This window comes from Triturus cristatus, chromosome 3_1, assembly GCF_964204655.1.
Source record: "Triturus cristatus chromosome 3_1, aTriCri1.1, whole genome shotgun sequence".
NCBI lineage: Eukaryota > Metazoa > Chordata > Amphibia > Caudata > Salamandridae > Triturus > Triturus cristatus.
In genome coordinates, this window is record NC_140583.1 from 669354762 (window position 1) to 669426850 (window position 72089).

A 72089-nucleotide genomic window follows, 5' to 3' on the forward strand; every position below is an offset into this window, starting at 1 on the left:
AGGTCTCAGATCTCCCCTGGACCAAGGTATGTACTGTCACTTTCCCAGGGAGAGAATATCAGTTCCAAACTTATGGAATATAACATATACACAGCACTTCCTAAGGTGGGCAATCTTTCAACACTCCCCCAAAGGCAAGGCAAGAAAACAATATCAAATGAGTCTCCTCTAGACCAAGGTAACACACACAACACTTCTCTAGAACGATATATACTTTGCACATCACTTGCCAGGAGTAGAACAACTTCCTATAACACAATTACCTGCTAGAAGGGAATTCACCCATCCTTCTACAACAGAATACTTGGCCAAGAAGAGTCCACACCTCCTGCTACAAGGAAAAGACGAATTGGTATATCTGGGATATATTTATTAGTAAATAGCACCACACGGTAAGCCAAATGTACCTATCATAGCAGACTCTAACATATCAATAGTATGATTGAAACACAATCAAGGCAAACATATATGTAGAAATCTATATATGTATATAAATGTATGGAACCTGAAAATAAAGTTATAGTAAGCAAGAACAGTAGGAAAACTAGAAATTAGAATAAGACCAGGCCAAAGTCAATAGCAAGCACTGCCGTTAAGCAAGATAAAGTCTCAATGATAGCACCAAATAATGCCTATTAAAGGATATTTAATCGGATATTTGTTGCCGGACTGCGGGAGCCTTACACGAAGGCTTCCATACGCTAGTGCGCCACCTAGCGCCCCCCTCGCAAGAACAGTAGTTAAACTAGAAATTAGTGGAACACCTCATCAACTGTCTGTCCATCCCGTTTCCACTTCGCCAAAGGGGAGTCCGGTTCTTCGGCCGAAACAGGAAACTGTAGTGACCCTATACGCCCCACTGCCACAGCTGCACGTCTGCCCTGTGATGAACTTCCACCGAACAGAACCCAGACACCTCCTTTAGTACAAGTGGGGACGTAAGACGAAGCTCCTGGTGAGCCTCGCCCCCTTTTCCCATCAGAGTCCATACCACTCAGCACCAAGGCCACAGCTTCAGTTGGCCAGGCGTCTGTTATGGCTTCAGAGCAGAGCGAGCACATTCCTTTCACAAGATCCAGTTCTTTCTGGTCAGTAAAGTGCAAAAAACAAGTGAAAAGGAAAACATGCCCTTCTCACCTAGTGAAGCTTAGAAAATTGTGACAGCTCAGAAAATGGAGTCACTCAAGCATAAGCCTTTATTCACGCAAAAGAGCAAAATTAGTATGCAAGATGACATAAGATCAGGCCAAAGACAATAGCAAGCACTGCCATTAAGCAAGATAAAGTCAGAATCTGAAAGAGAAATAATCAAGCCCTACTTCGTAGCTTATTCTTACTAGGCATGCCTACACATCACTATTTTATGTTATAATATGCTAAATAAGACTGAGATGGTGATGGGCGACGGTCATTATCAGGCTATTTATCCACATAAATGGCACATTCATTACATTCCACCCTTGACCATCATCCAACACCATCAAACATACAAAAACTTTAAACAATATGCAAACCATCTCTGGAATAAAATTAAACATAACGTATAGTCTACACACATTGAATGCAACAACATAATGCAACTAGAAAACAAATAACTAAGAGTGCACCACCCAAGATAGAACGCAGCATACCAAAATCTGGTAGCCACCCAAAAAACCAGTCCCACCACCCTTTATTCTTGGCAAGACTATTCTACTGAAAGACAACAAGATTATAGAACAGAAGAGAAGCAGGCATATGCAAGACCATCGTACATTAAGGCTGGGCTAACATAACACTAAAATCAGTTAAAATGGTGGTGGTCGAGGGTCATCATAGGGTGTCAGACCACAAAAGTGGCTCATTCACTACATTGCACCCCATGACCCTCGATCATCACCATTCACATATGTCAAAAACAAAATCTCCTAACTAAAGGCACAACTATGAATGAAGCACTGCATCTCTTAACTGCAAAATTGAATTATTGCAAAGCACATAGAAACTGCACATCATAACTGAAAAACAAAACTATCATTGAAGCACTGCATGTCTCAATTGAAAGCAAAACCATTTAAAACTACATTTCTAAATTGAAAGACACAACTACTAAAAAGCACATGTTGAAACAGCAACTCATGTGTTGAAGTGGCTACACAAAAATATATAATTCAAAACAAATCATGACTAAAAAGCAACTATGATCGAAATACTACATTGCAAAACTGTCTGAATTCTCTAAATACATGTAAAAGCAATAACTCATGTGCATCTAGAAATAGCTCATAGATATCTGGATACATGTTAAATGAATACACAAAATAAATAAATCAAGCTCTTGAATGCTCCTAATGTCTCTAATGGTTAAACTTGAACCTCTACTGTTAAAGTAGCCAAACTCATATATTGTAGCATCAGCAACAGGGTTTTTTTCTCTTCAATCTCTAGCTCAGAAAATATCTACTCTAATTTTATTGTCTCTATTATTTCATCCCTTCGCTGTGAAAAAGAAAACATACACAGCCTTCTCTTGTCAGGTCTGAACTCCATGTTGATAAAACAGTTCACACTTCCAGCAAAGCACATCCTGTAGTTCCCTCTTCTTCACTTTTACACTAGCAGTTCCCTGTGTGAAAGACACACAGCCCTCATGCATGTAAAGTCAACCTCATGTAAAGGAAACAGTTCCAATCGCAGCACACTCTGCTGATCCCTCCTTGCTTGGAAAGAAGCAGTCCATCTGTGTAGGACACAACTCTCCTGCATCTATCTTCATCTGTATCTCCTCGACAAAGGAGGTCCCCATCCGGACCGGTCAGCCACAGGACATCAGCTTCCATCGTCCGGTCTGGTGATCACTCCAGGCTTGGGGGGAGGGGAGGGCCCCACTCACACGGGGGAATAGAGTCCCACTCACACAGGGGAAGGGGGTCCCACTCACATGGGGGGACTGGGAGAATCTGAAAAAGAAACAAGCATCACTCTTCTTGCAAAAAACATTTTTCAAAAGCACACGTTTTCTGTCTTGCATTTCTGAAAGTACAATATTTTCATTTCTGTCTGCATAGCTCTCCTCTAGCTCTGGGGAATTGTCTAAGAATTCTACCCACGCATTAGCCTCTGAATTCTTGGTAAAATCTCTCTTTTTCTCTACACAGCAAGAAGGGCTGGGGCAGTCTCCTTCACTCACTGCACCCCTCACAGGCGCTGGCCCACCTTCACAAAATCTCTGCGGACACTAACTGGTCCCTTGCCAGAAATAACAAGCAGAGACTTCTCTGCACTAGCCCCTCCTTTACAAAACTTCTGTAGATGCTGTGGAATGCCATCTTATCACACCAAGGTCAGGGCAAGCCAACTACAGCTCAAAGTATTTTTCCCTAACTTTACAAATGCCCTTTTTGCTAAATGCTCACAGCCCAGAGCTGTGAAACTATTTTTTCTCAAATGGAATACACAAAATTCAACTAAAACAACCCACTCAGCAGCTCACGTCTAAATTCAACCACACTTTCTCTGTCCAAAACCCCTGCCTTTTTTATTCTTCTTTCTCCCCTCTTCTCTTAGAAGGGAAAAGCACATTTCTACATGCACCTTTTTAAAGGAATACATGTCACACACTCCCAGAACTCCTTTCATGTCTCAGACGAAAAACTGTTTTAACCTCTCCTGACCTCCAGCAAAACTTCACATTCTTTAATCTGAAAATGCTCCACCATTCTGTCTAACTAATTCAAGCAAATTCTTAACTGTCATTAGTCTACCACCTCATGAAAAAAAAAAAACTGCTCTTGACATTCAGGGGCTATTGGTATCAAAAAGAAAAAAGCATTGGCAATATCAAAAGTCACATACCAAGTCCCATGCTACTTCTCTAACAATATCTGGGACAGCATCAGTCAAAGAAGGTATATGTTTGTTCAGTTCACAATAATCAACTGTCATGTGCCAAGAATTATCGCATTTGCACACAGGCTACACAAAATCATTTCAAGTATTTGTGATAAGGGTCACCACCTCTGTATCTGTCAAGCCCTGAATGATCTCATTGATCCCTTCACGCCCATCTGGCATTCTGTAGTGTTTCAAATGAATTTCCTTTGTAACATGGACACCTTCACTGGGGAATCTTGTGTTTCAAACTCCACCTCTGGACCTTCTATTAAATCCTGTGCAAACTGTTTTTCTGTCTGTACATGCCACTTAATAACCATTGCTTCCTCCCATAGGCCAATCACAGTTTCTCTAACTCTGTTCTGTCCAGTATCTTTTTGTGCGCAAAAGCACAGAATCATCTGCATTTGTCCAGCATCTGAATTTAAAAGTGACTCCTCCTTTCCCTGCACTTCCCTGTAACTAAAAAGGGCACATTGCTCTTGAATTAACTCACAAAATACATTTTCATATTTCTGGATTGACCACATATCAGAATTATTGTATTCAATCTGCTGTTGTTCACATTCAAAATCATATTGTTGCATTTCTCTTTTGGAGCAAAATGTATCATTCACTGTCATGTCTAATTTATATCCGCAACCAGTGATCGTTAAGTCTAAAACACTGGTCTGTTTATCCCCCTGTACATTTCTTTCTGGCTGCTCAAAAGAATTAATTAGGACCGTCTGTGCAGCTTGTAGCCTGACTGGGTTCTCTGTCACATTTTTCATATCTGAATTATCCTGGCTATTGGAATAGCTGGGCAAAACAAACGGTTTTAGAGCCTGGTACACGTTTAATTCTGTCTTCAAAGATATATTTTCAAACTGGGCATCAACTAACTGTTTCTTCAGCTCACTGCGTTCTTTTTACAAATTCTCAAATGGTTGATGCATATCAAACAACAACACATTTAAAATAACACCGCTGTCTCTGTCTAAAATGTCATTAATCTGCTGCTGAACACCTTTTATATGTATTTCTTAATAAACACTTGAAAGGGATCCAGCCCTTTCTGCCTAACGTAGCAAGCTATTTATAAGCACTTTTTACAAAACACACCTAAACACACACACACCAATTCTAACTCAGCACAATTAGCTCACTTCACGAGCCAGCACATCATATGGGCTACCCCCATGCAAATAAATCAATCGATATCTAAGAGTCTGCTTTCAATTTCTAGAAAACACCACATTCCTTTCCCTTAATTCTACATCTTCGATCCTGTGAGTCATGACGCCAAAATGTAATGAAAGGTCTCAGATCTCCCCTGGACCAAGGTATGTACCGTCACTTTCCCAGGGAGAGAATATCAGTTCCAAACTTATGGAATATAACATATACACAGCACTTCCTAAGGTGGGCAAACTTTCAACACTCCCCCAAAGGCAAGGCAAGAAAACAATATCAAATGAGTCTCCTCTAGACCAAGGTAACACACACAACACTTCTCTAGAACGATATATACTTTGCACATCACTTGCCAGGAGTAGAACAACTTCCTATAACACAATTACATGCTAGAAGAGAATTCACCCATCCTTCTACAACAGAATACTTGGCCAAGAAGAGTCCACACCTCCTGCTACAAGGAAAAGACGAATTGGTATATCTGGGATATATTTATTAGTAAATTGCACCACACGGTAAGCCAAATGCACCTATCACAGCAGACTCTAACATATCAATAGTATGATTGAAACACAATCAAGGCAAACATATATGTAGAAATCTATATGTGTATATAAATGTATGGAACCTGAAAATATAGTTATAGTAAGCAAGAACAGTAGTTTTTTTTTTTTCTAACGCTTTGTCTTTTGAAGGGATCCAGTAACTTTTTTTATTTTTATTTCAAAGACCTTTATTGTATCATTACAAATTATCACAGCACCATGCCTACAACCTCACGGGCCGGCTGCATTCAATAAAACCTGCCAGTTACTCTCGCATATATACACAGCCATTTTACCGACAACCCAGAGGCCCGACGGCAAGGTTCAGTAACATAACCTGTTTTCCATCGTTACATGATACACAGTAGTCCAAGGTCCATGAAGTTTTTTTGTTTTTTTCCCATTTTTTCCTTCATTTTATAGTAACAATGAATGTGAACTTGGGATCTGGATGTCCATAATCACAGTACTAAACAGAAAGCCGTGATTGCTGTAGTCTAGCCAGGCACACAAATGTAGTTACATACATAACAGGTCCATAAAAATGACAGGCCCCTCGAACATGACAGACCTCCGTTCGAGAGGTCATGAAAATGGTTCATCAATAAAGGGCCATAAATCAAGGGGATATTCAAGCATAACATCAGTGCAGAACGTGCCTCCCATCCTTGTGGTCTATCTTCTATGTCGCAGATTGATATATTTATAACAGCTCTACATACCCCTATAAATCTTATGTCATAACCCTTGCTCTGCAAACAGGCTATCCAACTCCCCCTCATTGTCAGCGCTTCAATAGTCATAGTACATCAACATGATGGAGCATCTTATCCAATATACAATAATCCCATCCATCCGAACTCATCAGCACAGCAAACCCTTATAGATCTGCAACTACGCGTTTGTTATATCTGTAGGGTAATTTTCCTATAATCCCATATCCCTGTCTGTATCCGCTTCTACCTGACTTCCATCTCCAGATGAATTTGTATTGGCCACCAAGTATTCCCTGAACGGATCCCATATTGCCCTGGCCCTACTGCTCAATGGTTGTGTATCGGCATATACTGTGTTCTGTTCTTGACAATATAGTAAATCATTTATCCAATCCTTAAATTTCGGTGCACGGCCCCTCCCCCACCTACAGGCAACCCTTCGCTTCGCTAGTAAAAGTGCAATGTTTCCAAACTTCCTGCTCTACTTGGGTATCTGCATAGTACATCCCAGCAGCATAGTGAGCGGGTCCCTTTCAATCGTATCACCCACCATAGCTTGTAGTGCTGTGTGTACCTGCGTCCAGTAGTCAGACACCCCTGGACATGTCCAAGCCAAGTGTAAGAAGCCTGCTCCTTCCGAGTTGCATCGCTCACATCTGTCATTATCCGATAGGTAGAACCGCATCTTTTTTTTAGGCGTTAGTACAGTCGCTGCAAAAACTTATAATGGATAATTCGCAGCCTGCAGCTGGCCGAGATCTTGGAAGTGAGCTCACAGCAATATGCCCACTGAGCCTCCGTTATGTCCCTGCCGATATCAACACACCAGTGCTTGAGCGCTCTACACTCTCCACTCTCACATTGCTCTCGGATGCTACGGTATAGGTGAGAAACTAGATGCCTTCCATCCGCAGATGTAAGCAGAACTTGCAATGGCAGCACTGTTTCAGGTTCCTCCGGAAACTGCGGTATAAGAGCCCTCAATCCCTGCCGCAGCCGGACATAATAAAAGATTTCTAGCGGTGTAGGTCGATATCCGTGAAACAATTGTTCCCGTGTTTTGAACTGACCATTCACAAATAGGTCGCCCCAGGAGCAGATTTTCAACTTAACGCACATCACCTGGAACCCCCCTTCCTGCAATAGGGATAGACCCGGATGATAAACTAGTGGCAAAGTCGGTGCATACAGGAAATCAATTGGTATTCTGCGTAGTATCCGCCGCCACGCATCTATCGTGCACGTTACCGATGTAGCCGGCGTCTCTATTGCACTTAATGGGCCATGAATAATGCCCTTCAGTGGAAGAGGTCGAGCTATCCATTCCTCCACAGCCAGGTGCGGCATGAATGGCGTAGGCGCAAACCAATGGTATGCGAAATGGGCTTGAGCACTCAGATAATAAACTAGAAAATCCGGGACATCAAATCCCCCGCTGATATATGGCCGGGTAATAATCGACCACGCCAATCTCGGTTGCTTGCCAGCCCAGAACAGCTGTAACAGCTCAGAACGTAATATTTGGAAAAAAAAACGCACCTGGATAGTACGGAATATTCTGGAACAAGTATAAAAATCCAGGTAAAACCACCATTTTAATTAGTGAAGCCCTACCAGCCATGGTGAAAGGTAAAGAAATCCACCGTGTAACATCCTCTGCCAGTTTAGTGTTTGCAGTGCCATAATTCAGTCTTAACGTCTCCCCCTTCACAGTTGATATCTGGATCCCTAAATAACGGAGGTCAGAGTCACACCATTCAAGTGGATAGTCCAATGAGAATCGGGCTAGCGCAGGGGTCAGGGGAAAAAACTGTGATTTTTTCCAATTGATTTGTATACCAGACAATCGACCGAACACCAAGAATTCCCTGAGCAGCGGATTGAGGTTAGTCTGCGGATCTACCACATACAACGTTAAATCGTCCGCATAGAGTGATACATCTATCTGACGTTGGAAACATTTAAAAGCACTGTGTTTGTGCAGTTGTCGGATACGGCATGCTAAAGGTTCAATCGCGAATAGTAATAGGGACAATGGACACCCCTGTCTGGTACCTCTGGTTAAGGAAATCGGGTCCGACAGCTCACCATTAATTAGTACTCTCGCCGTTGGATCAGTGTAAAGTAACTTTATCCATGCCACGAATATTTTAGGAAACCCCATCCTGTACAAAACGGCAAACAGGTAGCTCCATTCGACCGAATCGAATGCTTTTGTGGCATCAAGGAATATGGCAGCTACAGGTAGGTCTGGCGCTATCGTGTGGATCAGAGAGAATAGGGTACGCAAATTACTGGCCGTGGATCTCCCGGGGACAAACCCTGCCTGATCCGGAAGGGCTATCTTAGTCATAAGCAGGGAGAGCCTAGTGGCAAGCACCTTCGCCAATATCTTAGCGTCACAGTTTATCAAAGAGAGCGGCCTATACGAATCGCATTCAGCGGGGTCTTTACCTGGTTTCAGCAAAGAGGTAATCACCACCTCCCTCATCGACTCTGGCAAGATGCCTATCTCCAAAGACTTCTCAAAGACCTCTTTTAGCACTGGGGCCATTATATCAATATAACATTTATAAAATTCCGCCGGCAGACCATCCAGGCCAGTCGCCTTACCATTATTAAGCGACATGATTGCATCTCTTATTTCATCAAGTTCGAACGGGCCCCAAGGAACTTCCTATGTGCGTCGCTCAGCCAGAAGAGTGCCACATCATCCAGGAAGTGCCCAAATAGGACCTCCTCAGCGCGTTGTGTAGCATATAACTCCTTATAATGTGCTGTGAAGAGGCCAAGTATACCCTTCGTATCCTGGTGTGTTCCACCCTCCGATGTACGTAATTCCAGTACGTGTGTGTTGCACCGCGGATGTCTAGTGATCTCCGCTAAGGCTCGACCCGGTCTCTCTCCCTCACAGTATCTTCGAGCCTGCCAATGTTTACCTCTGAATTTGGCCTCTCTATCGGCTTCCTCTTCATTTTGCGTGAGCCTTTCTCTAAATTCCTTATGAATGGGGCCCATCGGCTCCCGGGCCATCCTGGATTCCATCTCCTTAAGGCCTTTCTCTAGTTTCTTAAGCGTCCCTCGAATGTCTCTCAATACCCCAAAGCTCTTTGAGATGTAGTACACTCTGACCGTCACCTTAAACGCCTCCCAGATGGTATCCACACTATCCACCGATCCTTTGTTGCGAGGAAAAAACTCTGCAATTTCCTCTCCTAATTCTGTTTTAAACTGTGTATCCAGAAGTGCCGTGGAGTGCATACGCCAATTTGGTACGGCCCTATCATAACCCGGGACCGATATCTGAACCAGAACTGGGCAATGGTCCGAATAAGACCTCGGTAAGTGCATAACTCTGCCTAAATTAACCACCAACCCTCGAGACAGAAAACAGTAATCAAGTCTAGCCCACATGTTGGCGTATGTGGTAAAGTGTGTTCCCTCCCGAAGCCCAGCATGCACAAACCTCCAACCATCTATCAGTCCCCCTTCCGCCATTATACCCTCTAAAGCATCCCTTGCATGTCTGTTATATTGAGGGCTGCCATCTGACCTGTCCAAGCCTGGAACCATTGCAACATTAAAGTCGTATCGTATGGCATGTTACATGTCCCATGAACTCGTAGTCGTGTCAAGATTAGCCACAGCAACCACAGCAGCGGACTTGCATGAATAAGCAAAACAGCATTCCAATAAACTTCTCCCATCACCCTCTTCTGTAGGAAAAAAGCCCTCAACTGTCCCAAGGCTCCCACCCCCTTTAACGAACTCCAAACACCTTTTCCCTTCCTCTAGCACGTTATACCCTCCCCGCTCCCACTGAAGCAAACCCCAACCTGCCAGCCATGTACCCTCCCCTTCCCTCCCACAATTGCCCCTCGAACTAGGGCTAGTAGATTCCCCACACAACAAAGATACTCGAGGGTATTTCCCTTCGGGGATCATTTCTAGGCGGCAACACTAATTCCCCTCATTATCGCCAAAACCACAATGTTACTTGTAGTCCGGCTTGGTGACCCAGAGGGGAGTCCAGCGTTATAACCATAGGCAACATAGGTACCGCATCACCAAGCAGGACTATCAGTAGTCAACATAGAAGACAAAACACATAGTACGGGCTGAGGAGCATCCAATAATGTGGAGTTCTCAAAATTACACATACACCCCTGTGCTCACAGAATTAAGGAACAATTAAGGAACAATCAGAATGCGTACTCCAGTGCAATGTCTTTCTCAGCCAAGATCCCCATTCTCATATCTCTTGCCCCATACTCGTATACTGAAAAAAAAAAGAAAAAGAAACCAGTATGCGATCAATGTTCACCCCGCTCACTGTTCACCTTCCTCCATCTCCACGTGCAGTGGATCCGGATCTTCCTCCGCCCCCTCAGCAGGCCTGTTAGCACGCTTATAATGTTTGAGAAAATCCTCTACTTGCTGAGGATTTGTGAAAAAATGTTGTCGTCCCTGGTACGTGACTCTCAAACGAGCTGGGTAGAGCAATGCGTAGTCCATTTGCAAGTTGCGCAGCTTGGCCTTTACAGCTAGAAATTTCCTCCGCTCCTCCTGTACCATCGGAGTGAAGTCAGGGTATAGAGTAAAGGAATGGCCATCATATGATTGTGATTTCGTGCCACGGGCCGCCCGTAGACCCGCATCCCTATCCCTATAGTTCAGCAGTCTGGCTATGATTGGCCTAGGGGCCGTACCCGGTTTTGGTCTGGGGCCCAAGGATCGATGCGCCCTTTCCACTATAAATTGCGGAGAAAAAACTTCCGAACCAATCGCCGCCAGCAACATGTTCTCAACGAAGTCCTCCATTTTTCCCACATTGGTCGTCTCCGGAATACCTACTATACGGACATTATTACGTCTACTTCTCGCCTCCAAATCCTCGTTTTTAGACGCAATAACGCGCAGCAAGTTGTCCATTCTGGAGAGCTGCGAAGTGTGCTGTGTCGTAGTGTCCTCCGAGTCCGATATCGGCTGTTCCGCTTCTTTCAGACGGTCTTCGTGGGCATCCAATTTATGAACCACTGCATCCATGCGCGATGACATTCTGTCAACTTTGTCAGCGAGAGTCAAACGTGAGCTTGGGCTGTCTCGTGTCTGGCCTGCCCCTCCTCACTGTTAGCAAGTGCAGAATATCGCCCTTTGTATATGACCACACTCCAATGCTCCAGCCAGCAGGCCCAATATGGTACTATCAGCAGGAAGTGTTAGGGGGGGGGATAGGATGGTCAAATAGCAGTGTATGGTAGAATCACAATGCGTCCCCCAATCTCAAGTCTCTGGTCCCTGGGCCAGGCAATGCGTCGTACCCCTTAGCAATCAATGCTACTGAATCTCAGGACAATGCACTATGCTGTTGCAGTCAGTGGACTTGAAAGGATGCAGTCGCCTTCTAACCCAAGATGGCGCCGATCTCCTCACTCAAACCCTTGGCTCTGCAGTCCAGATCCAGCAGTTCAGTGCGCTCAGCTTGATGTAATGGAGCCTAGTGCAACATTCCCGGCGACTCAGACGGCTCTGTGGAATCCCACAGTATGTCGATTCTTTACAGTTGTAATCCCGACTATCGATTCTGGGGACAGGGCCACGTGCGCAATCACCAGCGCAGCCCAACATGCAATACACTCTCCCCCGATAGTGCTAGTGCCGGTGTTGTTGATCTCCTATGAGGGAGTATGGTCATCAATAATCTATCATTGCTGAAATCAGCATGAAGCTCCAATATAGCGCCAGCACCCCCGACCCCCAAGCGCCACGTCACCAGTCTGCCACCGGGGCTCCTTCTCACACTCCTGCCGTGGTCCCTGACGATGCACAACCCCCTCGTGTGGGACCTCTTCAGTTCGCTTTTCCTTTGTGTAAGGGAGGGGGGATCGAAGAAGCACCTTCCCGATCCGCCAGTCGGGTAAACTGCTCACAACACACATGCGCCTCCAACAAGGATAAATCAGGGCCCTATATATCCCGGGCAGCTTCGGCACTCCACAGCACCAGCCCCCGGCCTGCTGATGGCTTCCAACACTCATATGGGGGGGGAGCCTTGTCACTACCACCCCCGGCAGTCCCCTCTTCAAAGTCCCGGTGCTCCGCTTCTTCCCCGTTTCTTTTTTTCTTGTACCTTAGGGCGCGCCTCGCGACTCACTCGATCTGGAGGCCTAAGGCCGTAATCACAGCCCCGACCTTGCCTGGGAACTGCAGCCGGCCGAGCACCTCGCTTCTTCCACCCGACCTGACCGCTGGAACTTCCGGAGCGCCTCTCTCCTGCAGCGGCTCTTCAATTCCGATCAAACTCGGCAAGCAGTTGTCGGGTCCCTTGCTGAGTCTCTGCGTGCAATGATAGCACCAAATAATGCCTATTAAAGGATATTTAATCGGATATTTGTTGCCGGACTGCGGGAGCCTTACACGAAGGCTTCCACACGCTAGTGTGCCACCTAGCGTCGCCCTCGCAAGAACAGTAGTTAAACTAGAAATTAGTGGAACAGCTCACCAACTGTCTGTCCATCCCGTTTCCACTTCGCCAAAGGGGAGTCCGGTTCTTCGGCCAAAACAGGAGACAGTAGTGACCCTATACGCCCCACTGCCACAGCTGCACGTCTGCCCTGTGATGAACTTCCACCGAACAGAACCCAGACACCTCCTTTAGTACAAGTGGGGACGTATGACGAAGCTCCTGGTGAGCCTCGCCTCCTTTTCCCATCAGAGTCCGTACCCCTCCGCACCAAGGCCACAGCTTCAGCTGGCCAGGCGTCTGTTATGGCTTCATAGCAGAGCGAGCACATTCCTTTCACAAGATCCAGTTCTTTCTGGTCAGTAAAGTGCAAAAAACAAGTGAAAAGGAAAACATGCATTTCTCACCTAGTGAAGCTCAGAAAATGGTGACAGCTCAGAAAATGGAGTCACTCAAGCATAAGCCTCTATTCACGCAAAAGAGCAAAATTAGAATGCAAGATGACATAAGATCAGGCCAAAGACAATAGCAGGCACTGCCGTTAAGCAAAATAAAGTCAGAATCTGAAAGAGAAATAATCAAGCCCTACTTCGTAGCTTATTCTTACTAGGCAGGCCTACACATCACTATATTATGTTATAATATGCTAAATAAGACTGAGATGGTGATGGGCGACGGTCATTATCAGGCTACTTATCCACATAAATGGCACATTCATTACACCTCACTGGCACGGCTAAGCTACACCTTGCTCCTCTTAGATCTACCCTAAATGCAGCAGCCAGAATGGTGACGGGAGTGAAGAAATACGAACACATCTCCCCCGCTCTCTAACTGGCTCCTAATAGAATTGGGTGCTAACTTCAGAACTGCCTGTCTCACCCACAAAGCTCTGCACAGTGGCAAACCCACCTATCTAGCCGCCAAACTCAACAAAGCGGGACAGACAAGAAATTTCAGGAGCACCAACACTATGCTACTCATCCCCCCGAAAACCCGTAAACAAAGACATTATCTCGGTCTTTCTCTGGAAATGCACCCAGAATTTGGAATGCCATCCCCATACATGTCAGGACGAACCCTTTCTTCAAAGAATTCAAAAGCCAGCTCAAAGTGCTCTTCCTCAATCGAGTTCTCACAAAACGACAAAGGTCCTACAATTGCTGATCCTCCATCAACTGAGGATCCAGTTACTACGATAAGAACAACTTCTTACAGCATCTTACTCTTGCCCCGCACATTACTCTCCCCAACTATTACCACCTCCACTTCTACTCTGCATTCGATTGCTACATGACTTATACTGATCAATGAACCATCTTTGAACAATCTGTTTACTGTTCCACTCTTTGTTTACTCAAGTGTTATTCGACAAATGTTGTAAAGTGCTCCGATACCTTCGGGTCTGGCTAGCGCTATGTAAAACTCCAAAATCAGGTTTACATTCCCAAGGACCTAGTGCAAAATCACCAGAAGGGTGAAGATATTAACGCTTGGTTTGCATCTCATGAGGCAGCACTGAGAATGAATGAACTCCCTGACAAGCACTGGGGGGCGGGCCTGTGGAAACACTTTGAGGCCACTGGGAGGAACACCCTGACACCTTTGAAGGAGGGGTCCCTATTTGGACAAAGGTACCTACCTCTGCAAACTAGAGACCCACATTTCTAACTGAGGGCATATGGTGTGTTCCGCATATGGTGATTGGTGATTAGGTATGTCCCATACCAGACTTGGCTTGGCTCATGGATCAGATAGGTATATAGATTACTAGGGTAAAAAGTAGAATAGCATGCTACTGATGGATGAGTCATAAGGTAATACCGGATTAAGCAGGACCCGGCTGGTGCAGAATAAAGGTCACCAAAATGATTCATTGGAATTGAAGAATGATGTCTAAATATTGCACAACTAATATTATGTGCTCTCTAGAGGGAGGGTTGATGTAAAGAGGATGCTGCTGGTTAGAGGCAATAGTTTTTGCTACTGTTATTCATGATTGTAATGGTCATAGTTCATATGCCAAATCCCGCCTGGGTGGGGGGTAAAGATGTGTTTACCGGAGATGTATATGACTAATGCAATGTTGTTGTCTGCTGAATTGAGTGCATTCAATGGAACATGTCTCCCTTAATGTTGTTAAAAATAAACTAAATGCAATTTTCAAAAAGCAAATCTATAATTATCTACTTTGAGATCCTTGAATACCTTAGAGATCCAAATACTGTTGTTTTGTGCATTTTCAGGGCCTTCTCAAGTATCTTCAGAGAATATAACTCTTAACAACAGGAACTCAACAAATTATATTGAAGTCAATTGGATTGCACCACCTGGTCTTGTGGAGTGGTATATTGTCTCCCTCCAAGGAGCTGTCACCCAGAAGAGAACAGTTTCATATGTACAACACGTTAATTTTACAGACTTACTCCCTGGCAGAGAATATCATTTCACAATTACAACAATCAGCGGCCCTTTCAATGAGACATCATCAGTAGTGTCCAAGGCAACAGGTAAGTTATATGATGCTGCTGTTAGATCTATTTTGTAAATCATTGAATTTTATTAACTAAATGAAGTTAAGAAACCTAACGATGAGCATAGGCTTGATAGATACTTAGACACATTTTTTATTGTTTCCAGTTAAGTAAACCATTACAATATAAAAAAACAGCATGCGTATAACAATGAAAATGATGAGAAAACAAAATGTAACCTATTCACTTCTACATTTAACAGCTCAAAAAATTCTTCCAATAAAAGCCATGGGCAGCTGGTCTATCATACTGAAACACATTATGCGCAATTAGGGCCATAATCCGATAAAGTGCAGGGTCCAATATGATACAACAAGGCTGTCGAAACGTACTTTTGGTCCAAGGCTACAGGGAACTGGGTGCTGTGTCAGGGTCTAATATAAAATGATGAGAAGGCTTACAGCAGACAGCAGAGGCAGATAAAACAAGTATTGGTATAGCAAATAGGTCTCGCCTTTGGGACCTTATAAGTGTTTAGCCATGCAACAGTTGATGATGTTGCACAAAGGATATTGTGCTGGATAACTAAAGACTTATAAGGTCCCAAACGCGAGACCTATTGGCTATGCCAATGTTTGTTATCTCTTCTAATGAAGGATAATATCCAGAAACACGTGTCTAGAGATTTACTGCACTAACCTGCATCAACTTTGGTGAAACACTACAGCTAATATTCAAGTAAGTATTTACGAACTGTGCTGGGAGGTAAGGCAGTGTGCTCTCATCCCCCTGCAGGTTAGCTGCTGATGGAAACCCCGTTCTGTCTTCACTCCCATTGATTGGAAGAGAAGCACTTGTAACACCCCCTGCTCGTCTCATCCGTTCTGTCCCCTTACTCTAGATTTATTGAGTGGGACCCATTGTCTGCCAGGGGAGTTGTAAACCAAGACTGATTAAAGTTGGACCCCAGAGCACATTGAAAGAGGTCAAATAAATGAATGAAGTATGTGCTTTTCCCTCACCTGCTATCCGCAAACATAGTGCCTACAGACGAAAACACATTCTGCTTTAACGTTGGACCGAAGATACGCAACTGCAAGCATGGGTTTAGAGACGACACGATAGGGCCACACATGGCTTCTCTTTCGATCAGGAGTTGATGAAGGCAACGGTAGTAGAAATACAGTACACTGAACGGGCTGACAGGGTTGCTTATATAATGAGGTAACAATCGAAACATATATGATGTCGGAATCTTCACTTAAAGTAACTGACACTCCACGCTCTCAACTCCGGACGGACCCACACCTGCTTCAAAGCCGCCCCGAAATGCACACAGGGTCCCTTCACCTGCCAGAACTGCAGCTACACCAGCCTCAGAGCCGCCGAACCACCCGCCAAGAAAGGCCACAATCACCTCCGATGCATCCTACTGAACACCGGCTCCGCACGCAAACATGCCGTCAAGCTCTGGGACCTGCTTGACACTTCATCCCCGGACGTTGCCTTCCTGACAGAAACCTGGATGAACGACTCCTCCGCACCCGACATCACCATTGCCATCCCAGATGGCTACAAGATCACCCGCAGAGACTGCACCAACGGAGTCGGAGGAGGAATCGCCATCGTCCAAAAGAACAGCATCAGGGTCTCGACCAGCACCGACGACACTCTCAGCACCGCCGAACACATGCATTTCCAGATACACACAGACCCCAACTCCACCCTCAGAGGCACCCTCGTCTACAGACCCCCGGACCCCGACCCCAGTTCAGCGACTCCATCGCCGACTTCATCAGCACACATGCCCTGACCTCCACCAACTACATCCTCCTCGGAGACCTGAACTTTCACCTTGAGAACAACAACGACAGCAACTCCACCACCCTGATCGATTACCTCGCCAACCTCGCAGAAGGTTCCTTTTATCATTTTATATGGGACTGTCCAACCCTGCAGGTATACCGTCGGACTATTGCAGACACAATGGCAAAGGCTGTCGGCTCTGAGCTCTGGGAATGAAGACTGACCGAGACATACAAAGCGTTGGCTATCATTGGCAACAGAGGTGGCAAAAATAAATCTGGCAAGGAAATGGGGGGCGGTTGCTGTCCCGACGTGGGAGGAATGGGAGACAGACCTGGACTGGTGTTGGCAAGCAGAATGTGTGATTTACAAGAGCAGAGGGTGTCCCAAAAAGGGGAGAAAATATGGGGGCGTGGCAGACTTATCGAGGATTGTAATATAGAAACTGAGAATTAACAGACACTTTGTTTCCATGGCTACAATGTATGGTAAATTGAAAGGATCACAGAAATGTAAAATGGAAGGATGCACAGATATGTTTTCTCCATTTGTTTAAATCTTTTTATTAACGTTTTGTTTTAGCATTTTGCATAGTTTTAGGGAAAAAATCCCGACAGCGTACAGAGTGTATGTGGCAGCGTTAGTCAATAGAACAGATACAAATAAGCCATTAGTCAATGTATGACTTTTGGGTTACATGGTAGTCCATTGCAAGAGTCCAAGGATCACGCCCCCTGGTAAAAGGGGGGTATCTAGTCCCAAAGACCGCATCGCCAGTGTATGTAAACACAGCTAGAACATGGTGCTTTATGCATCAACCGTGGACATAGGGTACAACATAATGAGGACAACATAAGATAATGAGGGGTGGGAGGAGTCGCCTGGGACCTGTTTCTGTGCCTAGTAGAGCCCAGGGGTGGCGGGGTGGGGTGGAAGAGGACTAGAGTTTGCCAGATCTAGTGACAAGGATAGGATTCCAGATGCTTGGAAGTCAGTGCTCTCCAGTCTAAGTGAGGGCCAGAGGCGAGCCTTGAGTGCCAGGCTCCGTCAGCTGGTTCGAACCTCCTGCACCAGTAACCATCGCCTGGAGCTTCAGTACCATAGCATCCCGCTGAGGCGCAATGGGGAATTTGCGTAAGCCAAGGAGATCTCCCCTTTGGAGTGCTATCCCCTCCACCCTGGCCCAGTTCAGCCGAGATCTTCGCCAAGAAATTGTGGGGGGCAGGAGAGGGGACTTCCACCTCTTGGTTATGAGACGCATCGCTGTTATTAGCCCCAGGTCTAAAAATCTAGTGGTGGCCTTATGTTTATTGTCTCTGCTGAATAGATGCAGAAGGTGTAACTCCCAGCAGGGGTGGATCACCCGAGAGGTGCAAGCCGCCAGGATAGTTGATACGTGGGACCAGTAGTCGTGCATTATAGGGCAAGAGCATAACATATGGAGAATGTCAGCATCTATGTGTTGGCAACGGGGGCAGTTCGCGTCATTTCGACGGAAATACCTGTTGATCTGGGCGGGAGCGAGGTAAGCTCGGTGCAAAACATAGAATTGTATCTGTTTAAACCGTTTGTTGTGTGGGATGTATGTGAGGCTGCCCCGAACAGTGGTCCATTCTTCATCTGTGAAAGCCCTGCACAGACCCTCCTCCCAGTGTTGCCTATGCCAGGTGAGATCGGTTTCTGTGTGCTGTCTAATGGAAGATGTGAACCAACGTATCAGGTGCCGCCCTGTCCCCATCACATGAAGGTATTGTAGTGTGCAGTGCATGGGTGGCTCTTGCTCAAAGCTCCCCCACGTAGATGCCAGGGAAGCAATAAGTGCTCGATGTAATAGGAACTGCCCAGGGCGTAGGTTCCCTTCTGATATGAGCTCCTGATAGGGCATAAGAGAGCCATCTGGAAAGAAATCGCCCATGTCCACAATACCATTGGAAGCTTAATATTGTAGCTCCACTGTCGAGGTGTAGATGTCCCCTCGCGGAGTTCCCAGCAGTGGGATGGCAGGGATGTATGGAATAGTGGCCCTAGTGATAAAAAAGACATCTTCGGAAGCATTGGTATGCCACGTTGAGCAGGAGCATGTCAGGGGGTTTGAGTTTGGAGCAAGGATGGAAAATCCATAACAGGGAGCTCTGGGACAGCGGGGGTTGCAGTGAAACTGTGTCTAGGAGGTATCGAGATGACATCCATCTGGCAGCCCACTGCAGCTGGGATGCAAGATAATAATGTTCAAAATTAGGGACCGCTAGACCGCCTAGGGCGGCAGAGTTTTCCCATGGACACTCTGTGGCACGACGTGCCCATATGAAATCCCTCACTGGCCTTTCCCACTGCCTGAAGCAAGAGGGAGAGATGATAAGAGGTAAGGTGGTGAAGTAGTAAAGAAGACGAGGAAGGGCCACCATTTCTACAAGGGAAATCCTCCCAGAGATCACCAGCCGGAGAGTCTTCCAAAAACTCAATTTGTGACCGGATTGCCAAGATAGCACAGAGGATATTACCATCATAAAGATCAGCCTTAGTTCTGTATATTCTAACTCCCAGATAACAGAAAGGATCTACACACCAGGTGATCGGAGTACCCCCCAGGACATATCCCGGATCCGGTGTCTCCCTTATGAATGGGGAGAGAATAGATTTTGCGGCATCAACCCGGAGTCCTGATGCACGCGCAAAGTGGCTCAGGGCCTGGTCAAGCGTGTCGGGAATGTCATGCAGATCTCGTGCATAGAGCAGCAGGTCATCTGCGTAGAGCGATATGGTATGCTTGTCGTCCCCTAACGGGATTCCCATGTCTACATGGGCGCGGACACAGATATGTTTTCTCCATGTTTAAATCATCATTGATACGTACCAATAAAAAGAGTTATAAAAAAAAACAAAATTTGCATTCTGGTAAAACAAGCTGCTTTATATTCCTTCTGGCCTAAGCCTGAAGGCTGCTCTCCACAGCTACCACTTAGAGAGCTTTATAAGGTTGTTTAAGACCTCTTAAATCACCATAAGGGTTGTCTGGACTGGCACAGGGTGCCCAATTACATTGGTGGATACCATAAACCAGGCCAGCCTCTCACATTGGTGTGCAGCGGTTGGGATTCAAGTCTGCATTGTTTTACCAGATATATCTTTGGTGTGATTAATTGAAAAACCACCACTAATACTAGGCACATCTAATACAAGCTTAGAATAGTAAGTTCTACTGAACATAGGGTTGGGTAAGCCAAGGGTGTAGCACAACTTTTGTCCAACCTCAGAGAGGTTTGTTCCCACTAGGTTAGGTAGGTGCAACACCACACCACACTTAGTATGCCTTCGAAATTTGATGTCAGTGGCTCTCTGCCCTCTAGATACAGTGAGCTTTCGTTCCAAGAAATGAAAGCACTGTGTGCTTCTAGGAAGCTGAAGGCAGTGAAAAATGCCAACACTCAACACCTCCTAGAGGTGTTACTGTTGGATGACCTAAGGAAAGCCAGTGGATCAGATGAACAGGAAAGAGTGAGTGGGCAGGGTACCGAAGACAGGCCACTAGGAGAGCCCCTCTATGACCTTGAACCTAACTCTGACCAGGGAGAGCCTTATGAATGACTCCCACCTGGAAAACTCAGACCTCCCAGAGGATACTACAGGTGGCCCAGAGGATGTCCCCTTTGTTCCTACTGGGAACGTTCAGATTAGACCAATGAGGTCTAGATCCTGCTCTGCTGTATCCAATGCTTCAGGACAGTCAGTAGGGACTTTCATATCTAGTAAGAGGGAGAACTCTTTGGATAGGGAATCCCAACCTCTTGAACTTAAGAAAGCTAGGCTCAGGCAAGAGCAGTTGGCCCTTGACAAAGAGTTCCTGGAAGTCCAGAGAGCTAGGAAGAAATTGGTGGCAGCAACAGTGTCCCTAGAGTTAGAGAAACTTATTTTGACCATTGGAACTCGAACAAGATAGTTCCTCCCTACCATGTTGGGTGATCCATCCACAAATGGATAACTACCTTAGAAAGGGCCAGTAAAGTTCAGAGGTCCCCCGGGAGCAGCAGGCAGCTATCTTGGGGCTCTCCTTTGCTGACAAAGGTAGAGATAAGCTCCTCACTGTTAGAGAAGAGGATGCTTATAATTACTCAGTACTGATGTGTGCTCTTATAGATGGGTTTGGCCTAACCACCGAACATTATAGGATTAAGTTCAGAGACACCCAGAAAGCACAAACCCAGGTCTGTGTAGATGTTGTGGATAGTGCCATTAAGGCTCTGGAAGGCTGGCTACATGAAAACAAAGTGCATGACCACCAAGGATGTACAATTTGATTATGAGGGAGCGGATCCTTAATAATTGTCAGAACCAGCTTTTGCATGAGTACCTGATGGACTCTAATCTGACCTCTCCCCAAGAATTGGGAAAGAAGGCAGACAAATGGGTTTGCACCAGGGTGAAGCAGAAAAACCTGGGGAAAGAAGGTGAAAAGAAGAAGCAAGATTCTTCTAAAACTCAAGATAAGGGTGGGTACAAGGGCAAAGATAAGAAAGAGTCTTCCCAAGGGCCCCAAAAACCTGCATATGGGGGAGAGTCACAAACATACAAGAAATGCAAGAAGAAACCTTGGTGTTACCTTTGTAAGGTGAAAACCCATTGGACAAAGGATGCTGATTGTCCAAAAGACAAGGAGACTACTCATACTCCCACTGCCCCTAAGGCAACTGCTCCCCCTAGCACAAGTGCAAGTGGTGGTACAGGAAACAAGGGATTAGTGGGGTTAACCTTGGGTTCTGAGATGGGTTCTTACTGAGTCAGAATTTCAGTGCAGGCTGTTCTTCTCTGTGTTGGTGGCTAGATCTTGCCACCTTACTGGTAAGTCCCACTAACGTGGGCAAGTATAGACAACAACCTTTAATAAATGGAAAAGAAGCAATGGCCTACAAGGACACAGGAGCCATTGTCACCATGGTGACAGAGAACCTTGTGTCTCCTGACCGGATCATACTTGGACAGGTGTACCAAGTGACCAAAGCTAGCAATGTCAGAGCTGACCATTCCCTGTCAGTTGTGAATCTCAGCTGGAGACGGGTACCTGGACCTAAGAAGGTTGTGGTATCTTCAGACCTACCTGTAGATTGTTTATTGGGCAATGATTTGGAAATTTCAGCCTGGGCTGAAGTAGAGTTCAGGACTCATGCAGAAATGTTGGGCATCTCTGCAAGTGTGTTTGCTGTCACAAGGGTGCATGCCAAACAGCTTACCACTGAACAGGCCCTGGTCCTGAAACAGAGGACCAGGTGCTTCCCAAGAAAAGGAGCAGGAAGGGTAAGGCTTTGCCCTTCTCATAGAATCACAGTGAAGATCAGTCTCTTGAGGGAGAGAATCTTAGGCCCTGTGAAGGTACTGCCCCAGAGGAACTTGGGCCTGATCAGGCTGAGTTCTTGAGGGGAGGGGGCCCTTCCAAGGCAGACTTGAGTTTCGAGCAGCAGAGCTGCCCCTCTCTTGAACCCCTCAGACAGTGAGCTGCTACTGAGGCTACAGGTAATATCAGTGGGTCCCATAGGATCTACTGGAATGAAGGACTTCTTTACTCAAAGGGTAGAGACCCCAAGCCTTATGCCACCAGGAGGTTGGTAATACCCCAGAGGTTTAGAGGTTTCCTACTCATCCTTGCACATGATATTCCTCTGGCAGGACACTTAGGGCAGAGCAAGACTGGACAGGCTTGTCCCTCACTTTCACTGGCCCCATATGTCTGAAGACACAAAGGAGCTTTGTACTCTTGTGCCACTTACCAAGCCAGTAGTAAGTCAGGTAGCTACACAAAGGGTCACTTAATTCCACTTCCAGTGTTTGGGGTTCCCTTTGAAAGGGTAGGGATTGACATTATTGGTCCCATGAACCCTCCAACTGCATCTGGGTACAGTTATATTCTGGTGGTGGAAGACCATGCCACTAGGTACCCAAAAGCTATTCCCCTTAGAACCACTATAGCTCCTGTAGTGGTAAGGGCCCTGCTTGGAGTGTTTTCCAGAGTGGGCTTCCCTAAGGTGGTCTTGAGTGATAGAGGTGCAAACTCCATATCAAGTTATACAACTGCAATATGGAAAGAGTGTGGAGTGAATTACAAATTCACAACACCCTATCATCCTCAATGCAATGGGCTTGTTAAAAGGTTCAACAAGTCCCTAAAGGGTAGGATTATGGGTCTCTGTTGGAAATGTCCCATTTTACAGGGTTATCCCCAAACTCTTTGCTTCTTCCTCCTATTTTTTCCTGACCTGTCTGTGTTGGCTTTAGAACTCTGGACACATTACCACTGCTGATCAGTGCTAAAATGCATATGCTTAATTGTATGATGGATTGGTGTTTCCATGATTGGCATATTTGATTTACTGGTAAGCCCCTAGTAAAGTGCACTGGGTGTGCCAGGGCCTGTACATCAAATGCTACTAGTGGGCCTGCAGCACTGCTTGTGTCACCCACATGAGTAGCCCTGAAAAGGTAGCTCAGGCCTGCCTGTGTGCAGTCTGGTGCTGCCATGTTGACTTGGCAAGTGCACCCACTTGCCAGGCCCTAATCTTCCCTTTTCTTACATGTGAGTCACCCCTAAGGTAGGTCCAAGGTACTCCTGTGGGCAGGGTGCAGTATGTGCGAAAGGTAGGACATGCCCTGATGTGTGTGGCATGTCCTGATCGTGAAATACTGCCAATTTCGTTTTTCACTATTGCAAGGCTACCTGTACCCATAGGATAGAATGGGAAATTTGCTTCTAACCTCTTATAAACATAAATTCCCCTGGGAACAAGGTAGGAAAAAACAGTTTAGTATGCCTGAACTCCGAATGTCAAAATGCATCTTTCAGTGAGGGTGATTTTTACATTCTGTGTTTGAAAATACCACTTTTAGAAAGAGGGTGTTTTCTTGCTTAGCCATCCAGTGTGACTCTGATATGATGTGTATTGTCTGTCTGGCTTTGGAGTGACAGGGGCAAACTCTAGTGGCAAAATTCGACTTACCCAGCAGCTGCTGTATTTCACCTAGGGTTGCCTTCTTCTGCTGTCTCAACCTGCTAATGATCTGCCTTAGTTACGCCACCTTCTTGGGCGGCAGTTTGCATGTCCCGGCCACTGAGTCCAGTTCTATCCTGAGAAAGGACAGTTTTGTGGTGGGGCCCTCTGTCTTGTCCTGGGCTAAGGGGACTGCTAGTACCTGAGCCAAGTCTAAGAAGAGGTGGAGGAGGTTTGCACATTCCCCTGTGCCTGCCGCACCGATGAAGAGGAAATCATCCAAGTAGTGGACCTTCCCCACAGCCAGGAAGCGAGGTCCTAGCTCTCACTCCAAGAACCCACTGAAAGCCTCTAAGTATCAACATGATATGATGCAACCCATTAGCAGGCATTTTTTGTAATAGTATTGGCCGTCTAGCTGAAAACCTAGCAAGTGGTAGCTATCTGAGTGTACAGCAGGAGGCGGAAAGCCAATTCTATGTTAGTTATTGCCAACAGTGCCCCCCTACCTGCTTGTCTTATTTCGGTCCACTGCATCATCCACTGATGCATACGCCACCGAGCAACTTTCTTGGTCAAGCCAGTTATTGATGGAGTCCCTGTGGGGGTGTGACAGATGATGTATTAACCTGAACTTGCCTAGCTCCTTCTTAGGCACAACGCCCAGAGGAGATACCACCAAATCTTCCAGCAGGGGGAAGCGAATAGGCCAGCTACACTTCCCAGCTGAGGTTCCTTTCCCACCTTCTGCCTTGCAGTCTCTTATTGACTTCAGGTTCTGGCTTTCCCGGGCACCCCTAGGCCTTTTGTAGGGGATTAGGAAACCTTTTGTGAAACCTTCTGCTAACCTGCGTCTGTCTGATGTCTTGTTTTTATGGGGGTGGGTAGTGGATGCCTCCCGCCCGCACCACATTTTCCACTCTCTGGGGCCGGTTGCTCTTTACTTTTTTGTGCCTACTTTTTCTTTGTTGGCCCCTGTACCCTGAGCCTGCTTGCAGCGTATGGCGGGTGGTTTCCCCTCATGACCCGCCCCCCACTTACAATCGTTTCTGTCAAATTTCCAACATGACTTTCCTGATTTGCTACTGCTTTGGTTCTTACCTTTGAAAGACTGTCCTTGCCCCTCATATTTTCCTTTACCCCCGTAGGGATGAAAATTGGGCTTCCTTGAGCTGACCCTCTCTCTGGCAACTACCATGTGTTTTGTGAACCCCTTCATGTCCTGACAATCCCACTCCATCACTGGCCATGTCTGCATCTATTCCCTGAAGACTTCATCATATTTCAACCATGCATCCCCCTAGTATTTTTATTGTGCATCATGCACCTTCAGCTCATATAAACTGAGTGCCGCTGCACTCTGGGGGAGCTTCTCGATGAATACACATGCTAGGGTCCTGAACACCCTTAGCCAATTTTCCAGTGACCTTTCTACCCTGGGCTTGCGCCTGTCCCTCCTGTTGTCCTCTTTTTTGTACTGCGTCGTCAGGTCTAAACCTGCTTAGCGCACTTCTAGCAGAGAACAAATATCTATAAATTCCTTCCTCCAGATTCTTTCATCACTTTCAGCAGGATGAGATTGGCCAGCCCTAGGAGTTTTGTGGGAGTGGGGGGGTCTCCTGGGGAGGGGCGTAGATATTCACTGGCCGGTTTCCCCTTTGGGTCCGGGCCTTCCCCTGCTCCGCTTTTTCCTGAAACTGTGCCCCCGGGAGCAGCCCCCTCCCCCCGTGTGACCTCTTTAGTTCCCACCTCAACGACCTGATTCACCCGCTGGGGTGCCTGTTGCCACTTTTGGATCCCTGTTTTTCTTTGATCTCTGTTCTGGCTCATGGTTCCCCCCACTGCTCTCAGCGTTCCCCTGGGGGCCCCCCAAAAGGGGATCCTGCCCCAGCCATTGCAAGGGAGAGCCGGTCCCTGACCCCAAGCTTTGCCGTGGAATCCCTGTTGGTCCCTTTCTTGTCCTGCCAACCAGGGTGGCTGGATAGGCCAGGCCTCTTGCATCGCTAGATTGTTAACCCCTAGCTACGTACCCTGATTCACAATTGGCCCTGTTACCCCATTCGCTGAGCCAGTGCCCTGCCCCCCAGCACCTTCCCCTTGCGATCTTTGGATGGTGCTTACCAGTGTCCTTATCTGCTGCGCTGTTCCGCCCTTTGCATGATTCCTGAGGGGCCGCCGTGCTGGCTACAGACCCTCTCATCACTGCTGCTTTCTTCTACGTCAGAGCTGGACAGCACCTCGGGGGTGGTGCCGCTCCTTTTTCGGCCCAGGTTCTACACTTGGCCCCGGTGCCCGACGCCTTCGCCCCAGCCGGGTCCTTTGCTCCTGCCTTGGCTGTCTTCCTGGGGCCACCATTTTGGCTTCAGGCCCCCTGCCTATTGGTTGCGTGGGGTTGGTGCAGGAGGGCTTGACCGTCTTGGCTCCTTCCGCTTCCTGTGGGTGCCCTCTCCGATGTGTTGGTCCATCAAGGACTTCCCCTTCAAGGCTACCAAAGCCCTGGCTTTCTCCAGCATTGCCTGCAGGTCCCCATCCAGATCAGGCCCCCCATCTGTTTGTGCCCTCTTCTGTCCTTTCTAAGGGGGCTCTGTGCCCCCTCGTCCTTCCTTGCAGCATTCTGGCATCCGTGTCTCCCTGCCAGCTGCCCCACACCTTCCTGCCATGTCGCTGCTAATACTTCCCTGTTTAGTCTTTACCAGCCGGTGTGTGTATTCCCTGCCCCCACCTTATTTTCTTTGAGCTGCAAAAGGGAGCTTCCCAACTCCTGCAGCCCTCACTGCACTTTCTTTTCTTGCTTTTTCCTTGTTCCTTGGTTGTTTGTTTGGGACCTTAACAAAAGGGCTGGTGTGTTTTCCTTTCCTTCTGTGCCCTTGGTACCGCCTCAAAGGCAAAAGCAGACAAAGTGGGGGAAACGCTCCAACAAAACTAGCTGCTTCCTCTGATTCCCGCCTGTCTCTTTCAGTCTGTTCAGGTCATGGGAGCCGTTTGCAGCCCCTGCAGCGCATTGGCTTTTCTTCTGACTCTGGGTAGTAACAAACCAAAACTTAGCAGCCCCTGGTGCTTCGTGCCTGCCTCTGCCGGTCCTCTAAGGTTGCGGTGGCTGGTTGCAGCCCCTGCTGCGTACCGGCTTTTCTTTGCTTCCGGGTATGAACTAAAAGGGGTCCGTGACCCTTTATGGCAGGCCTGAGACTCAGGGGCGGCTGGTGACATTTTAAAGTGGTGGGGCGTAAAATGATTGGTATACTTCACCGTAGCGAGCGAGCGTAGCGAGCGAGCCCGAACCCCTATAAGGAGGGTTCGGGGGGGTTCTCCCCCCGAGAAAATTTTGAAAAAAGAGAAGAGAAATGGTGCATTTTCAAGCAAATTTGAGAAAGCAGGAAGGTTAATAAAGCAATTGTGAAAGTGCAGTTATAACATTAATAAAGAGATGTCATATAACATAGGTAGCTGCTTATTCAGTGTATAACCACAGAGCTTCATAACAGACTTCGAGATACAATGCATTTCTGAGTACCTCACTCACAGATGTTTTTCATTTAACAAACTAAACTGGTTGCAAAGTAGCAGCATTCAACATTGTTTACTTTTTGTAAATGAAATCAGCACGTCTCTCTCTAAGAGCAGCAAACTTTTCAATAACTTTAGTGTTAAAGTCCGGGATTTTCTGAACTAGCTTGCTCTCTACAGAGAGCATTGCCAAAGCATTGAGTATTTCCTCAAGCATGGTGTTTCTCAGGAATGTCTTAATCCTCTTTAAGGCTGAAAAACATCGTTCTGCCTCGACTGTTGTCATAGGAGTGGTTATGACAATTTTAAGTAAAGCCACTGTCTCTCCAAGTGACTTTTCCATGTTAAGTTTATGGATTAAAGCCAGCAAAGACAAGGCACTTGTGGCCTTCCGGTACACAGGCATTCCGTACAGTACAGTCAACTCAGTTCTCAGCTCTTCTTTATTGAGCATAGGATAAGCTCCCACAGCCTCATTCAGAGCACGCTCCGGGAAGGATTCATCATATTTGGCAAACTGTTGACTTTGCAATAATGTGGCACTCACCAAATGTTTAGTGAAAGAAAAACGCTCTCGTGCCTGCACAATTACAATGTCACAGATCTCCTTTGCAATTCGGACCATAGTGGTGATGTTTTTCCTGTGGTTTGTGAAAAAAGATTTCTCTGGCAGTTTGCTGTCTAAATTGTCAACCCCATCTCTCACTTTGCTTATGCTTTGTACAAACATAGTAGTATATACTTGCACTTTGACAGTATCTATCTCTCGTGCTTGTAACTGATTGTATAACAGGTCGACAGCTAGCATTATATCATGAAATAAATACAGTAAGAACTGAAACTCTCTGTCTTGTAGTGTTCTACCAAAGCCATGGGCTTCAATCTGACTTTTGTAATCAAACTCATCATTGGCTTCTATGGCTTCAAAACATTTCAGAAGGTCCTCTCTATGTTCATAGATTAGGTTGACTGTACGGATGTTAAAGTTCCAACGAGTTGAGGATCCCCTTGGAACGCTTTTGTCTACAATGTCATGAAGTGCTTCTGTTCTTTTGGGGGAACGCGAGAAGAATGCTGCCATGCCTCCTATATCCTGAAAGAAAATCCGTGTCTCGGTGATCTTTGATACTGCCTGTTGCATAATAAGATTAAGTTGGTGAGCGTAACAGTGCACATAATGAGCATTAGGGTACACATCTCGAATTCTCTTTTGTACTCCACTAAGGCTTCCACTCATTACGGACGCACCATCATAGCTTTGCGCAATAAGTTTTTTTTTTTGAGGCAGCTCTGGAAAAATTAAGCTCAGTTGACGCAGTATAGCTGCAGTAATGGTTTCTGCACTAGAGTCTCTTAAATGTGTGAAACCATAGAACCTCTCCACAACTTGTCTGTCATTGTCAATGTATCGAAACACTAATACGGACTGTGTTTTAGTGGCCACATCAGTGGTGTCATCAGCCTGAATAGCCACAAAGTCTGTGTTTTGCAATTCTTGCACAATATGGCTTCTCATAATTTCGAGCATACACTCAAGAAGTTCATTTTGTATTGTTTTAGAGGTGCCCTTAAAGACTGTAGCACGTGCTAAATGTGCTTCCATATCCTTGTCTATGCTTGCTATTAAATCCACAAGGCCTTTGAATATTCCAGGATTTGGGGAACCTTCCGATTCATCATGGCCTCGCAATGCCAGTTCAAAAGCACCACAGAAACGAATGCAATCAATTATTTTGGATAGAATCTGTCTGTTCCTATCAACTGTTTCATTGTGTTTCTGTATTGCTTTGCGGTATGCATCACTTATCTGCTGCTCAATCGGAGCATCTTCCCCCAACATTCCCAGTCTAGTCAGGTTTTCCATATGCTTTCTTGTGCGTGAATGCTTCTTTATTTTTTCAGACAAATGCTTCAAGTCTGTTACTCCTTGATTTGTCCAAGAAAACTCACCACCAAACAGCAAGCAGGGGAAGCAGAACAGAGAATTTCTTAAAGGGCACCCTGTAAGCCAATCAGCTTTTGTGTACCAGGCGTTTGAGAATGTACGTGTGGACATTTTTCCTCTGTCCTGGGAAGTTTGCTGTAGTTTTAGGTCAGGCCGATGAGGTCCCAATTGCTTTAAATCTATTTTCTCTTGAAGTGGCCGTGCCTGGAATGACCTTGTAATCAGCTCTTGTACTGTATTCATGATGACGATGCTGGCCTTACCAATATATATTAAAGAAACCTGCCAATAATCAAAGTACAACATATAAGGTGCGGTGCAATAATATAAAATTGCAGTATAAATACATATATCTTGTGCAGTATCGCAATAAATCTCCAACAGCTCCCCTTTGCACAACATGACTGCTAAAAATACAGCCTTACTGTCTGCTGCCTCTGTGTGCCATAGTGGTTGCTGAAGGCACTGAAACAGACACTGCTTGAGGGCTTTGAACAAGGCAAGGGATAGATAGTGCTGTTAACAACCGTTATTGCCCAAATCACAGGGCTAAGGGTGTTAGTAAATTCCATCCACTGAGGGTACAATGTTCAGAATGTGTGCCTACCCCAACCACCATGTACAGTGACCACACACATACCTCTAACTCCAATCTAAAAAAAAAATAGCATCAGTTTCCTTACCTTTAACTCTGGTGTTTGCTGGGTCGTAGCCGGGGTGAAAGAGCAGCAAAGGAGGTCTTGTTCTTCGCAGGAAATATGACCAAAAATTTGGTAAGGGTTGTCAAGCTTTAGAAGGTGCTGAAAATAAAAATAACGTGCTGTAACTAGACAAGCATTGCTTTTAAAATACAAGTAATCCCAATGAATTTTACCAGCGTCAGTTCTTCAAGTTAACATAAAATAACTACAGTGTTCTTAAAATATTTATTTTGTTTGATGTTCGGGGAAACCAGACTTTTTTTAGTCTGCTACGTTAAAATTATCCATTGGAACCTGCTTACATTTAAATGTAATAATGATATGATTTTTAGCTTTCAGTATCTTTATGGAATATAATAGATCAAAATTTTAAATTCAAACGTTTCTACTAAAGACACGTTTAGAAGCGCAAGCGTTATCTCAGCACAACTCTTGCATCCCCCTCTCTCTCTGCCTGCCATTGCGCTCCATGTTTCTGAAAGGTGATAAAAAAAACACGTGAACTTGCGTTTCAAATGTCCAATCCTGCTGCAGCACACTTACAAAGCCCACACATGACAGTAACCCGATTCAAGGCCCCATTCTCCCGATTTTTTTTTTTACAATCTCCCACTTTGCTCTTCTCAAATGTTGGCATGTACCAAAACCAAACGTGCATTTGCGTTTCAAATGTCCGATCCTGCGCAGCACAATTACAAAGCCCTTAGCCCACACATGACGACAGTAACCCGATTAATACTATGCCCACTTGAATTGCTTTTGAGAGAAGCGTTTGTTCACGTTTGGGAGATATTGAACCGAGCAGTCTCTTCCTGTTTGCAAATGGTAATGATTCAAAAGTGCTGAAAATAACATTTAATAATAAACATTTTACTAACATGGGTGCGATGTCAGGGTTTCCAGAAGTATTAACTCACTGGGCAACCTTGCCATCGGGTAGGTTTATGCTGCACAAGGAGCAAAACAGATTTGCCCTGGTGGAAAGCTTCCGTAATAAGCCCCTGGATGGGCATTTACATGAAAAAAAATCAGCTCATTGATAAAGGCTTGATGTGTTTACCAGCTGAGTTTAGCTTCATGGAGGTGGGGGTGCCAGCAGGTTACAAAGCTGCAGGGAAACTTGAGGTTGCTTGTGACATGGGAAACAGAGGGATGGCGCAGCGTACACAAGCAATGTCAGCGAGGGGCTAAAGACATTGATGGGAGTTTGCTATGGACACGAAAACATGCCTGCTTTCATTAAGTGCTATTTACTCGAAATTGGCGATGTGTGATCTTCGACTAATTGCCTTTCTGCCTAAAGTGAGCGCGCAGCAAACTAGCGTTATAAATGACTATGTCTTTTACTGAGCTTGTGACATGCTGGCTTGGGTCGGATTTTGTGTGAGGCATGTGCTGTGGCATTGCTGTTCTGGAAGACACCGTCTGACAACTTGGAAATACCTTGTATAGAAAAAGCACCAAAAATAAATAATCTGTAAAATAAATACTGCATAATATATTGAGGTGGCAGGTGTGTTCTTGGGTAGGGGGAGGTTGCAATGAAAGACGAGGAGGGGTTGCACGATGGGTCTGGGTATATTAGCGGAGGGGTACGGGGATGTGGGAGCAGGTGAGTAAATTGTAAGGATCAGTGGGCAGGGGGACCAATGGATCAGGAGGTTATCTGGAAGGGGAGGGGTAAGATGTGCGGTCAGTTGATATAGGTGAGAAGGGACTAGTAGGTACTACAGGTCTATCAGGAGTAGAATGCGAAAGGGTGTTAGGTTATTGAGGAAGGGTGTGAAGATGGGTATGCCAAGGTGGATAAAGTAATAAAATACTAATATAAAGTGAGTGTCACAGGAGTTCAGACAGCCAGTTCAAGTTAAATAAATGACATGTGAGACTAATGTACGTTAGTTTCGGCCGCTCTATAGTCTAGAACCTCTCTCATTTAAAAAACGAATTGTGCATTGATCTTGACTTATCTACATGATAAATAATACATTTTAAACATTGAAAATGTGTTTTCATTTTAGAGTGAGGAAAGTAAACGAACGAGGGAAGACTCATTACGAATACCTTTTTCTGCAGATTATAGTCAAATCCGTTTCCCTTACCTGCGTTGTTGGGAAGTGTAAGGTGCACAGTAATGCGATAATTGGCCTTCCACTTTGGTAATTACATATCCGATTTCAACCCTCATAAAAAACCCTAATTGTTAGGTTTTGCATCTTTTTCGTGCACAATTCTGAATTGCGCTGCACATTCTTTAAAAAATTATTCGTTCTTCTAGAGAACATTGTTAAGACAAGAGCTCATAGAAGAGGAGTTCAAATGTGTAAACTCTCTGAAGATAATTAAGGAGTTACCACTCTTGAAATGAACAGGGAATAGACATTTTCAGGAAACGGATGTGAAAGGACAGAAAAAAATCGTTTTTACTTCCTCGCATCCGTCAGTGGCAGTCAGTGCTGTTTCTTTCCCTTTAATAAACATTTTAAGTGACCATTTGTTAAGTAAGAAATCGACAGATTTGCTTGTTGTGTCACACGGTGTGACACAAGTTACACAACAAGCAACTCTATGATATATGAATGATGCTCGCTGTTTCAAATGTGTCCGATCCGATCCGATCCTGCTGCAGCAGTGCACACTTACAAAGAAAGCCCACACACACATCACAGTCAGTAACCCTAACCCGATTCAAGGCCCCAATCTCCCGCTTTGCTCTTAATGCTGGCATTGGCAAGGCATGTATATGGGAATCGGGAATGGGCCAGATCGAATCATCGGAATGCCTACGTACTCAAAAAAGGGGGAATTACAGTAACGCCTGACACGTCAAAGGATGCGCGTGAATCGGATGCGCTGGAGGCCCCATTCACAAAAGCTGTCACTTCACATCCTGGCCCTCCTCTCTTCTTATGAACAGTAAATACATTTGCCGATACAGGTGCAAAGGCGCCTTCACAGCCAGCCTCAACATGACAGTACATTAACAATAGACCAGACGGGGTGTTACTAACAACGCGCACGTGGCCTGAAAAACAAACAGCCCCATCCCGCCCGGTCATGTGTCTGGTAAAGTGCACTCTGGATTAGGAAGTGTGACAAAACACGGCCTGCCACTGTCTGACAATCCCGGGCTCATTGACAATGAATATTCAACATTTTAGAGGGAAGGGAGGTGCGAAATGTGGAGGAGATTGTAGGACTAGGAAGCCACGCTCGGGTCATCCCTGGGGGCCATGTCTGCACCTCTGGTGCTTACAAGCCAGGGGCAGGCTGGGGCAGGGGTGCGACTTTTCAATACAGGGCGCTAAAACAGGGAAGGGGCTGCCTCCTCCAAAATCAATGATAATGAGCTGTGCAGTCGCAGACTGCAGTACTCACCACAATGGACAAGTCAGGGACAGGGACAACAGAGTAGAGTAGAGTACTGGTAAACAAGAATTGTCTCGACAGCACACGAGTCACACAACGGGTCCTGTACGCACCGCCGCCACGAGGTTATGCAGACAGTGTGGCACCACCGCGTGCGTGATGACGCGACACAGACTGCATAGAGTGCGCACCTCATGGCCAATCACTGTCACTGTGTTCAGACATAAGCCACAGTGATTGGCCATAGTTGCGCGGCACCCAATGTAGTTACTCGTAGGGGGTCTGAGAGGCTGTATCAGGCTCTCAGCCAATCCAGAGACGCTGCATTAGCAGCGCCTGCCCTGGATTGGCGAAAGAGCACGGATAGGGCTCGCCCGGATACCGAGAGACGGGGTTGCTGTATGATGCAACCCTCGGCCTCTCGGCCCCCTCCTCTCAGTAGTACTCAGTGGCAGACAGTGCGGCGAATGCGCATGCTCGTGCTTGTCGTGAGACAAACTCGAGCATGCGCAAATAAATTGCGAGCCGGCTGTCTGTCAACTGTGTCAGTGCTCGCCCCCGGCCCCACCCCCTTCATCATGTCCGAGTCCGACGCAATAAATAATATCATGGCATTGCAATTTGCTTTTTGCGTGCGTGCGTTCGCGTGGTAAGTGGGGCTCCGCCCCTGCGCCCCAATGGACGCACCGCTGCTGCTGAGACTGCGGTCCGGCCTGCCCCTTGCCTCTACGTTCTCTGGCCTCCGATCCTGGCCGCGCTTACCCAGCTTGGCTCGCTGGTGCACCTGGGTTTCTTGTTTTGGACACTGAATCCTCTGCTCCTGGGCAACTTCACAGTCCAATGATGCCGGATCACCTTCTCTGGTGAGGAACTGGTGGCAGCTGGTTACTGCCGATTCCTCCGGTCCTTTCAGATGCCGCTATTCCGTTGGATCCACTCCGGTGCTGCACGGCTCCTCCTGCCGTCTCCGATCATGGCCACAGGTAAAACTTCTCCTGGCAGAAAGTGGGGTTGTGTGCTCCCCAGGGACCTGCACCCTATTTAACTCCCCCAGCCGCTTGACCACTCGCCCCCTGATTGGGGGGCTAATGGGCTACTCCTGCGGCGACCAGTCCTGGTCGCCCCCTTTTCACGGGCTTCTGTGCCGGGGAGGTGCGCTTCCCGCCGCTGAGCGGCATTTGCACTGGGGACCCATCGAGTCCAACTGTGCCTTCTCTGGCCCGGACTTCCGATCTTTCTTTAAAAAAAGGTTCAGCTGCACCTTTCTATATCACGTGTAAAGAAACTGAGGGGGTCATTTTGATTTAGTAATCAATGATTATAAAGAATTTGATTAAAGAAACATTGAGCACTGGATTGAGTGACATAAATCATATAGCCTCTTTTGGGAGGGTGATTTACTCTAGCCATAATTAAGCATCACAAGAGGGAGGTCAAACGAACAGAAGAGATGAAAGTGTCTTCAACTAGACACCATCAAAATGGAAATACAGAAAGCAACCGTGTTATTTTTGTTTGAGTGCACCTTCAACATTTACTATTCTCCTGCCAATATATTGGTATTCCGTATAGTCGGGTAGATTTATGAGCAGGTCAATTTTACTGACCCCTTTTCTCTCAAGTTGAATCATTTCTCTTGAATGCCACGAGGGTAAAAAAATAATAATTTGTATATTCTTGTTAAAAGAGCCACCTATAAATGTGGTGGAGAACAAATACTAGCTATCCCTGGAAATGCTCACACAGAGCCGAATTTCATTTGGCAGTGTCATGGCAAGGACGAGCTTTGATGGTAAATTTCCTTTATTGGATTCGAATTCAAAGAACACTTTTACCTCCATTGGCTCGTTGATTGTAGTCCCCTGCCTTATGCCTGGAATCCTCTTTGGAGCAAACTTGAGGTACACTTTCTTGATCCTCTTGGCAATCAAAGTTTGAATGAGTAGAAAAGGTCTATCAGTTCAAATAATGCAGAATGACATCCTGGGCGTCAAAGAGAATTAGCGCAAAGTAATATTTGTACGACTTTTGTATGACATCTTGAATGGATTTTAAAGTTTATGGTGATGACTGAGCATGCATGTAACCTGTTCTGATATTGCAAATTGGCATCTGACCCCATTGCCTGGTTCCAGAATGGCAAGCTGACATCTACCAGTGTGTAGCTAGAGATTGGCATATGAATCACTTGGGTCTCGGTGTGTCTTTTAATAGGGTAACAATTGAATATATGGTTTTGTTTCACGGGTATTGCTACTGTTTTATGTCTATGATAAAAATATGTCTTTGTAAAAATGAATGTACCCACAAATCCATATATGGTTTAACCTTTCTAGATTCAGTACCTCCGGATGTACAGTTTGATATTACTTCGCTGAGTGACAGTAAGCTGCTGGTGCAATTCAGTGCCTTTCCTGACACAAATGGACCCATTGTGGCATATGCAGTACTTGTTACCAAAGACTCACAAGGTGCAGTATCACAACTTTTTTCTGAATAATTCTGAATTTTTTATTTTGGTGTTATGCTATGATCCATAGGTAAGTTTAGGGTGACTCTTTTTTCCATGGAAGTTAAAACGGCAAATATTTGGGTGAAGCACGATATAGTTTAATGAATAAGTTTCAGGGTATTTATTAATTGGCTGTTTGCAATAGTGTTCCATATTGTGATCTAAATTATTTTAATCTTAAGGACCACATTCAGACCAATGGTGGGCGATGAATTCTGCTCTACTGGCAAAGTTGGCAGAGTTTTGCCCACTTCGTGTTACCCATGTAACATGGAGTTCCGGCCAAATTCCGCCAACCGCTTGGTGACGTCGATTTTTTCACAGGCGGCTCACCAAGAGTGACACATCAAACCATACGTTGTGGTAATGTACGGTTTAATGTAATAAAATATTATTTTGCCCGCTGGTTAAAGTCACAATATACCGTCATTGGGTTACATATATACATGCTTCCTTTGCCTCCTGCATATGCAAACATACTCTCAGCACACACAAATACACATCCATTCATACATGGACACACAAATGCACACACCAAACATTTAAAAAAAAAAAGAAAACACTCAACTTAAACGCTGTAGCAGTGATCTCGGTGGTGGCAGGGATGCCTCCAAGGTTCTTGAAGGATTGAGACTGCCGCCACCTTAGGTCAGCCACTGAGAGGTGCCAGTCCCTACCTCGTCACAGAGTGGGATTTGGTCATTGAGTGTTGCTGACCCACTTGACTCTTTGGTAAGGTGTCCCTGATTGGCACTCGACCCTGAGCACTTGAGGTCTTAAAACTGAATCACCCAAGTCAGAGGCGATCAGTGACTCTCCACCTCCTCATGAGGAGGAGATCCTCCAGGAATTTTGCCAAGCCGAGGAGGTCACATCCACAGGGCTGTGCTGTGACTTCTTCCGCCCAGCAAAGTTTAGCTGAGGCAGCCACGGCCCTTCCAAGTACCACGCATTAGGTGTTAAAATAAAGCATTTTTAGTGCTGATGTGCACATCACTGCACTAAAAGGGATTAGTCACACATTATAAGGCCCCTGGCCCACCCAAGGAGGTACACTCTTTGATGAAATATAATTATACAAGGAGTGCACTGGCACTGAGTGCACTGTACTGGTCAGATGGAAGTGTACTCTGTCGCACAAGCATTCCTCTTCTTTAATTCTCTCTGTAGAAACCGGGCAGGCCAGGGATGATTGCTATCACCACCAATAGTGCCAGCCCGTTCTGTGAGTGAGTAAGTATATAACGCGATCTTCTAACAATTTCGGGCCCGCCAGACAGAATGGTTCAGGGGCGGTGCCTTTAGTTGTCTGGCTTCGGGTTAAACATCCTGCTGCAGTACCTGTAAAGCATGCTCACTGAAGGTTGTATTGTATTTTGTCTCATATTAAGGATTGACCTGCTTAGACACCGGACTAAAGAAAGACGCCATTCCTCGTCCCCAGCTTTATATTGGAAGAAAAAGTTTTTACAGCTCTGACAAGTTTTCTTCAAGTTGGGGCTTGAGTGGTCAGACTGCCGCTACTTGAGGGAAGGGTAGTTGTGAGGAATCTGATCTGCTTGGTTTCTTTTCCCTAAATTTCTGAAAACAGTTTGGCTGATAATGACCGTGACTAAGAGGTGCATATTCTGCCTCCTCCTCCCGCACCTAAACAGGACGTACTAGATGCAGCAACAGATCCTTGACTAAACAATAAGCACTACAAAATAATCCCAAAGAAGGGTGATCGCAGTAATTAGCAAAATAGCAATTACAATAATGCATGCATTAACAAAAGCCATAAATCTGCCTTTTTAATCAAAGGTGTATTTTTATTGATTGGTGAGTTCGTGCACGCAAGAGGGGGAACGTGTGAATAGTTTTGAGAATGTATTAATGAGTTTGTATGGACAGATATTTGAGCACATTCATGGATGGATGGTTGAATGGATAGTTGAGTGTTTGCAAGCGTAGATGTAGTACGTATGTCTATGAGTGCATGGTTGGATGAAAGGGTGGCTGAATTTCTGGATGAGTTAGTGAATATGAATGAGTGCTACATAGGTTTATCAGTGGATGAGGAGAAGAATATATGGATCAAGGAACAGGTAAGTAAGTGTATGGAGTGATTACTAAGTTCACAAACAGATCAATGGATGAATACAATAACAAGAGTGAAAGGATGGGCAAATAAGTGAGCAAGTAGATGAGAGAATGGATGCTTATATATGAGTTAGTAAGTACATGAAGAGATAAATGCATGGATGAATGAGTGGGTGGGAGAATTAAGGATGACTGGGCATTTAATGTTGCCCTGTGTTGTTACAGTTTGTAGCAGAGGAAGCTGAGAGGTTGATAGGACATGTAAGAGGAGGCAACCCAACCCAAACAGACACATATGTAAAAGAAGGGAGCAGACTATTTATATTCAGTAGATCTGACACCCAACTTACTTTAGACCCACCTTCATCCCTCTGCCACAGGAACTATTGTCCACTCACCACTCATCAGGGGTTAGACTAATGAATTTTAGTGCTGTTGTCCATAAAATCACACTAAAATGCTTAGATCACACATACTTATTGTTCTGATATTGTCAGAATCGAAACCGTTTTATTTCCACGTATTAACAAAAAAATCATTTTTAGGTCGAGCCTGGGCAGCTTATGTGCTGTTCTGCAAAGCATGCTGTTCCTGGATATGGGCTTTAAGCACCTCCCATTTTTTCAACTGGCTTTCCATGCTAGCTTTTCATTATAATCCACTTCCCAGGCATGTGCCATGGGGCACCAGCCTCAGCAGACAGCGTGAAATAATGGAACTCGATTTCCAAGATTGAAAGAGCATCGTGACTATTATCGAGCCAGGATCTTATGACCTCAGATATAGTTCTGTCAATCCAATGTAGAATGCCATGCACTCTGCCACGTGGAATCAATTAAACATGCTATTCTGTGTGCCTGCCAATGATCACATCTGGTGCAGCGCAGGTTCAGCTGGACTCCTCAACCTCTCTTGGAAAGAAACTGCTTGGGTTCTCCTTATCTTACCTCTGGGCCGAAAGTTGGCAGGGGCATATCCAACACCCATCCGAGGTTGCTGCTTCTTCGGATTCATGGCGGTGCTTCGTCAGCTCTGGCGCCAGCTGTGCTGTCACTCCTGTCACTGCTTGTAAGGCAGCAACATTGCTAGCATGTGTTTGTTCCTTGCACCACGGCCCTCCTGAACCTGCTTCTGGAGACCACTGAAAATCTCAGCAGCAAGCACCTAAGAGGACGGCTTCACTACTGCCTCCTAAAAAGTATTTAAAAAGCAAGTGTTTTTAAAGACATGGTTCTACATTATAAGTAAAAAAACACTTCCATTTCAACGCCAAGAGCTTTAACTCTAAAACAAATGTGAGACCTAGTGCATTGCGTGGCGTGCTTTTACTAATGGATCGGATACTACTAGCAAGCATTGCCAGGGCTGTGAGAACTCAGGACTGGGTTGGAGCGTTCCTCCACTTTTTGCCCCACTTGAAACCCCTGGATTCTGGTTTTCTGACTCAGGCCCAGGACAAGTGATATATTTTAACACACACATGTATAGGGTACATTTTGTATTAAGGTACACTCACAATAGTAGGCACAACCTACTCTATAAGTCCCTAGTAGGTAATAGAACAGGGGGATTGAAACTACATCTAAAACCCAGGACTATAACAGGGCATGGACGTTTAGAGGCCAGCAACCTTTTTGCACTTGCATGCATGCACTGCTGAGTGCCTTAGGTCATTTTAAAAGCAGCCCTGCTTTGCAGGACTGCCTTTGAAAAGTAAATTCACTACAAAATCGACTTTGGTGCTATGGGCACTTTAAAAGTGATAATCGACATCATTTTTACATATTAGGTACCCCCTAGGTCTCCCCTAGGTGTTCCAGGGGTAGGGAGTTTTGTAACTATAAGAAGGGCCGTATAAAAGATGGTTTATAAACCCTGATGAGGGAAATCTGCCCATTTTATTTTTTTCCCCATTGTAGATACTTAGCCGATAGGCTAACAATGCAAAGTCTTATGCATGCATAATTATTGCTATGAAAGGAATAAAATATAATTCAAAGACTTAACAGAATGATAGGTTTTTAACAACACTTCCTTTAAACCTCTGGGCCCCCCCATGGAAATTTACAAATCCCAAGTAAGAGGGGGTGCGCTTTATGGCGCTGAACTCTGGGGATATTGTACTTCTGCTTCCTTATCGTCAATTGAGAATTCTTTTATTAGGCGACTGCTGAAATTACCCATGAGTACCCCCTTAATTCCCTTGAGATGGGATTTAGGCTTAGTTCCCATTGAAGAGATCGCCCTGAATCGCCCTCTCCTGTATTGGAGACGACTCTGGTCAACTCCCGAGCTTGCAAGTTATAGGCATGATCTCGGCGATATACTGTCAAGGGGGAAATTGGGAAAAATACGTTGGTTAACATATGTAAAGAACCTTTGCTATCTTATAGGGATGGGGGATCTATGGTCCGCACCGGAAGAGACAAGCCGCTCGTTAACTAAGAAATCACTGCGTGAGGCTTTACAGTTGTACCGGAAGGAAATTCTATTGCATTCGTCTTTTGGAAGGCTAACTAACACCTTTCTGGATATTAAGATCAGTCCCCATTTTGAAGTTTCTTTGGATGTTATTCAACCTCCTCTGGCAAAGAAACTTTACATTCAGTTTAGACACGGCTCGTTACCACTGAGGGCCTTTACACATAGATGGTCTAATGCATCTGACCCCTTAAGCTCGTGTCCCGAATGTATTGATATCTGTGAAACAGAGTTGCATGCTGTTCTTTTTTGCCCTTTATACACCAAGGCAAGGAAGAAGTGGATCATTCAACTCTGCAAGTCCAGGGGTTTCAGGGACTATCAGGAGGTGTTTAGAATCCTGAAGTACGACACTACCCCATTGATAGTGTTTGTGATGGCTAAATTTCTTCTTTCTATGTGGTCTACCAGGTCCAAAAAAATTCTATCCGCCACATAACTTTTCTGCTTCTAGTATTGACACTATTGTTACTTTAGAAGCATGTGGTGTTGTGAGACTACTCTGGGGCACGGATATTGCTTTAACAATATGTTTTTATGTGAAAAAATTCTTTTTAACTGCTCCTTGTAATTTTTATCACAAAAACTATTAATGTTTTGATGGATTATATTCTATGCAATGTCTATTTAATCATGTCTTATTGTAAATAATTCTTTATATCTTTTTATGGTATTTTACCGAAATAAAAGCTTTGACTGACTGACTGATATTGATAAATTAAAAATATTGCTATTGTTGAATTTATCATTACTTGTACAGAAAATAAGTTATAAGACTTTCTTTTCTGTGAGACAAAATACAGCCTTTCAGCAGAGTTCCCTGATTGGTCAGCTCTAACAGGATTAGCCAGGTTGCCTTAATTAGGTAATAAGTGCCTTGGCTGAGCAGATGTTATTTGATGGAAGAAGTTCTGTTGCTGCAAAGTAATACCCGAGCAGAGGGATGGGTATGAGCTTCAAAGAAGGACAAGCCAGGCTAGAATGCCAGCCGGTCCCATCCCTCTTCTTGACAGATGGCAGGGTTAGGAGAGGAGTTTGCAGATGTGATGAGGGGGAGCTTATGGAAATGATCCACACTGTGAGTTGGGTTAGCTAGCTCCTAATGATCTGCTGAGATTTCAGCCATGACGACCCTGACAGAGTAGCGGCTGCTCTCTGCCACCGTTTTAAAAAAAAGTACAACTGCGTATTTGCACATCGTTTATGTGTTATATGGTTGATGCCAATTTTTAGCCTAAAATCCTTTCGTGAGAAATTATTGATGCTATTTGTTTTTAGTTCAATGTTTTAAATTGGTCACAGGGGTGTTAACAATTCTGTTTTAATACTGTGGGGTGAATCTGAATTTAAATCTGTTGATATTCGAACGAAGCGCTGCAAGGGAATTGGGAAGCGGGAAGTTGGGAAACAGTCTTTGTGCTCTGATGCGCCTCCCCTGGCCGCCATTCTTGAGCGGGGAACGGTCTAGTGGTTACACAAGCTGGCACATATAAAGCGGGACACTGCACGAGTGCGCACGACCCTGACAGAGTAGCGGCTGCTCTCTGCCACCGTTTAAAAAAAAAGTGCAACTGCGTATTTGCACATCGTTTATGTGTTATATGGTTGATGCCAATTTTTAGCCTAAAATCCTTTCGTGAGGAATTATTGCTGCTATTTGTTTTTAGTTCAATGTTTTAAATTGGTCACTGGGGTGTTAAAAATTCTGTTTTAATACTGTGGGGTGAATCTGAATTTAAATCTGTTGATATTTGAACGAAGCGCTGCAAGGGAAGTGGGAAGCGGGAAGTTGGGAAACGGTCTTTGTGCTCTGACGCGCCTCCCCTGGCCTCCATTCTGGAGCGGGGAGCGGTCTAGTGGTTACACAAGCTGGCACATATAAAGCGGGACGCTACGCGAGCGCGCAGCGGGCGTGCCGCGGACGCGCCGAGGCCACGCACAAGGCAAGCCCGTCTGCACCCGTCCGCGACCCGGGAGAGACCAGAGCCAAAAAAATGTTGGTTTATATCCAGTTAACGCCGCGACCTGTCATTGTGCACTGGCGTACAGTAGCCATCAACTGAGGGAGCTGGATAAGGAGGGATGTCAATGCCCCCGACACTGTTTAGCGGCTGACCTGAGCGAATTGTTTTGTAACAGCTGTCTTTGGAACTTTAGTGTCCAGCCTAGTGACCAGGATTACCAACTCGGGAAGGAGTGTGTTGGTGCGCCAGGTGAGGCTGGACAAATGGAAGGAAAACAAAAAATGTAATGTCGATGAAAAAACACAAACTTCAACTGTGTGATCTCCTGTTGGAGAGTCAGCCGGAGATAATGTTTCTCACCGAAACATGGTTACATGAAGGGTCGAACCCTACTGTCGCCGGTGCTCTCCCTCCTGACTATAGGATACTGAGGAAGGACAGAGAGGGAGGCAGAGGTGGAGGGGTTGCGATTATTTATAAACAGCCTCTAGTCTGTCAACAAATATTATTAACGGATCCTATAGGAGCTGAGTGTCTTGGCTTCAGCGTAACAGTGTCCCCCCATCAAACGATTGCTGGGGTATTGATTTACCACCCACCGGGCCAGGCCGGTAGTTTTTTAGAATCAATAGGCCTTGCTATCACACCAATTATGGCCAAATTTGGACAATGTCTGATTTTAGGGGATTTCAGCATTCATTTTGACCAAGTTATGGATGCAGATTCTGTAAAACTCCAGGAGTTATTTAACATTTTTATGTTGGCCCCTTATGAAATACACCCCACGCATGAAAAAGGCCATACTTTAGACCAGATCTTTTCCACTACGAAGTTGGAAGTAGAGGTCCCCGAGCAGATTATCTGGTCTGACCATTTTTTGGTCAATTTTACAATAGCTAAGATTTTAACCAAACCTTTGAGATACTGTAATCCTCGTTTAGAGACTTTCAGGTCTTTTAATCAAATAACCCCTGAATCAACTGCTTATAGGCTTAATAAATTTCCCCTGGTGGTCAAAAACAATCTGGAGCACGATGTTTATGCGCTGGAACATTGGCTCCGGGAGTACAGCATGGAATTGGCCCCTATCAAACTACGAGTAGCCAAGCAAGGCCGGAACTCGGCATCATGGTTGTCTCTGAGAAAGAGTAAAAGTGCATGTGAGATCCTAGAACGGCGATGGAGAAGGAACTTCGATCCAGAGGAAAAACTAATAAAGGTGCGTTGAAGGTCCACTATGCTAAGATCCGTGATGGAAAAAAACAATTCCTGGCCAGGAAAATTGAACAAGCCGAGAACTGTGCGAAGGAATTGTTTAAGATTGTTAAAGATTTCACGGTTCCCCTGGCCTCAAAAAGCCCTTTTTCTCCCACGGCCATGTGGGCTAAGGAAAAGGCCCAATTCTTTTATAATAAAATCCAAAAAATCCAAGACTCGTTTGGGAGTTCCGGACAGAATGTGATTAGTAGCTTGCCTAACTCTTCTCCTATAAATGTTTCTGTTGGAGTTTGTTCCTATGACTAAGGAAACCTCCTTAAAGATCATGTTAGCCTTAAAGTCGGGATCACCCACTGACCCTATTCCAGCAAAAATACTGGCAACAATTGCCGAAGTCATAAATCCTGCTGTAAATAAATATTAAATTTGTTGTTGTACGAGGGAAGGCTGCCTGAAATATGGAAACATAGAAAAATTCTCCCTCTTTTAAAAAGCCTACTGCGGATCCGCTAGTAGTCAGCAACTACAGGCCGATATCTCTACTACCGTTTTTTTCTAAAGTGGTAGAGAAGTATGTCAACGCAACCCTGACGGATTTTATCGAAGAAAGTCAGATGCTTCACCCGAGTCAATCAGGCTTCAGGGCGAATTTCAGTACTGAAACTGCCCTGTTAGAAGTTGTTGAAACCATCAAAAATTTACTTGATATTGGAGGTAAAGCAGTACTCATATTACTGGATTTATCAGCAGCATTCGATACCGTGCCCCATGATAGGCTCCTTCTTAGGTTGAAGGAGAGTAATATCGGGGGCACGGTTCTCAGATGGTTCACCTCCTTCTTAAGTGATCGTCAGCAGACAATTTGGGCCCCGCCTTTCTCTAGTCCTATTCAAGCCCTAAATGTAGGGGTTCCATAGGGTTCGGTGTTGAGCCCCCTTAGGCCCACTGGCTGAAAAATATGGGGCAAAAATTATATCGTATGCTGACGACACACAATTGCTTTTTACGTGTGGAAAGAAGGAGACGTTCGATGGAAAGAAAATTAACATCTGCCTGACTGAGGTGTTTAACTGGTTTAGCCAAAACCAGTTACTTTGTAATTCAGATAAATCTGAAATCATCTTCTTTGGACACACCCCAGATAATGAATGGTGCCAATGGTGGCCAATAAATTGCGCCCCCCCTGCGAAGCCGGCATGCACAGTAAAGAATTTAGGAATAAAAATTGATTCCGATTTGACTATGAAAACTCAGGTCCAATCTATGGCTGGCACATGCTTTGGACTGCTAAAAACTATGAGAAATTTCCTCCCTCTTCTCCCAAGTGCACACAAGAAAACTGTGGTCCAGGCTTTGATTATGTCCAGACTGGACTATGTAAACGTACTGTATCTAGGTCTTCCAAACTACCTATTGAATCGTTTGCAGATAGTTCAAAATGCCGCGGCCAGGGCAGTTCTGACAGCTGGGCCGAGAGAACATATGTCTTCTCACCTGAGCACCTTACATTGGCTGCCAGTAAGACAAAGGATATGTTTTAAATCCCTGGTCTTAACGTTTAAAGCCATCAATAGAATTGGAGCACCTTATCTTAGAAATAAGATTCAGCTCTATAAACCCCTCAGAACATTACGTTCGGCCTCACAACAACTAGTAAATGTGCCCAATTTTTTCCTTTCTCGTAAGGGCGGCTGCTCCTTTCAAAACTATGGAATAGCCTCCCTCTCAAGCTGCGACAGGAATGCGACCTCCTAAAATTTCGTAAGGGCGTGAAAACTTGGCTTTTTCAATACTAGAGTGGTAATATATGTTAATTCTGCTTTCTGTGTTGGGGTCAAATCAGCGCCGGGACACTCCTAGGAGTAGATGCGCGCTTAATAAATACCCCATAACATAACATAACATAACATGATGTATTTTGGAGGAATAGTTCTTTCTGCAACAAGAAGATGCCACACTTTTGAGGAAGTGGTCATGCACCTGGGTGATACCCAGCATCCCATTGGTCAGGGGAACCCCCATCTTGAAGGCCAGAAGGTGAGAATAAATATGTGAGCGGTGCATACCCGCTTAGATATGCTGCCTGAAACTACAAGGAAAAGTAGGACTGTCCTGCTAAAATCTGAGTTTGCACCCAAAGGACGACAATCTGAATGACCGCGCCTGCTGCACATTTTGGTATTACAGTCTTGGGGACGGTGCCTTGCTTCAAGAAGAATTAATGAGTGGACTCCCTTCAGCTACAAGTTAACAGAGCCTGACTGCATCATCTACCCCTAAAGTCCCTGTTAGACCTGGCATCATTGGCATGAGTCTCTCCTCCATTTTTTTCTGTTTGCCTCCTCTGTTTACGATGTTTTTGCTGGTTTATTGCTTTGGGCACTGTGCCACTGCTGATCAGTGCCACAGTGCAAGTGCTCCCTATGTTAAATTGTTACATTGATTGGTGTTACCATGATTGGCTTGGTTGACTTACTGTTCAGTCCCTAGTCTAGTGCACTGCGTGTGCCAAGGGCATGTAAGTTAACTGCTGCTGGTGGGCTTGCAGCACTGGTTGTGCCACCCACAGAAGCAGCTTGTAAAATGTGTCTCAGGCCTGCCACCGCAGAGCCTGCGTGCAGTCCCTGACTGCCATGTCGACTTGGCAAGGAAACCTATTCGCCAGTCTCTAAACCTTCACTTTGCCACATTTCAGACACCTCTATGGTAGGCCCTAGGGCAGGGTGCATTGTTGGTAAAAGGTAGGTCATGCCCTGATGTGTGTGGCATGACCTAATAGTGAATTACAGCCATTTTCGTTTTTCACTATTGAAGGGCTACCTGCCTCCAATAGGCCAGACTGGGCAGACTGATTATTAACTCCATTATAATCTATATGACTCAGGGAGCATGGTAGCAGGTCGAGTTTTGTAGGCCTTGTGCCTCACAGTCCCCATCCTGGAGTGCGTCCAGCGGACTTTTAAGGATTGGCCAGGATCATTGTGGGAATTATAGTCTAAACCTCCCAGAGACCATCCAGGAGATGTGTGTAGAACACTTTGAACCTATAAGAAGGCATTCAGGAAGCATCCCCAGGAGTTTGGAGAACTTTTGGTAAAAAGCTACATAAGGTGACTGACCCAACCACAAAAGTCAAGCTGACTACTTCAACCGTGATCTGGACAGGATTTCAGGTTCATCCTGTTAAAGGCTCCAGAGCTCCGAACTTCCAGGATTTGACCGGGGCCTTGTGGAAAGCCCGGCGAACCCTCTATGAATCCGGCCTGCTGTGGAGGATCGAGGGCTGCCTAAAGAAAAAGCTCCAAAAATGTTTTTAAGTGTGAAGGGAACATTTTGACCACAGCCTCTCACTTAGTCTATCCAACCAGGGCTCAATCGCGGTTGGCCTCAAACTTTGACTTTGTCCCGGGTAAGCGTGGACAGATGTCTCAGAGTGTATGTTTTTAAGCACTGTAAAGTGGTAAATCTATCCAACCAGGGCTCAATCGCGGTTGGCCTCAAACTTTGACTTTGTCCCGGGTAAGCGTGGACAGATGTCTCAGAGTGTATGTTTTTAAGCACTGTAAAGTGGTAAATCTCAAAAAATTAATATCTCCGGTTCCCTCCATTGAATTGTTATTGTTTTGGTATCTAATTGTTCATACAAATGTTTACTATTTTCAAAAATTGGTGTGGGATTTTTATAGTGTGCTGTGTCTTACTGAATTGATATCTTGGTGTTTTTAAATGCTTTACACTCCTGCCTCCTAAGTTATGCCTGACTGCTCATTGTCAGCTACCAAGGTTTGAGCAAGGGACTAATTTACTGAGACCTTTACTGGATCCTATACCCTGTTAGTGGACCTATTCTATAAATTGATGTGCAATTTGTATTGTGTATTTTGTCTTCCTTAATTAATGTATTGTTGTTTTTAAATGCTTTACACTCCTGTCTCTTAAGTTACGCCTGACTGCTCATTGTCAGCTACCAAGGGTTGGACAAGGGGCTAATTACTGAGACCTTTACTGGATCCTACATCGTGTTAGTGGACTTATTACTAGTGGTAGGTCCATACTTACCCCTACCAATAACCCACTTTCCCAGAAACCGGTCCCAGGATGCTTGTATCCAGTTCAGGGAAGTCCTGGCTTGGCAGTTTGGGCTGGACTGCTCCCATGTGGCACAAGGTCAAGACTGATTTGCATATAGCTGGGTCTGAAATGAGGTGGAGAAGTCAGCAAAAGAATGATGATGGATTCAACCCAGATCTGTGACTGGGGGTGAGTGTCTGAAAAGTTTCAGTGCTCTGTCCATCATCTCCTTGTGTTTGCTTTGTTCGCCCTAAATTGGCAGGGTATAGCCAGATGTGGGTCCCTTGCTCACTTTGCCACTGGATTCAATCTAGCCTGGCTGATGAAGGGTGTTAACCAGAAACCGGTCCCAGGATTATTGTATCCGGTTCAGGGAAAACCTGGCTTGGCAGTTCAGCTGGACTGCTCTCATGAGGCACAGGGTCAAGACTGATTTGCATATACCTGGGTCTGAACTGAGGTGGCGAAGTCAGCTAAATAATCAATCAATCAATCACTGCATTTGTAAAGCGCGCTACATACCGGAGAGGGTCTCAAGGCGCTGGGGAGGGGGGGTGCTACTGGTCGAAGAGCCAGGTCTTGAGGAGTCTTCTGAAGGCCAGAAGGTCCTGGGTCTGTCGTAGGATGGTGGGGAGAGTGTTCCAGGTCTTGGTGGCGAGGTAGGAGAAGGATCTGCCGCCGGTGGTGGTTTTTTTGGATGCGGGGGACTGTGGCGAGGGCGAGGTTGGCTGAGCGGAGGCTTCGCATGGGGGTGTGGAAGCTGAGTCGGTTGTTGAGGTAGGTGGGTCCGGTGTTGTGCAGTGCTTTGTGTGCGTGGATCAGGATCCTTTTGTTGATGGGGAGCCAGTGCAGGCCTCTCAGGTGGAGTGTGATGTGGCTGCGGCGGGGGGCGTCGAGGATGAGTTGGGCCGAGGCGTTCTGGATGCGTTGGAGTCGTCTCAGGAGCTTGTTTGTAGTTCCTGAGTAGAGGGCGTTCCCGTAGTCGAGTCTGTTGGTGATGAGGGCCTGGGTAACGTTTTTTCTCGTGTCGAGGGGGATCCATTTGAAGATCCTGCGGAGCATACGGAGGGTGTTGAAGCAGGACGCGGAGACGGCGTTGACTTGCCTGGTCATGGAGAGAGTGGAGTCGAGGATGACCCCCAGGTTGCGTGCGTGGTCCGTGGGTTCCGGGGCTGTGCCTAGTGACGTGGGTCTCCAAGAGTCGTCCCAGGCTGATGGGGTGGGTCCGAGAATGAGGACCTCCGTCTTGTCTGAGTTCAGCTTCAGTCTGCTGACCTTCATCCAGTCGGCTACGTCCTTCATTCCTCTGTGGAGGTTAGCTTTGGCGGTGTGGGGATCTTCGGTGAGGGATACGATCAGCTGGGTGTCGTCGGCGTAGGAGATGATGTTGAGGTTGTGTTGTCGTGCGACGTGGGCGAGGGGGGCCATGTAGATATTGAACAGCGTCGGGCTGAGGGAGGATCCCTGTGGGACGCCGCAGATGATCTCTGTGGTTTTGGAGCGGAAGGGTGGGAGGCGGACGCTCTGGGTTCTGCCGGAGAGGAAGGATGTGGTCCAGGCCAGGGCCTTCTCTTGGATACCGGCGTCATGGAGGCGTGCTGATAGGGTGCGGTAGCAGACCGTGTCAAAGGCTGCTGATAGGTCCAGGAGGATGAGGGCGGCTGTTTCTCCTTTGTCTCTCTCCTTACAGTACTCTAATCATCCAGTCTCTACGTACGTACTTGTACACTGACCGAGACAAAGTTACATAACCAAAGTTTTCTCCCACTGTCAAAGGGAAGTTGGTTGCATACACTGTCCAGAGCACAATGTAATGTGGCAGGGCCCAGGGGCAGCATGTTGCATACATAATGAACAAATGGACACAGATAGATAGTGGAACTGTGTACGGGCACGTGCGCTCGACTCCTTTTTCTTAGCAGGGTCACATGTCCAGTGACGTCTGTGCTGGATGTTAGTGTGGTTAGTGTAAGCCAGCCCTCCGGGAATGGTTGGTGCTGGCAACAAGTACAACAGTAATCCTTGGATCAGACACAGAGATTCAATCATAAAGGGTCAATGATTTGTGCTGCACTAAGGTAGGGGCACCAGATGTGAAATAATACACACAATATTGTATCATAAAGGGTCCATGAGTTGTGCTGCATTGAGATTGGGGCATTAGAAGCATTCAGCGTGTGCGCAGCCAGCGATGATGCGTGGTCCGGCCGGGCCGCACTGGGAGCAGTGTCTCTTGCCTACTGGACTGCGTCATCTGCAATTGCGACTCAATCTGAATTGTGAGCCCTGCAGTCCGCAATGTAGATGGAAGGCAATAGTCAGCACAGACATCGAGGAATGCTTTTTGTCACTTCCTCTTGACAAAATCCGAGGACATAGAGTACAATTCTATCTGCAATTAATAAATCATATCTAAATGTAAATTGTGAGCTCTGCTGACCGCAGTGTAGGTAACAAAAGATGAAATATGTATGAAATACATTGTCGAAACGTGTAGGTTTCGGGGACGTTATAGTTAGTTGCCTACTGGACTCTGAAATTAATGAATCAAGACTGAATTCGAACTGTGAGCTCTGCTGGCCGCAGTGTAGAATGCCATTCAGTGTTCCTTTGGACTTGCAAGATGAATTTGGTCATTGTACTAAAGCTATAATTGATATGAAAAAAGTTCTTGAAGCAAGGATACTAAAAGGATATTGTGTAGGTTTCGAAGACGTTATAGTTAGTTGCCTACGGGACTCTCCAATTAATGAATGAAGACTCAATTTTAATTGTGAGCCCTGATGACCGCAGTGTAGGCAGGAGGCAGCAGTCAGCAAGGGCCCACAGCCACATGGCGTTGAGTAGAGCTGCACAGTTATTGGCAATTCAGCGTGTGTGCAGCCAGCGATGGTAAGTGGTGCACTGAGTTAATGGCAACTTAAGCAACCAGCGTGTGTGCACCCTGCGATGAGGCGTCATCCGGGCGGGCTGCACTGGGAGAAATGTCTTTTGTCTACTGAATTCTGCCTTAATAAGTCCACGTAATGATGACTTATGGTGCAGTGAGTTAGTGGCACCTGAAGCACTCAGCGTGTGCGCACCCTGCGATGATGCGTGGTCTGGGTGGGCCGTACTGGTAGCAATGTCTTGTGTCTAATAATTTCTGCCTTAATAAGGCCACGTGGCATTGACTTGTGGTGCACTGAGTTAGTGGTACATCTGGCGTTCAGCGTGTACGCAGCGTGCGATGATGCGTGGTCCGTACGGGCCACACTGGGAGTAATGTGTCTTGCCTACTGGACTGCATCATCTGCAATCGCCACTCCATCTGAATTGTGAGCCCGGCTGTCCGCAGTGTAGATCGAAGGCAGTAGTCTTTACAGACATAATTCTGCAGTGCTGTGCCGATGTGTTTGCAGGGGGCCTGTGTCGAAGAGGCCCGTGGTCATGCAGACAACCACGTGGGAGGGTGAGGGCCGCTGCTCTGGCAGACGCGTTGGCCTTCAAACAAGTGAACCAAGCCCAGAGCCGCGGCCTATTTATTCACATTTCTATGCTGAAGTGGCGTACGTTGGACCCACTGCCTGAGATAACAATGGTTGCGTCCACTGTCCACAACACTACAAGCACCAGCAGTATATGTACACATGGAGAGGTTTGTGCACTGCATAGTGCGGTCTGTCCAGCACATCACCGCTATACTTGGTATTGTGTGCATTATTATTGGTGGGTGACTTGCGTCCTTCACACATGTTTGGTTGCCACATCTTGCAACATTCAGCTATTGTGTGGCTGAGGGGCCATGCAGTGGGTTTTGTGGCCTTCTTGGGTGTGGGAGGTGCAAGATCAGTAGCTCTCTGACATGAGTTGGTTTTCAGATGAGATTCTGGGCTGGGCTCCCTTTCACACTGTAGGTAGTCGTCCTACTTTACACCAGTAAAAGGCAGATGTTACTTTCCTACTGCTAACGCAGCTTATTGCCTGTTTTATTGTTATTAGCGATAGTTGTTGCTGTCATTTGTGGCGATTCTTTTTTGCGGAAGTTATTGCTGGAAAACTGGCAATGTTGGCTGTTTTCACCAGGTTGAGAATGGAATGATAATTTAAAATCCCTGAAAAAACCATAGGTTGAATGAACATTATAATTAGAAATTAGCATTTAAAAAACCTTTGAAATTCACTGAAAAACCATAGGTTTCAGGGAGGTTATAGTTAAAAAATTAGCATTTAAAAATCCTTTGAAATTCACTGAAAAAACCATAGGTTTCAGGGATGTTATAGTTAGTTGCACATTTCACTCATACATATATATATATCACCTACTGGAAGTAGCCAGTAGGTAGTTATAGTTAGGGCCTAGTTTCCATAGGAGAGCGTTTTTTTTTACTTGCTCAGAGTCATTTGACAACTCTTCACAAAACTTTCCAATGAGAGCCCTATTGTTTCTAGTTGTGCATGGCAAGTTTAGGGGTGAATCTGTCAAGTGAGTGCAGAGAAAAATGGGGAGGGAAGTGTGTTTCCCATGTTAATTACCATGGACACAACTGCAGCCCAAGCTGAAGAAAAGAATTCCACCAAATTTGGCAGAGAGGTAGCTCTTGGTCCAAATTTGTATATCGTCACATGCGGACTCTTCGCGAATCCAACCGAGTTTTGGGACTCAGGACTACCCTGACCCCCTAGGCCTGGTGGTGGAGTCCTTGAGGGACCCTGCCAGGACCAAAAATGTGTTTGCCAAAAATTGTGCAGAGTTGTGAATCCCAGTAAAAATGTTTTTAAAAAACAAGCTCAGTCTCCTGCGCTAGTTTGAATTTGAGCCTCCAGTTGGTCCAGGTCCTGTGGGCTTATATATATATATATTCACTTAAAAAACCATAGGTTTCACACATGTTATAGTTAGGTGGATATTTCACTCATAAAAAACCAATGAAATTCCCCCGTTATAGTTAGTTCAGATAACTATAACTCGCGCGCCCGCAATCCACTGCTCATGATGTCACATATTACATCACTCATGACATGGTCAGTGGCATCACTCATGACATCACTGATGACATCATCCTTGTGATAGAGTGGCGGTCGCGCGAGTTATAGTTATCTGAACTAACTATAACGGGGGAATTTCATTGGTTTTTTATGAGTGAAATATCCACCTAACTATAACATGTGTGAAACCTATGGTTTTTTAAGTGAATTTGCAAGGTTTTTTAAATGCTAATTCCTAACTATAACGTGTGTGAAACCTATGGTTTTTTCAGTGAATTTCTACGGTTTTTTAAATGCTAATTTATTTATGTATTATTTTTTTTAATATATTTATTTTACAATAAACTACAATAAACCGCGATTTTAAAAATGTTTTATTTTTTTTTGCCTTCGGGGTCCTTCAGGGACCCCCTGACCAAGGCTAGGCGGTCAGGAACTCTCTACCCTGCCCCCTTTTCACGTTCGCCACCTTCCTTTTTCACTCTCGCACTGAAAACAAACAAAATGGCGGCCGACACTTCCTGATTTCGACCGATTCGAACGTTGACTAACATGTAACCACCAATCAGAATTACGCTCGCGCACATTAGGGTGCTCGCACCCTGCGCGCGTATAGATATATATATGCTTTTAAATGCTATTTTCTCAGGAAATACTAAACAGATTTAAACCAGACCTGCGAAAGGCACTTCCTTGACCTTATGGCTACCTCTCTACCAAATTTCAAGTAATTCGGTTCAGCCGTTCGGGCTGTAGCTGCGATAAAAGGTCCTATGGAAAAATGCATGGGGAAAACGCGTTTTGGGACCCCCTTTTTTCTCAGTCCCCGCTTGACGAATCACCCCGAGACTTTCAGGGTAGGAGCTGAACGGAGCGCCCCATTAGTTTTGAAAATTTCGCGAGGATTCGTCAACCGGCGCCAAAGTTATTCAAAATAGAATTTTGAGATTTCCTATGGAAACACGGTCCTAACTATAACTATCTACTGGCGACCGCCAGTAGATAATATATATATATATATATATATATATATATATATTCACTGAAAAAACCATAGGTTTCAGGGGTGTTATAGTTAGCTGGACTTTTCACTTGTACAAAACCATTGAAATTCCCCCGTTATAGTTAGTTCAGCTAACTATAACTCGGGCACCCGCAATGCACTGCTGATGACGTCACATATTACATCACTCATGACATGGTCAGTGACATCACTCATGACATCACTGATGACATCTCAAATGACATCACTCATGACATCACTGATGACATCATCCAGTGAATGTCTGTTTTTCTGAAAATTAAATATGTTTTATATATGTATATCTCAAGGTCGATGGAAGAATAAATGAGTATATAAGTGTCTAAATGGATGATTTGTTTTTGATTGTGTAACTGACTGATTAAGTGTATCATAGTGAATACATGGCTTAGTGAGTAATGTTTAAATATGTAAATATCTGTATCAGTCTCTCACTTTGTTTATAAGTGGCTGCATGGGTTGGTGAGTAGCTACATGGGTGTCTATATAGGTTATTAGTTGGTTTTTTGAGTATCAGAATGAGTGTCTGCATGGTTCGGTGTGGGGTATTACATAGTGCATAGGTGCATGAATGAGTGACTCACTGTTTGTATGTGTTGAAGACAGCATGTGTGCAGGACTGTATGGGTGGATGAGTGTGTGTATGGGTGTGTTAGTGAGTGAATGACTGTGTCAATAGTGTCTTTATGAGTAACTACATATGTTTTAAACTAGTATATGTGACTATTGGTGTATATAAGTGAGTATATGTGAGAGTGAGAGATTGAAAGAGTTCCTGTATGAATAAGTATGTGTTTCTATAAGTGATTGTTTAAAAGACTAAGTATGTGTAAGTTTCCGTAGAAGTAAGTGTGGTGGTGTGTGTATAACTGTATATGCAAGTAAATGTATGTTTGATTCTATATTAGCATGAGTGACTATGTGTTTGAGTAACTCTATGGATGAGTGGCATTGTGTAACAGGATGTATAGGTGTATGAGTACATATGATGAGTGAGTACATGTATGAGTGACTGTATAGGACTGTTGGTGAATGAGTGGATGTTTTATGTGGATCTTAGAATTACTGAAGAGGTTGTTGTAACTGGTATTGGTATGTCCATTGTTTTGAAAATTTTAGTCTCTATTTTTGAATGTGTGTATCAAAGGTTATATTAGGGTGAGAGGAGGTCTGCCACTCTATCACAAGGATGATGTCATCAGTGATGTCATCAGTGATGTCATTTGAGATGTCATCAGTGATGTCATGAGTGATGTCACTGACCATGTCATGAGTGATGTAATATGTGACGTCATCAGCAGTGCATTGCGGGCGCGCGAGTTATAGTTAGCTGAACTAACTATAACGGGGGAATTTCAATGGTTTTGTACAAGTGAAAAGTCCAGCTAACTATAACGTGCAGAAAGAACAAAAAGGAGAGCAGAAAGAATCCTTGTTGCAAAATCATCCTGTACCCTCAACTTTTTCAGACGGATACTGGTGGTAACTGAGTCTGACTAACCAGTCCTAGAGCCAGTGCTATGTTAAAAGACACTTAGAATACAGTGAAAACACCTACATACACTAGGGAACATTATGCGTTGGGGTCCCCCTGTGATTAGCATGACCTCCTCTGTAAGCCCCTAGTATATAATAGGGCAGGGGGAATAAAACTACCTCTTAAAACAGGCCACAGGGCGTTTTTGCACACGTTAACTCAGGCCCCGTCCCCTCCCTTCACCACTGTGTAAACACGCCCTGTGTCCGTTTTTAGTTGGGAGATTAAGTTCATTTGAATCCTGAGGGTCCCTAGGGTCCAACTAGCCCACTAGGTACCTCCAGTAAGTGCCACAGAGCTGCGTTGCAGAGAGGTGTAAAAAGTGGCACAGCCTGGACCACCTCTCTGCAATGCAGCTCAGTGGCGCTTACTGGAAGCACTTGGTGGGCTAGTTAGCCCCCTGGGGCCCTCAGTATTGAAGGGAAATTATATCCCCAATTTAAAACGTGCCATAGTGCGTGTTTGCACACGTCACGTCAGGCCCCGTCCCCTCCCTTCACCGCTGTGTAAACGCGCCCTGTGGCTGTTCTAAGTTGAGAGATTAAGTCCCCTTGAATCCTAAGGGTCCCTAGGGTCAAACTAGACCACTAGGTACCTCCAGTAAGCGCCACAGAGCTGCGTTGCTGAGAGGTGTAAAAAGGGGCTTGGCCTCAGAACACCTGTCTGCAGCGCAGCTCCCTGGCGCATACTGGAGATGCCTGTTGGGCTAATTGGCCCTCAGGGACCCTCAGTATTGAAGAGGAATTAATTCCCCAACTTACAACTCGCCAGGGGGCGCGTTTGCAGAGTGCTGCAAGGAGGGGGCGTGGCCTCCGGCACGATGCCAGTCTTTTATTTATTTTAATTTTTTAAGAAGGGGGGCTGTGTGGTTCCCCTTCTTATTCTAATTTATTGGCCCTGATGACCCCATCCCCCAGGGCCTGTCTCCTAATTATATTTTTTTGACCACAATCCCCAGGGCCGGCCAGTGTTTTTTATTATTTTTAAAAAATATATATTTATAGACACACCTAGGACATGCTGGACAAACCGTACGTACCTATCACCATGACGATTTGAGTGATATTCATTAAAAGGCGACTATGCATACAATGAATCCACGTGGAATGTATTTACACCACTAGTGAAGCTCTGACATGTCTGATGCCCTACCGTGCCTAATCCCGGTAGACACCCTTGTCGTTTATTTATACAAACATGGGTAGCTATTGACGGGCACATTTAATACACATGCACACCAAGCCATTCAAAGGGGATTCGACAAAAATTCGACCAAAACTATGTAAGAAACTCCCCTCACGGTTAATAAAACACACATCCACTGCCGGATGTGTAATACTTTTTATTTTACTCTCTGGAAAGGAGACGAACATCACTTGAGAGTCACAGCGCGCTTCTGGCAGAGGCCAATGCTGTGTTACACCCACCATTGCCTGCCGAGTGCCACACACCTCTGTGTTGTATTCCACCAGCTAGTGCATATGCTATGACACTTTCTAGCCCATGTGCACTGTAACACCACCCCGTGAATATGTCATGCCACACTTGTCTTCGCACGGGTTATATTCCCCCATCTAACGTGCCTTCCTTGATGCCTATGTTATAACGCACAGTGCTATGCCATACATATTACAATCTGGGATCCATATCTTTGTCACAGTGCATATGCAACGTTACACTCCCCAGCACATATTTTATATTACAACTTTAGAGACTAGTTAGGTTACACAACACTGCCCTGTGCATATTACACTCCAAGGCGCACATCGCATAGTGCCTGTGCTATCTCGCGCTCTCCAATGAATCTGTCATTGCGCACAATGTATTGCATATTATATTTCACGCCCGGTTCATCTTATATCACACTTTTTGGTGCATAGTTTATACCATACACTATATCTAGTTTTCATTTGCAATCGTGCTCTCAGGACTATGTTCTATATAACACTGTGTTCACCTACCCTTTTCACGGGCATTACATTTTGCGATAGGGGGTGGAGGGTCAGGGGGTGTTTCTGCCAAGTGAGCCCGGAGTCACAGTCACAAACGTCCTCTTCTTCCTGAATAAAAGTGAGATTATGCTGCATACTTGTTCATATTTTAAGTAGTTCGCACAGACACACGTTTTAAAAACAATAAAGTTCCTAATACCCGCCTTCTCTGAACAGTTAGCTTGCTGCCCCATCCCCCTCCTCCCTATCCTCTGTTGTGTGAATCCATGGACTAGCCTCCTCCCTCCTGCCATGCATAGTCTGATGTGCTGCCACTGCCCTCAATTTAGTATGATGTGTCAGTCCCCTCCTCCTGCCCTCCATTGCCCAATTCTATGCCCCATTATTGACCTCCTGCTTAAACTCTGTGCTTAGCTTGCTGCCCCTATTCTCCTTCCCCCTGCCCTCCGATGTCTTTGTGCATGCCCCTGCTCCATCCTTTTTGCCCACCATGTTCCATGGACCTGCCACTCCTATCTACTCGGAGTGTTCTGTTGAGCTGCAACTCCCCTCCCACCTGCCTAGCATTGTCAGATGACTGTAACCTGTCCCTGCCACCTCCACCCTGCCTGTCAACATGCCATGCCCCTATCCTCTTCCTCCTGTCCTACATGGTCCATTGTACTGCCACACCCTTCTGCCCTCCCTGGTCTGTTGTGCTGCAACTGCTCCTCCTGCCTGCCCCATGCGGTCTGTTGTGAGGCCCCTTCGCCTGAACTTTCTTGTCTGTGCACAGGTCCTGACCCTCCCTTCTATCCTCCATCGTCCTTTGTGCATGCCCCTGCACCCTCCTTCTTGCCCATCATAGCCATTGTGCTGCCACTAACCCTCCCACTTGCCATGCATGGTCTTCTGTGCTGCCATGGCCCCTCCCACCTTCCCTGTGTGGTCAGTTAGCTGCCCCTGACCCCCTCCCACCTTCCCTCCATGGTCTGTGTGTATGCCATCACAGTCTCACTGTTGCTCTTCATGGTGGGTCTTGCTTCTAGTGCCCATCCTGCCTGACCTCCATGGCTATCTTGCTGCTCCTGCCCTGCCCCCTTGCCCCCAGCCCTCTGTTTACATGTGCAGACCCCTACTCCTTCCCTCCTGGCTTGTCTGTTCCATTGTAATGCCCCTGATCCGTCCCTCCTGCCCTTTATGGTCTGTTATGCTGCAGCTTTCTCTCCTGTCTGTCCATTATGGTCAGCTAGCTACCATTGCCTCTTGCCCCTCTGTTGTCTATGTGCATGGTCCTGTCCCCTCCCTCTTGCTTTCTATGGATTGTTGTGCTGCACTCCCGTCCCGCATGCCCTGTGTGGTGTATTGTGCTGCTGCAAAACCCTGATGCCTGCCCTGCAGGGTCAGTTTAGTGCACCTCTCCATGTCCCTCCTGTCCTCTGTTATCCAAGTCCATGTCCCTACCCCATTTCCTTCCATGATCCAATGTACCATACTTGCGAACATTTTGAACTTGGTAAGAGGGAGATTTTGAAAAAAAACTGGGGTATTGATTTTCCCCTTTGAGTTACATTGAAAAAGAGGATGTTGTAGACAGGAGACAGATCAAATAAAGCCCATTTGAGCTTAAAAAATTGGACGTTTCCTGGCTGAATCGGGTCTGTTGGCATGTATGGTTGTACTACCATTGCCTCTTCCTTCTGCCCACAATGGTCTATTACATTGCCACAGCCTCTCTTGCAAGTCCTGTATTGTTGGTTTGTTGCCCCTGCCCCCCTTTCCACTGCCCTCCATAGTCTGTTGTGCTGCCACGGCCCTTCCTGCCTGCTCAGTGTGGTTAAATTGTTGCCTATGCACCCTCCTACCTGCCTTCAATTTTCAGAGTCCGTGCCCCTGGCCTCTGCCTCTCAACAGTATCCTAATGAACAACTAGATTGCTAACATTCTATATTTATTACAAAAGTGTGGAACGCCTGACGTCATCTTGATGTAATCAAAACTGTAATACCTAGAGCATTTCCTTTAGAAATTACATATATGAGAGGGTCTTATTGGCATCAAAATTACGGTTAGTGCTCTAAAAGACTAAAATAAGGACATATTTTCTGAGTTTTCAAATAGCGACAAAGCACTTTTAAATTATTTGTTATCTTTATGTTTTTTTATCCAGTTGACCACTTGATTAAATGTTGCACTTAGGGGAGAGGATGTGGTGTTACTTCCAGAACTGCAGACTTTGCAACTGGGGAACCAGGTTGGAGTTTCTGCTTCAGCTCGACATTCTGTGATTCTGGTCAAATCACTTAGTCTCCCCATGTCTACACCAAAATGAATTTGTTCTTGTGTGATGTAACCAATGCTCATGTAAAGCACTCCAATACCTGACAAGTCTGCACTATATAACACTGCAAAAACACAAAATAATAAGTGTTTTGCACACTTCTGTCATTGGGCTATATTTGGGCTACATCTGGGTGATTTTGGGCTACATTTGGGCTCTTTTGTCTCCGGTGGCCATCTTGGGAGATTTATTTGTTATGAAGTTTCCTAATTTCCTCATGTACTGCAGTCTCCTCAGTAGGAAATGCTTTCAGTTTTTTACTTTGATTCCATCATGAAGGTATTCAGATATGTCACACATTTGCCATAAATTCTGAAAGTTAGCACTCTAGTTGCTCATTAGATCACTGTAGTAAAACTACTGTTCACCATGGAAGTCTGCTCCTGGTATTAAAAGTGCATGTTTCAGTCTGCATGTCAGAATTTTTTAATGAAATAGAAGAGGCTTGAGAAGTCACTCAACATGTGCCCTCATTTTCTTTCTTCAGCATTAATCATAATTTCTATGGCAAAATGAACCCCCTCATTGTGTTCCTTTTTAAATTAAATGTTTTAATTGTTACCAGTTTATTCCAATCAAGATGGCTTCAGGTGTGCCAAACTTTTGTCATAATGAAGACAGTACGCGCTCTAGTTGTTTTTAAGAACACTCTAGGACATTCTGTCATTGGGCTATACTTGGGCTACATCTGGGTGATATTTGGGCTACATTTGGGCTCTTTTGTCTCTGGTGGCCATCTTGGGAGACTTATTTGTTATGAAGTTTCCTAATTTCCTCATTTACTGCAGTCTCCTCAGTAGGAAATACTTTCAGTTTTTTACTTTGATTCCACCAAGAAGGCATTCAGATGTGTCACACATTTGCCATACATTCAGAATGTTAGCACTCTTTTTGCTCATTAGATCACTGTAGTAAAGCTACTGCTCACCAGGGAAAACTGCTGCTGGTATTGAAAGTGCATGTTTCAGTCTGCATGTCAGAATTTTTTAATGAAATAAAAGAGGATTTCAGAAGTCAAAATGTGCCCTAGTTTTTCTTTCTGCAGCACTAATCATACATGTTATGAAAAAATGAACCCCCTCATTTTGTTCCTTTTTAAATTAAATGTTTTAAGAGTTACCACTTTAATCCAAGCAAGATGGCTGCAGGTGTGCCATACGTTTCTCATAAGTAGGGCTATTAGCGCTCTAGTTGTTCTTTGGAACACTCTGGGAAGCTGAAGTAGAACACAAAGGAATCAACTGACAGTCTCTGCCCTTGTTGGATGTACATGTTTTACTGAGAATGTCAGACTTCATTCTTACATGACTGAGAAAGATAATGTGAATTTACAGAAAATAAGGTCTCAGTTTAGCTTATAGATCACCTTCCAAACCTCTGTGGGAAAAGCATGAGACAATATTTTTCTCTCAATTATGATATCCCAGCAGAAGGCTTTTTCACATGGTGAAATCACCTTAGAACATACCACAATTCCTAAAATGAGTATGGTACCATCAACAAATGATTTATAATGTAACTAAAGTCTTAAAACCTTATATTAACTGCAATGCTTTTTAATGAGGTGCTATCATGTATATTGGTCCCAAGATGGCTGCCAACACTTCTTGGATGAAGTGCTGACAGCCAATCAGATCTCAGGATGAGATGTGTGGTTAGGCTCCGCCCACATATATATATGATTTTACTTTTGATTTTCTCAGGAACTACTGAACAGATTGACACCAGACCTGCAAAAGGCACTTCCCTGAGCTGAGGATGCGTGCACTGCATCCCCAAATGCGATGCAGTGCACGCAACGAAATTCATTTTATTAATTTATATGTTTACTTACCTGTAAACCTCCATAATCCATAGTTTACTACCCCCCACCCTGCCCCTCCCCCTCCCGACGTCACCGCCCTGCAGGTACTCCTACTACCGACCGCGGCTGTCGCTCACACACCCATTCAGAGCCAAACAGCCATTCACAAATCCACTCCCACACAGCTATTCACACACCCACTCCTAGACCCAAACAGCCACTCACACAACCACTCCCACACCTTCAAAACTAATCAAACATTTACTCATTAACCCATAGACACTCACACACCCACTCCCAGAACCCATACTGCCACTTACACACTCAATCACTGACCTACACAGCCACTCACATACCTACCCACTGACCTATACAGTCACTCACACACCCACTCTCAAAGGTTTTAGGTCACAGTTAGGAAATAAGTTTTAAAAAAACCTTAGAAATTCAATAAAAAAAACCAAGGTATTAGGGACATTATAGTTAGTAAAAAACATTAAAAAAACCTCAGAAATTCGCTAAAAAACACTCACTCGCCTGTTCAAACATCCACACAGCCACTTACAAACCTGTTCACACATCCATACAACCACTCACTCACCCATACACCAACTCAAATGGCCATTCATTTACTCACTCGCCCATACAGCCACTTACACACTCACTCAGAAGGACTCTCAAACAGCCACTCGGTCACCAATACAGCTACTCACATATCTACTTACCCACCCAAACAGCCACTCACACAGTCACTCACTCACTCATTCACCCACTCACACATCCAGTCTCTCACCAATGAAGCAACTCACAATGCCACTCACTCACCCATACAGCTACTTACACACTCACTTAGACATCCATACAGCCACTCAAACACCTATACAGCCAACCAAACACCCACCCACACATGGGTACAAAAACGCACTCTGTCACTCACATAATATATGTTAGAAGCAGTATCACTCATTATTAGTATAGAAAGTATACTAATTTAACTTTTGTAGTAGGTTCTTGTACATGTTTAACACTCATAAACATTTAGAAAACACCCACAATCACTGCATGTTGTTATCAGTGATGTTTTTTGAGATGTCATCAGTGATGCAATCGGAGATGTCACTGACCATGTCATGAATGATATAATATGTACGGTTATAAGCAGTGCATTGCAGGGGCGTAAGTTATAGTTATGTCAGGTAACTATAACTGCTGAATTTCTATGGTTTTGCACATGTGATATCTGAGACTAACTATTACATCCCTACAACTTTTATTTTTTCAGTGAATACATAAATGCTTTTTGTGGCCTTGTGGGGTCACTGTGGGACAACCCCCCTCCCCCCCCCCCCCAAGATGCCAAGGGGGTCAGGGTATTTCTACTCAGCACCCTCTTCTTTCTTTTATCATTTTTTGTGGGACTCGGTTTAAAGCCGAGTTCCAAGATAGGCACACAAAAGATAGGCCAAGAGGCACAGTGACAGATAGTAGAAAGGCAACAGGAATGTGAACCCCCTCGAACCTACATGTCTTTTTTCTCAATATGTGAACATGCAGTACACAATCATTCTGGGTATTAGATGTGCCAGGTGTGCGTTTGCAGCAGCACCCTGCATGCTTCATTGTTTAAGAGACAGACTGTTCCATACAGTACCCATAATCCATATAACCTTTGAAAACACCATTATTACTGCAGTGAATCAGTTTCCTGCACCAATCATTTTACACTCTCAATTGTTTAAACATAAGTAATTCATTACAATCTGCATGCTGCAACTTTCTCACCTTGACTCTTTAGTTTTATTTAATGGCAGGTTGTGTTTTCCTGACTTGATCTCACAGCATTAGCAGCTCAGTGCAGAAACAATTTAGAATGTGAAAGCTAGTGAACATTCTTGCGAGCAATTGCACAACCTTATCAGGGCTCTCTACCTCCTCCTCTTCCTTCAGCTACAAGACAAAGCCCTAGACCAGGTAAGGGTGTAATATTCCAAGGGGGTGAGGTCACTGGAATGATGGAATGCCACAGGTTTTTATTCTGTATAGTTATGGATTTGACACAGTTGCCACACAATCCATCATCTGCTGCATAATCCTCAGATTTTCATGACAAAACGTTTTCTAGCTTAATCGGATCAAAAGTTACTAAACATGTGTCGAAATGTGTTAATGCGCATAAGGGCCCTTAGCAAAGGTTAGCTGGTCCTCTTTCAGTTGCTTATTTCTATGTGGTTGTTAATCTGGTACTACTAATGAGAACTCTTTACCCAGACAGTATTTCCATGTATGAAAAGTACAAAATAAGGAGTAATAACATCAAATGTGCTGAATTATACTGTATATTTAGTCTTTTCTTGCGGCAGACTTTAGTCAACCCTGCCACATAATTTGGCGCTCCCTTGACACCTAATTCTAGTGACCCTGACAGAATGGCCTCCAACCCTACCATCTGCTGTACATGGCAGTTTGGGGAAATGTTTCCCTGTGCGGAGACTCGAGCTGGAAAGAAACCTATTCTTTGTAGGAGTTTCCAGCTAATATTTGTATTCACAGAGTGAACTGCAGGTCTGCAACCTGTTTTACCAACCCACAAAGCACTTTATTATACAATACGTGCTTTGTGCCTCTCGTACCTAGGGTTGCCACCTCAACGGCTTTCTATCTGCACCACCAGTATTTTAATGTCCCGGCCAGTGTGAAAATAGGCAAAATCACATAAAGCCAGTATTTATAACCCTTATCTGTGCATACCTCTAACAACAAATATAAAAAGAAAGCACCTTTAAATGTGTTCTAGAGCAGTGTTAATGATCCCTGACTAATAAAGTAAACAAAGGTAGACACGTCATGTTACAAATGAATATATACAAGATTGTTTAAAGGCCTATTTAGTATCATGTCCTGGCCTTTGCAGACTCTTAAAACAACAAAAACGAATGGCTGGCATGTTTCTATTGGAAAGGTGGCAACCCTACTCCTACCTCTCCCAAGCATGCCCTCTTCTCCATATCAGGCCTAAACAAGTCAATCTACCCCTCAGCTACCATCAACGGAGCAACTAATGACCCTCCAAAGCAGTGATGCTGAATTACAATGTTTCTCAGATGACAAGATGGGAAATGCCTGTTGAAAACACCTCTTGTGCATGGCTTCATTACTTGTGGCCTCAAAGACCATACTGTGCCCAATTAAACTATTCTTATGGCTGTACAGTAAGTACCTGACTTTGTGTTTGGAGCAGCGTGCGTGCTCCTAAAGATTTACTGGGCGGGAAAGAAACTAATCTCCCCATACAGTTTAACTGCAACTATTCACCTCTAACTAACTTAACTTCTTACTGAACCTTTACTTTTCTGCTTCGTCCAGGCATTAGCTTGACCACCAGTTCCCTTTCCGCCTCGATTGCTGCTGTCAACCACAATAAAATTGGCTAAAACTCACAGCAACTTCTCAGCCAACCGCCTCTGCACCTGCTACAAAGCAACGAAAAGATACATGCTTTCCCTTCCCTGCGTGCCTGTTCTAACAACCGCATGCCTATCTAGGAAAACCACCAATTGGCACCCTAAAAGAACCCTCCCATAAAAGGAGTGGACGGGTGGGATAACATTGCTAACTACCTAATACCCCATAGGGAGACAGCTCACTTCACCCAACAAAAACCTTTCAACTGGATAGTACCAAAGCAAAAACTACTTGACCTTCCCATGTTGATCTGTTTCCAACTTGCATAACCCAACTTCAAGCCCCGCCCGGACTGCCCCTACTCCACTTACCGCCTAATAACTCTGACATGTGAAAAGCACCAAAGAACATCCATATCATCGATGTCGAAAACAACCCATATTATCAGAACCCTTACAAATTGCTGTCACCCCAAACAAAATATTGAACTTTATGTGCCACAATACAGAAATTCCTATGCCTATTCCACACATGCGCATCTCTTGGGGACTGCCAATTCTCCATCTGAACCATTGCCATATTGTCAATTCTAAACATTACTTTTATGTGTGCCAACACTCTCCTCCATAGACTTACTGCCACCATCAGGGGTAAGAACTCCAGAAAAACAATGATCCCCACCCCCGCTACTTCCCCAACCAATAAAGACCGAAGCCAACCCCCTGCCGGTGTTGTCAGTCCTATACAGGGCCCACTATAGTTTTTCCTTATGTTAGCCTAACTATACAAATAATAGGCCACTTTTGTTTTGCACACGTTACGTAGTAACACACTTGTTTTTGTGCCACACTGTTATTTTCTAAATAAGATGCACATGTTTTTTCTGTGGTCAGACACTAACACCTAGACATAATAGGGAAATATAGCTGCTGCTTTTCGAACAGAGCAAGTCTTACCATATGAATCAAGACTTGCAGTTCTAAAAACAGAGCGCAGTGAGGCTTGCAGAAAAAAGGTACTGATACAAATGAGCCACAAGCCTGAGATGTAGACCAACTGATTATGACTCTCAGGGTACGGCCCTAATCCCAGAGATTTTTAGTATATTACTGGATTTACAGGGTACACTTAGGATGATTTGTCAATTAGTATGATAGGGCTTTTCTTTGTATACAGTTTATTAATAGTGCTAATCACAATATTGACTTGCATACATCTCCTAATTGCAGCACAGTTTTTGCGCGAAAGAGCATGTTATTTTCAATAAATCTTGTAAACTTTCTACATCTCTTTCCTTTTCTTGAGGACATGTGTGAGTGGGAGGACAAAAGGTGATGACCTGTTACCAGACTCCTGGGAGAGTTTAGAGTGTTGTCTTCTGGGATGCTAAGTTACCTTGTCTGGATTTGGGCCATAAGTACTGAAATGGTAAAGTGACTGAGTCACTACATGCTGAAGTCCCTTGATGGCAGGTATAGTTCTGTTTCTGAGCAGAATCCCTGCAACACCGGCATCTGAGTAGACCTGAGCATCCCAATCCCCTCCCCAAGTGACTTCAGTAGCACTCCATCAAATAAATTCAACAAAAAAACACCATATATGTATGTTCTCCCACACCCCTACTGCCAGCCATACATGCTGATTCGACAATGGTAAACCATACATGAACAAACCCAGACGCCTACAGAAAGTCCTCCCAGAGCTCACTACTCCAGAGGCGAACCTTATATGCCCTTTCAACACCTGTATCTCTTTGTCCAATAGTTTGGTTGTAGCCAACCCGGAATCCAAGTGCATATGCATTGTTATTTTCTTTTCTGCTGGAAGGCGTGCTTCCATATGCACAAAATCTATCTCAATACCTATGAAATACAGCATTGTTCTGGGTCCCACTGTTGAACTCCATAGTTAAGAAAGACAGCAGAGCGCTGTGTCCCACTGTCGATCTCAATTCCTAAGAAAAGCAGCACCGTAATGCATTGCACTGTCTGCTCAGGCACCAATGGCACCCACAAATCCCCCACGAGCCCCTAATAACTTGCCAGCAGCTGTGGACAGTTCATGGAACCTGGGTTACTCACAAAAAGAAAATAATCCAGGTAGTTTATTATGTATTCACGTCTCGTGCACCATGAAAATATAAACTGTAAGAACATACTAAAACGCTGAGAGAGAGCACAGGCAATAGAACAGCCCAATCGCAGTGCCTTGTCTACATGCCATTTACCTTTAAACTGCATACCATACATCTGAAAATCTTCCAGGTGTACTGGCCGCCATTGAAAAGCTGACTTGATGTCGCTTTTAGCCATTGTTGCCCCCTTTCCCGCTTTTCCACTGTGACCTGCTCTTCCGGCCTAAAGTCATTCACTGATAATTCCTCCGACCATGATAAATGTTGTGTGAACCAGAACTTCCCCTTTTCTTTTTGGATACCACTTGTGGACACAAACAAATAAGGCATGGGCCCCTCACTAAAAGGTGCAGCCATCCTGCCCTTTTGTACTTCTTTAGGCAACTTCACCACTTGCTTGTGGGAACTCACAGATTTAATATTGCTCGCCCATCTACGCACCCGTGGCCTCTCATACTCCAGCCATAACCTCCTGCAGAACCCCTCCTTGAGCAAATCAGCATCATTTTTGTCATATTGTTGCAAACAGAATTCCAGCCTTTCCAACTTAATTAGAGTATGAACCCTCCCTCCAGTTCCCTGTGACCCCCTTCCCCCCCCTGAAACCTGATGCTTGCCCGTGCTGCAGAGCCCCAATGTGCCCCTGCTGCTGCCATTGTCCTGTATATGTGTTAATTTGTCCCCCTCACTGCAACATTGGATAAGGGCATGCCTTTCTGTGCCTTTGGAAGACTTGTAGCGGAATTTGCAGTATTTCCAGGTACAGCCTTTATTGAAATCCCCACGGGCTTCCAGCTGACTCCTCTGTACTTTAACTGTTGCCCCCACCCCTCCCCGGTTGGGGCACCTCTGGAAGGGGCGATACACTATCAGTAACCCACTTGCTGAGAAAATAGCCTTCCCGAACTTGGATGGTCTAATCGTATGTTGCCATAAATCAGAGTCACCCCTCCTCCCCCCCATTGTGTCTCGGGGTCCAGTGCCTTCCGCGCCCGGAATTTATCATCGTACTAGGCCCACGCATATCCCCAATAATTAATCTGCGTTTTCCTTATCACATCCATATACTTAAAAAGCACCACTCCCCTTTGCACATTATATGACAGCGTACATTAAGAAAGCTGCTGTCTAGTTTTTAATCGTCAGGGGCATTGGAGGCCTCTTGGATACATTTTACTCTTCCTCCTTGGACCCCTCTTTGGCCCACAACTCCCTGTGCAAGAGTTTGAGAATCTCCACGTATTCCTCCTTCCACATCCTTTCTTTGGGAGCTAGCATTAGATGTGCACCCACAGGCTTGGACACCTCCATATATGGCAGCTTTTTGATCTTTAGTTTCTTGCTCCCTGGCACATCATCCTTACCTCTCCCTTTCCCCCCATGCATCCCATCAGCGTTTTTTAGCGTGTCTTTTCTTTCTGCCTGTTGACCTCCTGTACACACTTTTGTTCCCCCTATCAGGCGTATTAAGGCCCTGTTTACTTTCCACTTTCCATGCACTTAACTCCTACTTAGCCTTCCTGCTGTGCTCCTTTGTGCCCACCCCAGTATCCTTTCCATAAAGGTCCACCCTCAGGCTCATTTCCATGCTCTCCAGCATCTCTCTTGCTTCCGCACCAATTGACACCATCTTGGTGGCTTTTGCCCCATCCACAGATTCCTTACCTGATGCCAAGGTAGGTGCCTGCTCCGGAGCTTGACACCTTGTCAGATATCTCCTTTGTTCCTGCACACCGTGTCCTTCACCCCATTGCTAATCGGCTCTTGACTCCTGTACAACACTACACACATTCTGGATAGACATCCCCCCACCCAGCCTGGCCTGCCCTCTGCTATCTAGTCTCCAGATCTTCATCCACAATTCACCCTCCTCCAAATTTTCTTCTTCATATTCCAGCAAAGTCAGCTCCATTTTTCTGTACCCCGAACACCTTGCTCCTGTGGTAAATAAAATTCCTTTACCTGGACTTAATTTGATACAGAAACATAATAAAATAGCTCAGTAAAATGAGAGGCAGAATCCGTGGTATTAGAGGTTCGGAATGGGCTTTATTCCAATGCACGATTATAATCGGTTGCTCCAAGTTCCATCACCACGGGGGTTCAGGAAGTGAAGTACATACATTATTGACATGAAATGACTTTTATAGTACATACATTACAATGAAGCGAATCCAGTAGGCGTAACAATTGATAAGGAAAATGACGATTTATATGCGTAACCGAAAATGGGTGTAATAAAGAGTAAAAAGGAACATAATTGGTTATGATGTCACATATAGGTGGATCCATAAGATAATACTTGGCATAGATGCGCGCGCAGCAGCATGACGTGTGATTGACGTGCAACTAGGGGGTGAAGGGGACTTGACATTTAGCTCTACATGTGGAGACAAGAAGTCTGGGGGGTCAAGTCAACCTAATCCCAAATCATATCTAACATCCTATGTTTAAAGAACTACGTTATCCACAAAAGAAGGACTCTCGGACAGAATCTATTCTATACTGACTGTGTGTGCGTGTACAAGCGTCTAAGTGTCTACACTAAATGCGAAGGCAGGAATCTTCCATAGTAACAGGGCTATGAGTTACTTGTATGAGGACAGAGAAGCCGGGCCTTTTGCTTGGTAACTGGAAGAATGTTTACTTAAACTACTAGGCAGGAATGCATCGGCTGAGGGGGAAGCAGATAATTCGAAGGTGAAATACAGTTCTTGGCAGAGAATAGGCTGATGTCAGGCTTCGTGAGCCGCGCAGAGAATGAGACAAAGTTCATGGTCACAGATGCAGGCTCAGACTGGAGTTTTCAGAGGCAGAAGGCAAGAAGAGTTTGATGACAGAATCAGGGCCTACTTGCCTGGACTGTAAAATGGCATAAGTGAACCATATAAAGCCGGTGGCCTTTCATATTTAGGAATGGAATATCCGGCCTATTCATGGCGGATCTGACAGAGGACATGTTGACGGTGGACGCACATGTATTTGCGTCTTCATAACTGGAACTGGAGGGAACATACATGTACTTGTGACATGCACATAGAACCGTTGGGGTCCAAGATAGGGGACATAACTGACCAGAAAAATCCATATTTCCACATTCCCTCCTTGTCCCCTACTTGCCCGTCAAGAGATATCAATCTTCATTAATCCATTGATCTGTTCGTATAACATCATTTGTTCTTCTTTCTTCTTCCGTGACGAATGAAATCTTGGTGGTGAAATACACGATGTGGCACACAGACCACAGATCGCTGGTCCACATTGTAGACATAGACAGCAACTGAATAGTATGAGAAGGCCAATACCTAGGAAGGATAGAACTCTCCATCCCCAGGCTGATATCACACTCCAAAACCAACCGGACCAAGTCCAGGTGCCTGGATTCTGGTGTATCTGGCTTACAATCTTGTGAAGGCGAGTTATAGCTTTATATACAGATGGCGAATTTTCTGGTATAAATACGCAGCAGCTTGATCCGATGACCCTACAAGCTCCGCCCCTATCAGCCAGGATGACGTCAAGGACAAGACGATTTTGAAGCACAACAATCCGCATAGCAGACTGTTCTTCTGTTAAATTGCCTAGGGCGGAAATAGTTTCATTCACTACTGCTTCAAGGGTTCTAGTTAATCTACGTATCAGCTTACTATTAGTAACAGTACCTATATAGGGAAAGATGCCTTTATTGAAATCTGTGTATTTTTCCCATGCTGTTTCAGTGTAATCGACAATTGGGAGATCTCTCCGCTCTCTGTTGTGTACTAAATGAATATTTCTGTAATAATCAGGAGGAGCTAGGAAAAGAGGTGGCAAAAGGAATGCAATGTAGCAGGTACCATCCCAATCTAGAGGTAGACGCATATATGCAGTCTGACCACATATAAAGTAGGAGTGGCGATAAGCTCTAAATGAAGATTTGCCTTGATCACTGAATTCTACTATAGTAGTGCATTTACTATGGCCCATATGTATGGAACCAACCTTTCTTACACACAATTCACCCTTCGCTGGGAATACTGACATGGTGGGTAAGACTAGTTCAACTTCGGATATGACATTTAGAATCATGAGATTAGGTGTAAAATTACCTAATCCATATACTTCATTTTCTAGATCAGTTCCTGTTCTTTTGGGGCGACCCTCCTTGTCAGGGTAGCAGACCTTGAGTAAAACTAGGTTCAGGTTTCCCCATACCCACTGATCTTGGTAAACAGCTGTGTCTGAGTCTATGGAATTGATTAAACTAAACCATGCTCCACAGGAGCCATTATGTGTAAATGGGTGTGGAAAGAATGGCAGGACTCCTTCATAATTCTGATAGGGAGGGAGCCGACCACACACCCAACAATTGGTGGCATTACTAGTCTGATGGGAATGATGTAACATACTAATGAAAGTGTTATTGCGCAGCGCAAGTCTATAAGACAATTCATGCGGCGGTAGGTCACTAAAAGAATGTTCTGCGGTAACATTGTAAACGTTTCTGGCAATAGGGTAATATATGTGCAACAATATACTTGCAGTAATTATTAAAAGACTTAAGGAAAACAAGATTATTAATGTCACTATGCAATGGCTACGCAGTTATTTACAATACGCCTGTCGTTTCAACATTTTTCGCGACTGTCCATGATTCAGGTCTAGAGGATACATGTCAGAGACAAATTCAACCGCTTCACCTTGGAGAGGACTTAAACAATCAAATTGTCTGACGTTCTAGGCCTCAATTTTACTTTATAGAGTTCGGTTTTAGTCTTTTCAACCAAAGGAAGTTTTGAATCAGTCTGTGAGGGAGTGCAGGGCACAATGTCTATATCCGAGGATAGTCCATGAAATTTCTTGATATGACTTGAATGAATCCAGCCCTTGCGGCCCTCGATCTTCACGGCTGTCCTTGTAGTGAGCAGAACCAACTTGGGTGTCTTCCACCTGGGCTCCAGCTGAGTCTTTCGGTCGAAATTTCTCACAAATACGAGATCACCCGGAACTACGTCATGGGGTTTCACCTCAGTGTTGTCGGGAAAGGCTGCAGCTACCTGTGAACGACAAGAATGTA

The 72089-nt window shown here is 45.1% G+C and overlaps 1 protein-coding gene across 1 annotated transcript; it reads right to left on the bottom strand.

The window, feature by feature from the left end:
* Nucleotides 1-21522: 21522 nt before the first annotated feature.
* LOC146860783 (zinc finger MYM-type protein 1-like) lies at nt 21523-30220 on the bottom strand. The gene is made up of 3 exons (XM_085646469.1): nt 30160-30220; nt 28124-29758; nt 21523-21591 (listed from the first exon to the last, which is right to left on the bottom strand). The coding sequence occupies exons 2-3, from the start codon at nt 29717-29719 to the stop codon at nt 21523-21525; spliced, it is 1665 nt and encodes a 554-aa protein (XP_085502595.1). The 5' UTR covers nt 29720-29758; nt 30160-30220.
* Between the last annotated feature and the right edge of the window lie 41869 nt (nt 30221-72089).

Coding starts and splice junctions, on each gene's coding strand:
- LOC146860783 (XM_085646469.1), bottom strand. CDS start 29,719: ATGAATACAGTACAAGAGCTGATTACAAGGTCATTCCAGGCACGGCCA. Junction 21,592..28,123: donor CAAAGGAGATCTGTGACATT/GTAATTGTGCAG, acceptor CCCCATATGCAG/GTTTTTGGGGCCCTTGGGAA.